Consider the following 68388-nt stretch of genomic DNA (forward strand, 5'->3'; position numbering starts at 1 on the left):
GGATATGCTTCGTTCGTTCCATTTCGTCCTCGGCTTGACGTTTTCTCGAATGTGTCTTGTTAATTAAATGTTCTCTGTACACAGCTATACAAAGGCAAAACTGCTAAAGAGCAAAAAAAAAAGGGCCGTAAAATGCCTAAGCACGGATAAACAACTGCTCATTGCACACGATGCACTTCCACGCGAGTGCACCTCCCGACTGCATCGTTAACCCGCGCGACGTGCATTCGAAGCGACATTCAAAACAATCCCCACGGAGCGGGATGTGCGGGCACGGCCGACGACCGGGTTGTGCGGCGAGGGAAGTTATGAGTTATGATCTGATCTGGAAATTTAACATTCTACTAGCTGCGAACAAGTAATTGGACGGGTTGGTGGATTGTTTACACTGAAACAATCGAACGACACACACTTGACCCATTAGTGCAGCATGTTCTGCTAAGGAGCTGTGCTTTAATTCAAATTCTTCCTGCGCACATGCGACATTGTACGGAGCTGTCGTGTCAGAAATCGGCCTCAGCAACTCAGCGCCACTCGTACGATCCACAAAACCAGCTCTCAAAATATCAATGTCCCGATCGATACCTCCCCAAATATAACAACTCCACCGGTACCAATTCGCTATCGCTGGCTGCAATCAACAGCTATTTCCGGAATGTTTTGTCCCGATTACAATCACACCATCGAGCGCGAGTGCGAATCTATCAATTGTTTCATCGAATTGTTGGCTGGGATTTTTTTCTTCGTTTGCTCCGAGCTGCCTTTGCCTCGCGGGTTGATTACATCCTCCCTCAGGGTATAGGAACTGTGGGAATGACAGCATGGTTCTGGTATTTCGGTGCGGTCGCTTATCATGCCGGTTAAAATTAATATTGTGAAGTGCATTTTGTTTTTTTTTTGCTATTTTGTTCGGTGTGTGCGCACCGTCTCAACCTTTGATATTGCTCAATCAACCAAAGCAAATTGATAAGACATTCCGCAACAATAAAGACGCAGCTGTTATGTCATTAGACAAAGTGTTATTAATTAGGTCACTTGGATGGAATTTTTCCCTGTTGCAAAAATAAAAATTCGATCATGAATTTTGTGTCTTTACTTAACCAGTTTTAAGGCATAACATTAAATTTGGCAACAATATCGACGCCTCACTGGATGAGTGAGCAACTTTCGGCCATAAAATCGCCTCCAATATCAAGCATGGATTAAGATAAGTCTATATAGGGATGCGAATTTTATTTCAGGCTTCAGCCTTCCAACCAAACGCTATCTGTTCCCGGTTGCTTCATCGGAAAAATGTCGAAATCAACACCTCCTGCATGGTGGATTTTTGCGCCAGCCAAGTTGACGACATCGGTATGGTATTTTGAAGGTCCAGCTCGTGTGCCACCCGCACGCACCTCCCGCAGTTGCGACAGTAGCGACAGTAATTTTAACACCACCGGTCAAGCGGGATCCATATCATCTGCCCAGCAGGCAGCTGCTTTGTACATGTCCGCCGACCATTTTGATAAGAATAACACCCTTTGCCCGGCAGCACAGAGAAAGGGCTACTTTAATTAGTGCTTGTATCTTTTATTTTTGCTCCCCCTTCCTGTATCTATTCGCCCACTACATGCCGTTGGAATTTGTTCCCGGAATGAGTTTGTTTATCCAGGGCCGGGGTAACTTACCTTTTCAAGGGGGTGGAACGTGACAGTAATAGCTTGTTTTTTTGCTACCAAACACCTGTCCGGCTGGCACGGTTGTTCCAGATACTAGCGACACAATTCAAGCTAAAAAAGGGCAATAATTTGCAATGATAAATCAGTTTTGATACGCTTTTTCCGGGTGAATGTACGTTGTTTACAATCCCGTATTACATGCTGGCTGATAAGACCACGCGCGTACCCTTGGGTATTTCTAATGCACGTAATGCAAAACGATAGGGAGGGGTTTTCCCTTTGCCGAAGCGATCCATCAATGTATTAGCAATTGGAAATTGGTTAATTGAATTAGAATTGGTATGTTTAGTTATAGCTAAATGTATATCACACACACCTTGATTGTTTACACATGAAATAGTGTCTAAATTGTTGAATAAATTACAAAGCTCTGTTATTTCTTGCTTTCGATTGAAGCTATTAGAAGTTCCTAAAGAAAAAGATCATAATCTTGATTAACTTTAAATTGAACTTTCCTTCTTTCATACTATAGTTGGAGGGAATCACAAAACAAAATATTCGAAAGAGCAGAAGTTTTATTCTTTGCAGCTTTTCCGACCGTGTGCAGAGTACAGTGTTACAATCGAACAAACATTTTGTTGCATTAATTAAATCAAAACTTTACAAACCCCCCCCACACTTTCTCGCAACCTTCGTCTTCCTTCGTCTATTAGGAATTGCTTGAAATCCTTGAGCAAAACCGATGGCAAACCTTATGCAATCGGGCCATAAGGTTGCACCGCAGGCAACAACGAAAACAACATCTCCATCGTAAGAATGTGCATCGTCGGGGGTGTAAAATGCCGCCAAGATAAAGCCACCCGACGCGAACGGGGAGTCGGGCGTGGTGTTTGTGTACTGTATATTTTCCATGACGTAAGTCTGTCGTTCAAGATTGTACCTGTAACGCTTATCAACAGATGCCTGTGCTCCCGTATTTTCCATTCCGAGCCAAACAGGACGAAACATGCACCGAAAATTGGGTCATTTCAATCGGTGTGGCTCTCCTTTGATTTTATGGCAAGGTTTTCAACTATAAACTTCCTCTCCCAGCCAATCATCTGTAGTTACAGTTTCAACCTTTCATACACCCACTAATTAAACCAAGCGCCGTCATGAATCGAAAATGGGACTGGAATCTCTGTGACGTGTTTACCCGCTCGCTTCACCCGTTCGATTAGATAGCGCAACCGTTCGAAACTCGTGACTCCAACGACGGGCCAGTGACGAAAGCAAACAGCCTTTGACTGGCCGCAGGTGAGGGTGCGCTACGATGATAAGCACGATGGTGGAATAGTTGTCCCGTTGGTCATCCCCGTGTGCGTTGTTGTTTTTTTTTTTTTGGTGTTTGGCCGGCCCTACGCTGATACCACCCCATCGTTAGCCTTTTTGTCGCGATCCGATAAGGGTTTGGTTTGTTTTACGCGTTTTATTTTTCTCTCCATTGCATAGCATCAACAGCTGATACAAACCCCTTTCGGGGGAGGTTTCGAACAGGTGGATGCAAGGGCGGGTGGGTTCAAGGAGATAATAAATTGGAAATGGAAAGGTAAAGGGCCCGCGTTTTTCGCAACGTTGCGTACTTACATGTGAGTCAAAGTTTGTTTCCCCGTTTGTGCGGTGACGAAACGTGTCGGTTCCTGTCCCTTTTCGTGCATTCTTTAACTTCTGCTGCGTGTCGATTAGAATGTGTTGATAATAGCTGTGCAATATACCAACATGAGAGTGGCGTTTTATTTACGGTTAAATTTGTCCTGCTCGTCATCAACATTGAGTCACTTTGTAAGGCTCGGACCTATTCGTTACGATAAACAGTTTTTAACAGTGTAAAGTAGGACCAGGAAGCCTGCAAAATCTGCACAACATATGCTAATTAATTATTAAACATTGGGCTGAATTTGCTTTGATCTATGCCGTTCCAAGTAGTGATGAAAAATAGGAACGGAACTGTTCCGGGTCGGTTCCATTCCGTTCCGTTTTTTCCTATCCTTTTTCGTCCCTTTGCTCGGTGCAACACATCAAATTCAACCAAGAGGGGTTCTTACTCCAAGAATTTTTAAAGAACCGTGAGGTTCGAAACGAACTTAGCCAGTTAATTCCGGATCGTCTAACCCTGTTTCAAAGTACTTACCCTGCTGAAAGTATTCATTTTAATGGGCCAAATTTTCCAAGCAGTCAGAAGGACGGGCTGTTGACTTCGGTGTATAATCTGTAGTACGGTGCGCTGGAATGGCTTTGACTCCTCGTACCACTGGCAACCGTAGGCTGCATTTATCAATGCTCCACTCTTTATGTTTATATATGTTAAGAAAGAAAAGTAAAACTGAATTGAAATTTCAAACAATGGGACTTTCTTATACTTACCGATTCTATAATATCCTCACCGTACACACACAACATCAGCAGTTCAATCAGAAAACACAGCATAAACAGCACAAACTTAACCAGCATATATCCACTCACGGTCTGCAAATGGTAACGTGCGAAAAGAAAAACAACACGTTACAACGTAATGCAACAAACGTTCTGACTCACTAATCATTTTTTCCGCTGATATTGCGTCCTTCCAAAATACGTCACCAGACCGAACGCAATCCGACCGCCATTGCATCATCGCGTATTTGTCCAAAAGCACGTGTTGATCAACATCCGTTACGCGCCAACATAACGCCAGCATGCATACGCACGGATGTCGACCGACCCCCGACTGTCCCTACCATTTTCACCTCACCCTTCGCCGGGCTCCCTTTTTTTTTGGGGGGGGGGGGGGGGGGGGGTAAATAACTTGTGATAAGATAAGACTTGAGCGCGCCTTCTTGTGCTTCAGATATTGCACGTGCTATGATTAGATCGATGCGTCTCCCAACCACCTTACTTCTCTGGGCCATCATTTCTCTCTCGAATGGTCAATTTTGAGGTAAGGTCCAGACGGTGGCTACTGGGAAACTGGTTGCAATCCTGTACATTCACGTACGATCGTGGCGTCTGGCGTATGTTGACATGTATTACACAGTGGATATTGATAAACCAAACGACTTCAAGACAGAAGCGTTCGAAAGGTGTGCAAACAGTCGTGAAATTTTTGAAAGAGTTTCATAACGAAACAAAAAAAAAACAACAAGTACATCACACACTCACCGTAATCATAAACATTTGGATGCAGATAATGATCGAACTGCCGAAGAAGTTAACAAACAGCGTGTTACCGAACACGTTCTGCATGAACACCCCACACCTGCAAAATAAGTTACCGAACGTTAGTGCTTTTTGCATTGTTTTCCGTTAGTGGCCGTTAGACGCCATACCCAATCAAATTTTGATGATTAATTACCGCATCCTGAAGGCGTGCTATGCTGGCCTCTTCATCGTTCGCCTCTCGATCGGTAAGCGCCGCGGCAAGGGCGAGATTGTGCTCCAGGATCCGAAAGTGCATACACAAATGGGCGGCCAATATGCAGAATAAACAATCGAATGCCTGCCCCACATTGTGTGCAAAGGTTAAGAGATATGATAAACATATTACACCCAAGGTAAGTACATATAATCTTCAAAGCATCTTAACAAGATAGTCTTCTACAGCCACTCTTGAGCTCTTTCCGCATACATCAGACGTACCATGTGGATAATAATGCCGATAAATCCAATCACCACGTACAGTGGATAGACAAACCAGAAGTACTTGGCACCGGCGAACACATCGAATGGCCACCAGATGTTGAAGGATAGCTGACGGTTCCAAGTTCCGGTGTGATAATGGTGGTAGATCATTTCCGCTATCGGTAATATGGTGAAGGATATGCCCATCACAACGTTTACCAGAGCCGTTACGGAAGTAACCCGGATCGCTGGTTTCATGGTATCCTCGCATAACTTCCAATGTTCGTCTGCTACAATCTGGAAATAGAATGTCGAATAGTTGATATCCATAGAAAGATGTTGCTAAATTATATTAAAATGCACTAGAAGTCACACCCTGCGCTTACCGCTTGCTTCCATTTCGTGCGAAACAATCCCACCAGCTCGGCGATCGTGTTGCGTCTTCCCGCTAGGATAATCATTTTCAGCACACCGATAACACAGTACCCAATGCACGGTGCTTGGAATGTCACCTCGAGAAAGTTCACTTCCCGTTCGAACATCTGCAGCAGATAGATCAGTTCGCCGACCGTCGTGTAGGACAGCAACAGGAAAGATCCGATAAACCCCAAGTTTCTCCAAACCGTAGCCAACACACCGACCGGGTAAAGTTCCTCGCAGGTCGGAATGCCCACCATCAGCAGCATAATGTTGGTGTTTTTTAACGTGTTTTCAAAGGTTAGATGCGTGCGGTAGTGTTCCATTTCTGATTTTCGCTTGTTATCACGCTCGCGAAGAGTGATCCTTCGTCGGCAGATGAGTAAAACACTCTGCTGTGTTTGAAACTCGATCCAAGCAGGTTGGTATTGATTGATCCATTTGATTGGTGGGCGGAGCATGTTCCTTTCTTCTTTAATTACCACATTTATCGCTTTCCGTAGTTGGTGTCCCTGGTTAATTATTAATTAATTGGCAGGACACAATTCTTCATTATGAACAAAGCGATCAGCGGTCAGTCCGCTTGTGTCATCTTTTAAAATAAACCCCTTTCATAGAGCAACAATCTTAAGTACAGAGCAATAGTCCTCAGACAACGAGCGATCAATAATCAAACAATAAATTGTAATCAACTATTCCAGAACTCGGAAACGATGAAAAATCATTTCATTTCAGAAATCTCACTAACTGTATTCTTGAACATAAACTATAAGACCAGAAGATTCTTAGAAGAAATCTATTTCCTTAGACCAAAATCTATTTTAACTGTTTTCATAAGATATGTTTAAGATACAAATATTGGTTTTCACACGACAGGACCGGTCCAAAATCCCATCCGGACCGTACGCAGGACTGAGTATCCGTCTACGGGTAAACATAGTCAAAGAAAGTCAGAAATGGCCAGGCCTAGACCTCTTGAGGTTGTTGCATCGATAAAGAAGATCGACGTCTATTTGATGAGGTCCCTGATGATCTCAGGATACTTGTACTCTGTGGTGCTCTATTGGGCCCAAAGTGAGGGCGATATCCTTTAGTGGAAGGGCACTTGGTTTTTTAAGCAAATATAAAAATAGAATAACATCACTCGTGAGTAGCAAGCCCCCAAGTCGGCTAATCGGCAAGAAAGTATAGAATATATCTGGACACATGAAGAATTTTTAGAATTCAAATCAATCTTTAAAATTGTGAGATATTCGCCAAATTTCTTGAGCATATTTCAAGCCTTATCGAACTACTTTAACGGCTGATCATCAACATGAATAGTTGAAAAGACGCAGCTTCAAATTCTTATTTAATCTCACTTTGACTGATGCATGATCGAAGATCGAAGAGTTGATTGTCTGGTTGAAATCTTTTCACATCTCCTGATGCCGTACAGCTAAGATTATTTAGGTACTAATGGATTAATACTGTGAAATATACACTGTAAATTATTATGTATCTCCTTAAACTCCCTTCATCACATTCACGCCAGATAAAGGAAGGAAGGAACATTTCTTCCATCTGCATAACTCCACCAACGCCAGCCCGAAGTGCTCGCGCAATTTATCGCATGATGCGAGACGACTGAACCAATGTCACACAATAGCTACGATGCACTTGGTTTGACACGCTGTAATGTAATGCATTTTCGGACGGTATGTAGTTCACATCCTCGGATGTAGCATTAGAAGCGCAACACGGTCGTGCACATTAATCATAACGCTGGTTGCAGTTTTCAAATTTTTCGCGTGGGCTAACACAAGTAACAGGTCCGTTGTACCTTGTTGGTATTGTGAAGGTTGCCGTTTTTGCGAATGCAGAAGAACCGTGTCCGCCGGTTTGGAGCTGGTGCTATAAAGGCGCACCGGCGAAGCAGTAGTTACATTCGGAATGAGCGGTTTATTTTTTGCTGCGTTCTACACTGCATGTTTGATCCTTGGGTCGTGCAGCTAGATGCACGTGTTCGTTCTATCGGCTGAGTTTGATTATTTATGGGAATAATTACACCGCTCGGTACGTACCACTGTGCCGCCCATCTTCCGCTGAATCGCTGTAACTCCCGGCCATGCAGGGAGCACCTTCCATCATGGGATGGGATCGTAAGTACACCGAAACAGCGCATCGTATCAGGGCAATCGTAATGCGGACCGACAAGCGGAGCAAAGAAGCTCTGTACGTGCGCATGCATGCACACTAAATCACCATTACATAGTTCCTGTCGGGGTTGATTTGATCCCGAAAAAAGAGTCATAATAAATAAAGTAGTCACGGAAAAACCCATTTACCGCCATATGACGTAGTTTGTTCCCTCTCTAAATAGTGGTTTGTGTCATTTTTCCAATTTTACAAACAACCAAATATTCATCGCTCGCTTGAACCGCGGTCGACCCCTGTGTTCCGCTAGCGTTTCCGCTGTCCCGATCTTGGTGTGATGCGTGTGATTTGTGAATCGCAAGTGTGTCACGAGCCGCATAAATCATCCCAGCAGAGCACGAAGATCCGGTTACGGACGATCTCCAACCGACAAACGGGAGTTAATTTTTCATTTCCCAATACTAATGCAAACGTATCTTCGCAACGGCACCTATCACGAGTACGTGGCCAAACGGTTTGCATTTTTCCAACCGCAAGTTTTCTAAGGGGACGAAGAAAAAGAAAAACCCTTGCGGTCATTCAGTCAGCTGGTTGTAATAAAATTTTCCAATCCATTCGATCCAAACACCATCGAAACCCAATGGAAAAACAAGCATGTCCAACCGTATTAGCACACCGGCATCGTACGTATCGTCCTCTCGTCATCGGAATCAGCCGGCAAGTGGAAGATTTATTGCGCTCAAGCATTTATTGGAATTCAATTTCCTTCTCCAACCTTGCAAGACTATCCGTTTTTTTTTTCGCCACCTCCATGAAACTGTCATCTCGGTCGGCTGGGGCGTTTTTCGTTTGTTTTGTTTTTGGCTAAAACTATTTCTGTTGCCATGCTTCTCCACCTGTGTCATATGTTTATGGCTCGCCGGAGCGAAATTGATACAGCCCGCCCGTTATCGGTGCTCTGACGCATTCGATGTGCATTTAAATATAGCTACACGCTATCAACCGCGCGCACAGAGTCAGGCGGCATATTAATATTTACGCATGCACCTTCACGGAATGAGATAAAAATCGAACGTCTTCTTGGCGGGCTAAACCGACGCGCTGCCGGTAGGATTTATGATGGTAATTATATTATTCTTCTACCTTCGGTGAGCGTTATGTTCTTATTCAGCTAGCAACGTAGGACACTGTTTGCCAGCAAGATGAGTTCTTGAAGGCCGGGATAAAGGTAAAGGTTGCGCTTTTCTCTTAAGCGTTACTAGTTGACTTTCTAAAGCTTATATGTGTTCATCAACAGTCTGTTTCTATTCTTCAACAATACATTCACTATTACTATTGTATTAGCTTAAATTTTCATTTTTAGATATGTTGGGGTACTTTTGATAGGTTTTTTCGCTAAAAGGCTTCAAAGGTTGGGTTGTTCGGTATCATTCTAAAAACATGATCAACGCATGTTGGTCTAGGGATCTTATCGTTTTGTACGTATCCATCATACGGTTTGCTTGATGATCGACTTGTGAAAATATTATTTTTGCAATGTTTTCTCTATTTTGGCAACTTTGTAAAGGAAATTGGAAGAATTTTTGCGGAACGAATAAAAAAGTCGAAATAGTTCACGTTTCCAGAATTCCGTCTGGAACTCCTTGAAATTTGAAATATTTCAAGCATGAAACATATGTTTCAAGCGGCAGCCCAACATCGTGCGTTCGTGCTCACCATGGCAACGAAGCGAACAAACACTTTGCGTCCCTGAAAACAACAAATCGGTAGTAACTACACCTGATTGCAACTGGTAGAGGCCAAATTGTCTCTCCTGTGCTAAATTTGTTCCATCATGTCGCTGTTTAAGGTGCGGAACTGGTGGAAAACGCAGTGTCCCACCATCGGGCCAGCGTACGATTCCTTTTCATTGCACTGTGCCCGGCTGTGCATAGAGGAGGGTGAGAAGGACAGCATAGTGGTTGGGTCGCATTCCGGTCAGCTATGCATCTACCGTCCATCGGGAGGAACCACCAACCTGCCGGATCTCGATGCGGAGGACGCAGAAGGACAGCTGAATCAAAATTCCGCACCGAACGAACCGTTCGAGAACGTGTTCCAACACGCGGATGTCATCCTGGAGGTGCAACTTGCGTTTCCTGTGCTGGCCATTGGCAGTGGAAAGTTTACCACGTAGGTATTGGTTTGGGCAAGGTGACGTCTTTGGGGTGGCATCCGATTAATCGACGTGTTTATCGTTTCAGGACGAATAAAACCGACCCCCGATTGCAGCTGGCCGTATTGCACCCTACGAAGCTGTGCATCTATCAAATCGTGACGATAGACGGACTAGCGGATCATGGTGACCATACGCTGCTCGTTACACTCTGCGACCATCCACTCTCGCAACCAGCCTTCTCCCTGTGCCATGGCCCGTTCGGTGGTGTGAAAGGACGCGATTTTCTTTGCGTGCAGCATTTGGACGGTTCGCTACGGTTCTTCGAGCAGGACGGTATCAGCTACGAACGTACGTTGGCCACCGATCGGCACATACCTTCGCCGGTACACTATTTGCAGCGCGTTGATTGTTTCGTGACGGTTGCACCGAGCTGGGTGCTGGAGTGTTACCGCTATCAGGACATTGCCGAAGCACTCGAATCATTGCGCCGTCACGATCCGATCTGGTCGCTGTGCGTTGGCGAGTATGCGCTCGATCTGCAGGTGCATCAAATATCCAAGTGCGTGTAATGTTGCCAGCCAAAAGGGGAACCACCAAACACTTTACCCGATTTTCCATCACTTTCAGCAACGAATCCGTCATCGTGATATTGGGTGAGAACAATGTGCTGTGCGTGTCCGATACGGGTAAGGTGCGGTTTATCAAAAAGCTTGACTACTCACCGATCTGTTTCCACACCTTCGTCACTGGTTGGTACTGGGGTAGGTATGGAAGGTTTTCTCGCCATGTGGCCACTGAACTTATCTGGATATTCGTTGTTTCTCAGAACCCGGTGCACGATTAATGCTGGCGGTTGTTTCCGAAAGTGGATCCTTGCTGCTGTACGATAGCGATCAAATCATCTGGTCAGCTCAGCTGGCTGACGTCCCGGTGGCAATCAGCCGCGCTAATGTAACAGGGCTCCCAGGCGCACTGGTCACACTCGGTGCCACCGGATCTCTCACGATCGGATATCTCGGCTCGGAACCGCAGCTGTTTCGCGTACCGGCCCTCAACCTAGCACCGTTCGAGATTGCTCGCTGCCAAATGGAACTGCTGGAACTGGAACGAGAAATACGTGCCGGAGTGGATCCAAGTGACGCGAGCATTGCCAACGCGGCTGCCGAAAGGGACGTCAAGGTGGTCGTTACCATCGGTGAGGAAACGATCCCCTGCACCCATCCGACAAACATTCCCCCGGGAGTGGCCACTGAAATGTGCCAACTGAGTGTGACGGTCCAGGTGGAACCGAAACTCGAGGTACTGCAGCTTACCATCACCACAGATCTGGCTGTTGGGTGCTCGAAGGTGGCGTACCTGTTCCGAGATGTGGTAGCACACAGCACGGAACGATTTGACGTGTGGGTATATCCTGCCGAGCAGACGCTACCAGCCACACGCACGGTAACCGTGTACTGCTCCTACACCAACAAGCAAGGCATCACGAGGGTGTTGCAGAAGGAAATTCTGCTACCATTGAAGCTATTCCTCAAACCATGCCAACCTTCAAAGGAAGCACAGTACAAACTAACCCTGTCAGTAGTTAGTAGCACACCGCAAAATAATGCCGTTGGTGGATTGGGACAATTATTTCCAGAGTTTACCTCCGATGGCAGCAGTACTACCAGTGCACTTGGACTGCAACCAATAGGAGCTGGAGATGGACGTAGAGTTACGATAGTAGCGGCCAAAAACACGAACCGTTTTCGCATTCAATCTGACGAGCTTGGCATTATTGCGCTAGTATTGGAATGCCTCATCGGTCGTCTACAAGGGGAACGAGACTCCGAATCGGATGGATCCTACCGAAAAGACGCGTGCAAAGTAGCTATCAGTGGAGTCCCATCAATCAGTGGACTACTGAGATCGTTGCAAACACATTGTGAAATAAGAAAAGCAGTAAAGCAACTAGAGGTGAGTACGAAAGCCTTACTGTTGTGGTTCAACCGAACACACCTTCACTCCAACATTTCAGCAAGAGCTGGAGATCACCACCGGACAGATGCGTTTGTTCGAGCGCCGGTTTGTCGTCAAGCTACAGGAACGCTCCTTGCGTGCCCTCGACGGTATATTAATGCTGCTCAAGCGAAATCACAGCTCGGTGGCCAAGGTTTGTCTACAGCTTAAGACCGCACGTCATAAGATGAAACTGTAAGTTGTGTGAAAGTTGCGTACTTGCTCATGGTCCAGTAATGTCACGTTTTGTTGCAGAGCTCAGATTGATTTGGCCGCCATTTTACACTTGTTTCACCTGTGCTACACTCATACGGCTAACGCACCTTCCGGCGCAAAACATCTCGATCATCTCACGGGACTTCTAAGACACTCCGTCATCGACAGTACTGAGCAATGCTACGAGGAAATGTTGCTTCCCGTGGTACGATTTTTAGACCAGACGGGTCCACTGAAAAACACTAGCGAGCAGCAGGACACTTTCGATGACGCATTCTTCTACACCGCCAAACAAAACGAACGTGGTGATGTGGATGTTACGATCCATAGTGAACTGCTGCAGAAGCAGCTTCAGCGTCTCCTAGGGCGGGTTAATGATCGTTTCGTTACCACGGCAAAGGTATCCGGAAGCGGCAGCGGCCGGAACAGTGTCGACTTTGAGGATCAACCACTGCCGGAAGCCCATAACGAAGAGACGGAAGAGGAGGATGAAGATAATCGGATCGACAATCGAGCGGATTCCGATTTCCCGAAACTTGGTTCCAACGCTAGCGAATGGGTGAACTACGAAAAAATGTCTGATTTACCACTGTAAGGGGGGAAAATGTTTTTCTTTACAGGAAGTATTTAAGCAGCAAAGCGATGAGCAAGTGTTGGGTTTTTTCTGGTTTTGTATTTATTTTCACTCCACTCCACTCCCACCTCTCCCATTCCCTTCATCTATTATCACCCTAACCACGTCGATACTGCATATTTCGTTATACTATTGGAGGTTATCCACTCTGTACCCCCATAACCACGCAGCTTCTACGCGCGTGTAAAGCGAATAGGGGTACTGAATCTTTTTTTGCGATAATTGTTTACCAATTTATTTGCTATTAATACTTTACGATAGATTACACCTATTATGAACATTATCCCTTGTTGTTTTCATGCAAGTACGTAGCGATTAGAGTTTTGTGTCGTACCTATGGCGATAAATAAAGAGCAGCATCGCTAAACGACGCACTCCCCGCTTACACAAGTAGTTGTAATGTACATTTTCAAACGCAACCCGATACTACATATCAAATTTATTACAACGCCAGATGGAGAGAAAAATAAAAAAAAAACACGATGTAAGAATTATAAATGAACACGAATTGATCATCCTTGATAGCATCATATTTTCTTGAAGAACACCGCACGCATGCTCACATAAGCGTGCGGGCCTTTGTAATGTGTATAGTAAGAAGAGCATCAAAAATATGCCTTTATTTCGTTGTAGTTATATAGAAGCATCTAATTCCTTTCGGCAACACTGCCTGCTGGTATTGAGTTTGTGCCTGTATGCCTGTTTCGTTCCTCTCTCTCTCTCATTTTGCTCATTTGAAGGAGACATGTTTCCTTATTAGTACGCCAAAGATTCATGTTTATGTTTGCTTGTTTACTTTAAACGTTATCTATTTACAACTCTTATTTTAATGGTAATTACAAAACTGTCTTAAATAAAGCTCCATCAGGCGCTATGATTAAAGCAAACAAACGGTCGAGCAATGTGATTACACCGAAAAAGAACCATTTATATTTCAATGTGGTGCTATAGGATAGGGATTGACGAATCATAGTTTCGTTTGCATCTCGATTTGGAACTCTCTTCATTAGGCGCTGAAGGTTGTCCCTAGAAAGGTTCAGTTCGCGAGATCAATAGCGTATGTAGCGCCAACTAAGGATATATTTGTAAATTCTAAACACTCGTCGCAAATTAGAAGTACATAGCCAGTAGTTGGAATTTAGTTTAAAACATTTCACAAAACTATCTATTCTCACTCGAGCTACAAGCCTTGCGAGAGTTATTTACTTTCTTATCATTCTGCTAATCCATTCCATGTTGTACAACTAATCTGATGTAAACAGGAAAAGATCATTTAAACACTGATCCAAGAAAAAATGTTCTTTTCGTCGCAATTGAGAATTAGTTTGAGAAAGAAAAAAAAACAAAGGTAAGCCAAACTGTCATTTGAAGCGAACAAAATTCATAATTCAATGTATGTTGAATAATAACAAATCAACGACAGGCAAACGGGATGGTTGGTTCGATGGGGAACGAATGGGAATGATTCATGATTTTTTAGTAAAATGCAACTCTGGCGCAAGTAGATGGCATCTCACAGGACACACAATAAACGTATGAAGTTTTATGTTTAGACTTTGAACAGTGTTCGAATATATGTATTTTCAAGATTAAAATCGAAACTACTTCCTCTTTTTTGCTTTCAAATACCTCACACGTCCATTTTCTTACTCATTTTACAAACTAAATTAGCAATAATCTCACATACTTTTCCTTTCCTCCTAACCGTACCGAACCGTTACATTAAGTCGGTAGCAAATTTTGCTTTTCCTTACCACTACACGTATGCTTATTTCGCAACGTTCGGTGATTGCTTCTTTTTTATCATACTCACCTGTGGCGACTGCTGTCCGGGCTGTGTGGCGTTTGTTGTACCACCACCACTGTTCGGTCCACTACCGCTTGCGGTCGAACTCGCCACTACTGCAGCGGACGACACCTGTGTGGTGCCGGCGGACGATGCAACCCCGGGTGCAGACGCACCGACCGAGGTAGACACGGTAGTAGTACCACCATCGACGGTAGCCGCTGCTTGCACTATACCTGTGCCGCTTGTGGTAATGTGTTGCTGCGCAGCAGTTTGCTGCTGCAGTGTCAGTACCTGCTGTGCGGCGGAACTAACTTGTGCGGTAGCCACGCCAGTGCTAGGCTGGGTTTGAACTGGACCGTTGCCGGTTCCGGCGGTGTTGGTACTGACACCACCACTGCCAGCCGCGGATGTGGTGGATTGATTTGCATCGGGTCCAGTACCTACCACCGTCTGCGATACGTTCGGCGAGGTTGTTACGGTCGTACCAACCACTTGTTGCTGCTGTTGTTGTTGCTGTTGCAACTGTTGCGGTTGTTGAACCGTGACGGCCACCAGTGAACCGCCGGGTGTTGTCTGCAACCGCACGGGACTGGCATTGGAGCGTGCCGATTGTTGGCTTTGAATAGTGTTGATAATCACCTGCTGCGGCTGTGCGGATGGGGTACTTCCCGTCACTTTAATCGTACCGATGTTTTGACCCGGTACATGCATCCTGATGTTGCCGGCTGCGAGTGCCTGTGCGGCAGAGGTTGCCGATACCACCTGAAATGTAAAGTGTTTTTATTAGCTGTACGCTCTATCACCTATTCACATAATCGTACACCCACCTGTATCGCCTGTCGATTGGGCTGTTGTGACACGGAAACTGGAATCATTCGGCTGACACCAGTCTTACCGAGCACTATTTGCCCACCGGTTTGGTGAGCATGGTGTATGACATGCTGCACCTTTTGCATCGTCATCGTTGTGCCGGATGCGATATTTTTCGAACCCTGCAGGAACAGCTGCGTCGGTTGTCCCGCTTTACCGGCCACGTGTGTAATTTGCGCCATCTTGCCCGCGCCTCCTTTGCGTTGCTGCGCTAGGAATTGTTGCTGGATGTGCAGCTGCCGGACCTGGCTTTGATTGCCGATCGTTTTTAGCTGGCCGGGCTTCACGTGGGACAGTGTCATGCCGGTTGCGGCCACGGTACCGCCGGACGTTTTCACCAGTGTCGCTATCTGCTGGCCGCCGGATGTTCCCGCCTGCTGTACCTGAAGGTTTGCCTGTGCGAAGATTTGCGCCTGCGGAATGATCTGTTTGTTGTGCTGCTGCTGTTGCTGTTGTTGCTGCTGCTGTTGCTGACTAATGATTTGACGCTTCACCATTAGCTGCATCTCGTTCTCCGTTACGGGGCGTGTGATCATGTGCTTCGTGCCACCTAATTGCTTGATGTACTGCATGCGGGGTTGTCCCTGTACGACCTGCACGGTTGCGATCGTACTTCCGGTACCGGTTGCTACGGCTGTCGGTGTCTGGGACACGATCGTGCCGCCGGCAGCCGATACAACCTGCGTCACGGCATTGCCACCCGTTACCGTGGTCACACCGGATACCTTCTGAACGACGGCTGTGCCACCAGCGGCCGTGCCAGCGGCAGCCGTTGCCTGCTGTACCTGAACCGTCTGACCGACCGTACCGGTCTGGATGATGTTACCCTGAATGATGGCCGGGCTAACGATCGTTGGCTGGCCGGCAGCCGTTTGAAGCACGGTTGCCGTTGCACCACCGGTCGTAGCAACCTGTGTCGCCGTCCCCGGATGTAACACCTTCAGCTGCTGCCGCATCGGCTGCTGACGGTAGAATTGAATCTGCGACGTGTTGACCGGCTTGCCCGCACTCGTTACCGTCCCGACGGAAATCGACTTTGCGACCACGCCCGACACTTGCTGCGCTCCCGCCATCGACAGACGCAACTGGGCGGTTTGCAGCTGGGCCGGAGTAAGTCCACCGCCTAGACTGCTCACACTGACTACGGTTGGGCTCTGCGAACCGGAACGCTGATGCAGTACCACTTCCTGCAGTGTCCCCGTTGGTGCCACAATCCGCTGAGCGCGCAGGGCGGACGTCGTAAGGGTGGCTACCTGTGTGGGCTGTATCGTGGCACTGCTGGCCGTACCCGTTGTCATGACGCTTCCGAGCTGTGCCACCGAAACGACCTGCGGAATCGATTGGCCAGCAACCTGGTTTACGATAGAGGATTGGGACGCTTGCGTAATGGTTGCGCTTCCACCCTGCAGTAGCTGCTGCGACGATTGCGCCGGCTGATGGATGGATACGATCTGTGGCTGCGATAGCTGGACCGAATTCACACCGGACATGGTGGTGACCGGTGTCGTTAAAACGACCGACATTTGCTGCGGCTGTCCCGGCTGGCCGGACTGTTGCGCGTTACTACTCTGCTGTGCCGCCACCTGTGCCAACTGCTGGGACAGTAAGTTCTGATTCGCCGGGCTGGCAACGATCGCTTTAACGATCTGTTGCGTTTGCTGTTGTTGTTGCTGACCCGGACTGGCGCAGATGTTAACCACCGGTTGAGCGGCACGACCAGCCTGCACGATGGTAGCCACGGTCGAGGTAGCGTTCGTTGAAACGCCACATACGACGATGGTGGCCTGCTGTATGCCCTGCCCAGTCGCCGTAGTCGTTATCTGCTGACCTTGCACGGTCGCTTGCTGTTGAGAAATGGCGTGCGCTTGGATTTGCAGCTGCTGCTGAAGTAGGTGCTGGGCGGGAGTTGCGACTGCCACCGCCTGTACCGTTGCTGCAGATGGTTGCTGTGATTGGACCACGGTTTGCACGTGCGATCCTGCCTGCTGCTGACTCGTTACGATCGGTTGCACACCTACCAATGATGCGGCTGCAACTTGTTGAGCTGTAGCTACGACGGCTGTATGCGATGCTCCGGATCCAGCCTGCTGCTGTGCATTTTGTTGCTGCTGTTGGGCTTGCGCTTGTTGCTGCTGCTGTTCTTGGACAGCTGTCATTTTGTGCTTTTCCTTCAGGAACCGCTCAGCACGCCGCGTTGCTATTTCGACCGGTGTCAGTGGCGTATCGAACGCTGTGATGCCATGTTTAACCAGCACAAGCGCATGTTTTGGATTCTTCATTGCCACCGGCAGCGTATTGGTGAGCGACGGTTTCCCCAGTGCGGGCTTTTTGCCCAACGCCGTCCGTAAATTATCGAACTTTTGTCGCATCAGTTTGATGAAAGAACTGTTTGCATCGTTCATGTACAGCTGCCCGGTGCGCATGGACCGTATCTGTTTCGGTGGTGAAGAGCCCGCAGTCAGTGGCGGCGAGGACGACGTCGTTGGAGACTGTTTCTGGGGGTTTTTGTTCTTTTTCTGTTTTTTCGGACTCTCCAGCAGCTTGCCCTCTTCGCGCGGCATTATGACGGACTCGTACCGATAGCGGCACTGCTTCGGCAGCCGATAGGTGCGTGAAGTTTGATTCACAATGTCCGCCACCAGATCCCAGTTCGGTACGTGACCCGGGGATATGAGCATCAGGTTCAGGGGCAAACCCTGCAGATTCTGTATCACATTCAGGATTGCCATGTCTTCGTACACCGTCCATTCCGGTATTCCACCCTCCGGTTCGACCGGTGGCTTCATCGGGATGGTGGTCGGTTTTATGGCCAGCATCGGTGGGAACGGTTTGATAATGCCCTTGTACCGTTGCAGCTTGTACTCCTTGCGCAGCTTCGCTATCTGCGGCGTGGGCCGATCGAACAGAGAGCGCGGTGCGTAGTAGGTATCCTCGCGACGAATCTTCGGTGGTCGGCGCCCGTCCGGATAGAAGCCGGCTTCCGAACGGCTACGCTTGTAGTCTTTCTTCACGTACACTTGGGGAAGCTCACCCTCCGGGATGATGTCCGACGTATCGTACAGAAACGTCAACGAGTGATCCACGTAAAGATCGTTATCATCTTGCGGGGGCGTTGGTGGACACCACATCTGTTTGGTTTGGTTTTGATCAAGAGATGTACGTTATTACCAAATGGACATACCCTATTGTTTCACTATTCCATACTAGATTTAGCGTTAATTAAACTGAATTAATGGAACGCGAAGTAAGCATAATTGAACCGAATAATTATCTCGATTAAAGATCAATTATAACTAAAGCTAGTACTATTGGAATACGTAAAACAAAATGGATAAGATATTCTGATACTCACCGGCATCTTCTCCATCGTGCTATCCGATATCCATATCTAGAGCATTTCCGCAGTACACACATGCGAAGAGTGCAAGTTTTAGAACAAACCGAGATGAAGATAAATAGAGAGAGAGAGAAAGAGAGAGAGAGGGAGGAGAAAAGAGAGATATTACAAATCCGTACAATTATTTTGTTAATTTTGGTTTGCGTAACACAATGCGCGCAATACCGAAGCGATGCGATGGATCTTGACATGCGCAATCACATTCGTCCACCGCATCTCGCGTTCGGCATCACGGGCAGTGTGCTGCTATTCAGTCGCTGACTAGCAAATCTTGTCTTCTTAATAATTTTCTGATGCTTTCGAAACTTACACCGTCCGCGGAATAATAGTTTAGTTTTCGATTCTTTGCTTTTCTTCCGCCAGTGATCGCTCAATTACTGTACAAAACAAATGGAACTATTAGCACTTCTTGGTGTTGTTTAATTTCTTGTGAACATCTTGGATTTCGTTGTATTGTTGCATTGTACTCGTGTGGGACTGGCGATAATTTTTCGGTTGCCCTACGATTAATTTGCTTCCGCAAAATATACAAATCTATCACATTTTAAATTCCAAGACCAAGTCCAGTCCAGTAGGAACTGAGGGTAACTTTGAGCTTCCACTAACAATACACACCTCCTATATTCTAATAGAATCGCGATCTTACGTTTGCTCTTTTGTGCTTCAGTATATCATTCGAATGCATCAGAAATTACAAGAAAAAATTAACAAAATAAATCATCCCCTTGCTGTTTGTTGAGTTGTCTGAATAATATGTGTTGCTTATATGTACGTTCGCAAGCAATCTTTATAGAACACTTTCCATTTCTTCGTATGTTCAACGCCATTCCAGTGACCCAAGTCTGTTTTTTTTCCAGAAAATGTAACTACTATTCATACGTGCAATAAAATATCAGGGCTCTTTTTTCGTTTCGTTAGTTTCTTGTTTTTGGTGCCATAAAGATTGCAGAATCCAGCGCATAATACAGTGCGGTTCTGCGTGTTCTTATGTTCGTTTTGCTTTATAAAGCGCGATTGCAATAATAATTTTGTTTGGGTCATTTTAATGCGGGTATCAGTGTAAGAATTATCAAGAACGTACAATAAACAGCAAGTTACGGTTTGGATTTTTATCTCGTCCTTATTACTATTCATTATCATCTCTCTCTCTCTCTATATATATTTCTATGTATCTCTCTTTTTCTCTCCATTGATCTATTTCATGTTTTGCTTCAAACTCGTTTATACTTTTGCGTTCTCGTCATATTTGCTGCTCTAGATACAAGGATATTGATACCACCACCAACCAACGAGTAGTTCTCGCTACCACAAGGAACATTGTTCATGTGTTTCTTTTCTTTCCAGCACACTGTTCATACAAATGGTATCATCTTTTAGGTTTCGAGAACCATTTACGCTTCCGACGAAGCCGCTGAACGATCTCTTGCTTTGTGACACCAAAAATTGATCACATTCGTGTGAAAAGAACTTTCACGTCGTACACGGAGAGCCGTTCTGTTAAATTATCAATGTGTTTCCTCTGTTTTTCAATCGCATTCTTCTTACATCATACTTGGAATGAATTCATCAACTCAGCATTTACTCAGCAAGGACAATTGTTTATTCTATTAATTTTTTCTCGCAAACTTTCGCTTCATAGTTGCGTATGCCTTTTCCCCGTTTTCCATATATTGCAATATTGTTTTCATCGAGCATTTTTCTGCATCTTTTTCCCTGGGATATTGTTATTTTCGTTAATAGTGTGTTACTGCCTTTTTGTTTATCGTTTGGTAGGCTACGTTTATACACAAGTGTGATTTTTTGCTTGTTTGACCACTATTGCTCTTTGAATGGCTGCCATTCGTACATTCGAATGAGTTTGAATCGTGTCATGCAAATTGTTCCTTTTTCGTCAGTAATCGTTCCTTTCGTTATGTTACAATATGATTTGTTCTGGGCATTTTTGTTTTGTTTCTACATTAATCACTTAGGCAGCAAAGGATGGAGATGTACATTTTATCTTTTAACCATTTGTACAAGGTTTTAGACTGAAAAGAAATAAGAAGTGTCTAATCCACACTGATCCAATTTGTTGTAATTTGCAACGTTCCAGCTTGAATAATGTTTCGTTATTAAAAAAAAGTCAGATAGTTCAACATAACCATCTCTCAAGCCGTAATGGAAAAAGTAACGGGCCCGGTGTCTGATTTGTTAATTTAACATGTAAGTGGAAAATTAAACTCCCAGTTACCAAACTGAAAATCCGCACGGATAGAACTACTCTACTTCGATATAGTTCGCCTGATTTTACTGCAGTTATACATGTCATAAATCGGCATTCGGCAGCAAGTAAAGTCGTTTGTATGCAGAGTAAAATATTCATAGAGGTATTGACCTGTATGTTGCGTTAGACAGGTATTACTATTATGATTCTAGGCTGTACAATGCAGAAATAATCTCGTGATTGTTTCTTATTATACATATATTTACATTATGGAGTATGCACTGTCAATACCTGCCACAAATATTTAGACGAAGATTTGCAATCTTCAAACATGCCATGCCATACGTTGTTGTTGGATAATTTATAATCTTTTTCTCCGAAAACAATCAGAACCGTAATGCAACATTTCTTCCAAACTTCACTTTTAACTTCCTCACCATACCTGCGTTGTGGCGTGTCTATAAAAGTAAAAGCTGCGTACAAAAAACGCATACACAAGCGATATGTTTGATCGACGATCCCGGCGTAACAGGACCGCGTATACGATGATCAAAACGCAATTTAAAGACTAATCCTGCATATGAAGCATAGTGTAACCAACCAGATGAAAAGGATAATTATGATGATAGAAATAAATAATGTCGACCGCTCAAATGTACATTAATAAAATGCTATCACAATTAAACGATACACAGCGTTCACATCATTGTTGCGTCATTTTCATAATGAGACAGAGGGTGCAGGCAGACCGAGAGAGCTAATGTTGCGGTGGAGAAGGAAGGTACTATGGGGGATAGAACTTGGCTTATTGATTAAATGGATCATTATTCCAACAGATCGGGACATTTCCTCCGGCACAATATGCAGTTAATTACGGGACAATCAGTCGGTTAATAAAACGCACATATGTAAGCGTTTACGGATTCTAAAAATATTGGATGACACCAAAAACTATAGCAAAAATTCACAGTATGTTAAATCCCGCGTATGTGTCCAATTTCGGCGATTTGTCTTGCCACCTGTGTTTGATGTGATCGGGATGGGAGTACAGGACGAGACTATAATAATAACCGAATGTACACAGATGTGAACCCTTCTTCGTTACATCTACATAGCAGTATTTGCCCTAGGAGCAAAGTTTGCAACAACCAATTCATAATAAATTAGGGTAAACGGACACAACTTGCCGCGAAACTGTTCGTCCAATGGGGTTGTGCTTTTAAAATGGTGCAAGAAACATAAGAATATACTAAAACTAACACATTTTCTATCGTGATCGTCTTTGTATAACATTGTCTACAAATACTTTTCGCTTACATGATAATAGTTATACTTTTCCCAATTTGGACCAACCAATGTCTGACAGTGGTAGTAGAGCGCGCAAGCAGTTGTCAAAGTTTGAAATGCTCGTAAATATATACAAACACTGTGATGTTTTATGCGTTAAAAACAAAATCAAAAATAAAATATGGATACACCAGTAATGTTCACGGTTTCCCACAGCAACCTTCTAAAGTTCCACCATCAAACTTCGCCATTTCCCAATGGATCGTTCTCTTCGTGAGGCACGCAAAGTAAAAGTTCTTCCTCAGAATCGAACGGTTTACTGGCAAGCGAGGTTGAAAGCGGTGTTGACGACCCAGACTCATCGTGCACTTTTTTCTCCGATTTCGGCCGTCTGTGCTCTTCAACATTAATAGCATTCATCTCCGAATCGCAACTGACATGATTGTGTACAGCAGAAGATTCGTGTAGATCACTTTCTTCCCTTCGAATCGTTCCTCTCGTAAGCCACCCATCTAACGTGCGATTACTAGTTCCTCCTGCTCGCTGTTCTTTCGCCGTATTGGGAGACGTTACCCTACCGCCAGCCTTTGATAATCGCTTCAACTTGCGCAGTTTGGGATTTGTAGGCGTTGGAGTTCGGAAACCATCGCTCACTTCCGGTACTTTCTTCGTAGAGTTGGTGGCGGTCTTCAAAAGGTCGTTCACAACAACCTTCAAGCTCCGCACCACCACGTCTTCCTTTGCTCCTACAGAGCTCACCACTTTCAACTGCTGACGTTCGGTAGTCGCAGAGTTCGGCAATTCAGAGCTGTGATTCGAATCGTGGTTACTAGTAAGTGCCGTTTTGATGTTACAATCCTCTGACAGTTTTGACACTTCGGACATTGAAGACGATTCTTTTTTGTTGAAACTGGATCCCTCAGTTTCATCAGCCAACGACTTGCTGCCACTATCGGTAGCATGATTTGAATTCTGTGAAAGTTGTGGTGTTTTGGATCTATTGGTACGCTTGTAAACCGGTAGCTTGGGACTATCGTCCAAAGTCCACAGATTAATCTCCACCGTTCCGTGCGAACGCGTTCGTGGTGTAGTTTTAGTCATACTCGACTCGTCAACATCATCGGACGTTTCATCGACTGTAAGATCACCACCTGAAGATACTATGGACGATGTTGGAGTAGCAATCGGTGTCTTACTCCTGCTATCAAACGATCGACCGCCCCTTGAAGTGGGTCTCGACTGTTCCTTCACATTGCTTCCGCTAACCGCTGCTGAAGCATCTTCATCTTGAGCCATTCCCGTACCAGCGGAATTACTGTAGTAGCTGTTCATTTGATTCGAGTCTGAATCGGGTGCATCATTGGAATCCACCATCACATCCAGACTGCACTCGCTATCAAACTCATCAAGCGATTTCAATAAAGTCATCGTTGTTACCACCTCATTGCCAACACGATCACGTTGTTGCTGTTCGTGCGAGACGTGCGATGTGCGAGTATCAGCGGAGCTAGCTGACGAACCTCCGGCTGTCGCGACAATCACGTTCGATGAATCTGCAGTAGTGTTACTCTTTACTGCAGAAACAGAACTTTGAACTTGGCGTGAGAGCTTTACTCGCGCATTGCTACTATTGGTAGCGTTTACTTTCGGTAATTGTCGAAGATTATTGCTACTATTTAGCATTGCAGCCCCTAACACGATTTTAGATGCTACTGACAATCGTCTTGACATTCGCCGAATAGTAACGGTGGTAACCTCTTTTCCCGATCCAACCTGATTTTCACCCTTGGCAGAAACGCCAGGCTTCCTAGTTTTCACATTTTTTGGAAGGATGTCCTCCAACGGATCCACTTCGTCTTTCTCCGATCCGTCCTCTGGACTGTCTATCGCTTCCGAATCGGAACCATTTTCCTCAAGAAGAGATTCTTCTTCACCTTCCTGCAATGTTTCAACCGAACTATCTTCATCAACCTCCACTACTGACGCTCTTGTATGGCCCCTTCTGGCATGTTTTGTGTTCGGGGAATTGTCAACTGTGTTGGCATTTCTTGCACTGCCTTTCACTTGACGCAAATTTGCTGCTCTACTAGTTTGCTGCCGACGTACAGTTTCAGCAGACTTCGAAACAGCTACTGGATACTTTCGTTTGCCCAGTATGGTTCCACCGGATTTGTTATTAGCTAAACCTTGCTTAATGGTGACACCACTCAATTGATGCTTCTGTTGCAATTTCTGCTTTGCAGACGGCACCCCCCTCCTGCTGTTGAATGTAAGATTCTGTCCTCGTACATGGAGCCCATCGTCGCTTCTACTATCACCACTATTACATCCATCGCCCTTGGATATCGACGTCACTGTATGGCCTCTGCCAGTAGTTCTTGTCTTTAACGTCCTTCTGTCATTATTAGTCAATGTTGTCAACCTCGATGGTCGGTCATTTCTGCGCATCTTGCGCTGTATCTTCCTACTACTACCACCACTTATAGCTCTATTACTAAGATGAGTTTTATTAACCTGATTTTTGGCATCCTCCCGGGAGAAGGTCAGCAGGTCGGCATGTTCCTCTGCTTCGCGCTTCCGAGCAGCTTCCTCATTACGCCTCTGTTCCGCCAAACGATTCGCCTCCCAGTCGCGTTTCTGCTGTTCAATCTCTTGCTCTACCGCTTTCAACTGCACCGCAGTCCAGGTACCTTCGGTGTCCTCTACAAAACGCATAGCGTAGCGCTCGACAGGACTCAACTTCAAAAGACAAAGAAACGCAATATTAGCTTCAAATACACATTTCACAAACGAACACTAACGATCTACCAATGGCAAAAGCAATAATGGATGCTGCTATGAACCCTTGCTATCTATGCGAACAATTTGTATGAGAACTTTGATGGCACTTGGCTACGCACAAGTATACGCCATGCGCCGTCTGAGACTGCATTGGAATATTTTATACCAACCAGCAAACAATGAAATGAGCCTTGCATTCAAAGAATCAGCTCAAATCTCCAATCCATACGAATCGGATCACTTTGCTAACGTTGGAAAGCATGCAACGGTATGTGGTATGCAGCAATGTGAGTTACCATAGTAAAACGTACCTGTTTAATTAGATTCTGAACTTCCTTTTCTGCTTTGCTCAACTCCGGCTCCTTGCCATCAGCTTCGCCCGCCGCCAATTTGTCTTCATCGATCGGAATGTTCTCATCGAACTCATCCAAATCGGCCGACGCTTCGGCTTTGGCAAACTTGGCCGCCTGCACGTCCTGGTCATCTTCCGCAGCTGCCAGCGCAGATTCGAACACATTTATCGCCGATTTGTTGCTATCAACTTCGCCTACAGCTGGTAACACTGCAGCAGGTGTCGAAAGGTTAGCATTTAAACGATCTTTTCGTTCACGATCACGATCCAACACCTCTGCCAGACGAGCTGACGCATCCTGCTCCACATTATCCACCGTGAACAGGTCCTGGATGGTAGTAGAACTCTTGAAGTAAGCTGTCGTAAAATTGCCACCCTCGATCGCCAAATCGCCGAGAATTCGTTTCTGGTTCGCTTTCTTCAGTATGTTTTCCTCGATCGTCTTTTCGCTCACCAGCCGGTAGATGTGCACATCGCGCGTCTGACCAATCCGATGGCAACGATCCTGTGCCTGTGCGTCCATTGTGGGATTCCAGTCAGAATCGTAAAATATCACAGTATCGGCGCCGGTCAAGTTAATGCCAACGCCCCCGGAACGGGTAGACAAAATGAAAGCGAACATGCGCCTATCGTTGTTGAAGCGCTCCATCAGCACTTGCCGCTGTTCCACTTTCGTTGTACCATCCAGTCGCAAATAAATGTGCCCATGGTAGTTTAAAAAGGCTTCCAGAACGTCGAGCATTCGTGTCATCTGCGTAAATATTAATACGCGATGCCCTTCCGATTTCAGCTTCTTCAGCAAACGATCCAAAGTTTGAAGCTTTCCACAATCGTACTGTATTAAACGGGGATCCGGAAACTGCGAATAGAATACAAGAAGTTAGTAAGACTAGTGTTCAGAATATGTAACTAATTCGTGTTGTGTATGGGTACGCAAAACAAATGTTGCATCACGACAAAAGCTGCACAGGATAAGCTCCACGCAAAACCATTTAAATGATGCTCGTAACTGTATGATAGTTCCATAAATTTCCTGCCATAAGGCTAGAAAAAAGACGATTATACGCCAACAGGAATGCAACGTCAAACATATTCTAGCTCCATTGCAAAAACCGTTTTCGAAGATAAACCCAAAACGATTGATTTAAAGAGCAAGCATAAACCAATCATATGGACAATAGTTTTGTTTCAAAAATAGTTTTACTACATTTGGTAAAGAATTTGGTATACCACAAAATGCTTACCTGTGTACTCATGGCAGATATAATCGGATGCAACAGCTGAATTGCTGGTTGGATTTGTTCCGCCATTGTTGCCTCCCAATGTTGCTCGACATTCAATTTAGAAGGATGCGGATGAGACACTTGCAGGTATGGCGTCGGGGCACACACAGCAGGCACAAACAGGACAAAATTTGAGATCGTAGCACGCAATTCATTCGCTCGCTGGTCAATAGTTTTTATCGCTTCGGAGAGACTCCAGCTTGTATTATTGCCTACGCTGCTATGCGCCAACGTTGCCCGCCGAGTGTAATATAAGCCGGCAATGCCGAATGGAATGAGCTCATTAGATCGCTGTTGAAATTCTTCATCAATCAAAGCGCATAGCGTTTCCCGCAGATCTTTGCCATAGATTGGTGCTGCATCGCAACGCTTCGCATTGATACGCCCGAGTAGCTCCAACACTTCTTTTCGACGCTCCTTTCGCGATTCTTCGATGCATGCCAAATAGAACTCGGTACGTTGACGTGCTTCTATTTCTGCTGACTCGGATGTCCTGCCCGAGACGCTTGCATTCTTGTTCGAGGAATAAGAATTTTGTTTTAATCCCTTCATAATCGTTGCGGCCAACGTGGATGAGATCTGCGTTTGTTGACCAACATTTTGCACCATTCGACTGACACTTGCTGTGGTGGGTAATGGCGTGGATGTATTCACATTTCCCCCCTTTGATTGCAACGTTGCTATTCGCTGGGCCGGAACCACACTGACTCCACCCGTCGAGGACGATGAAGCAGGCCGGTGAAATATCGTCTGATTATTGCCACTAACTGGTGGTTGCAGACGACCGGTAATGATGTAAGATTGTGAAGTAGTCGTACCTAATGTGCCGGACGCCACCTGAGGAATGATCTGCACTACCTGTCCAGCATTTAGCCGGCTTTGTTGTTGCTGAGGGGCGCTCACAGACATGATACTACCACCAGCAATATCACTTCGTTTGCGCAGGATTAAACCAGGCGACATGCTCCTGCTGCCGCTTATTCCACCTACAGCACTGCTGGAATCTATTGCTGTTATTCCCGCCGCTGACGATGTACCACCCATCATCATTAACACTGTCGACGCAGGGCGCTTCCGTACGTCCATTGCTCTCGAGTTGATTCCCGAACCGATGAGTGATGATTTCTTATCTAAGGATGCTTCATGATTTACAAGCGGAACGAATTTCGTCCCTTCAGTCTTCATTGCTGGGCTGGTACCTACGCGAACTCCCGTACGGGCACTGACGCCGACACGATTACCACTACCGACCGATTCCTGCACGCGAACATCCGGAATACGGACGTGCAATCGTAGTTTCCCAGTAGGACAACGTGGAGGTGCCATTGGCGTTGAATCAATTTCTTCGATCAATCGTTTCGGCATACAAAGGTGCTGTGTCCGGTGGGCCACATACGCAGGCAGCAGTAGTTCCAGTTGTATTAACACTAAATTTAAGGAAGACAGATCAATTTGCTGCAATGAAGGGGGAAAAACATGGAACGTTAACCCGGTGTGGAGTAATATCATGAAAAGCAGCTTTATAGATCGTTATAACTTACAGTGAACGGATCGTAGTTGAACATGTTGTAAACGAGAGAGGCCGTCTTTATGCTTATGCCCTCCATGCGAAACGGTGATATCGTCGGTCGTTCTTCGAACATGTTCGGATGGTTACACACTTTTCTCAACTGCATCAGAACGTTGATAACACTTAGCAGATTGCCGGAAGCTAACGTTTCTCTCGTCCTGCAAAGATTTTTTGAACAGAACCCGAATAATCAATTGAGAAACTATCATTTGTCACTGAAACCCGACTGATACTCACTTTGCTCGACTCATGAAGTCATCGTAGAGAAAACGTTGACGCTTCGATAGTCTACACATTACCACGTGTTCGTACTTTTTCGGCATTTGCTTTTCTACTTCCGACTTCAACCTCCGCAACAGAAACGGCCGTAGAACCTAGAGAGAGAAGTACATTAATACGGTTCGACGCGGTAAACAGTTCAAGTAGTATTATTTGAAACAATTATTAATTAATGTAACATTATGATTATTTACCACCAAACCCAAGATAAACGAAACAAAACCACGAACAAAACAGGAGACAGCACAACGCACACACAAAAAACATATTGCCATAGTATGTGGTTGGTACCACCCCGACAGACGAAAGAACAATAAAAAATATATGTTTTAGAGTTATTTTCTTAAAATTAAATGCCAAAAACCAATTTCCCGACAACATCAAGATGTAAACGTGTATTAACAGAACACACTTCACCGAAACCGACAAAACACACATGATGATTAACCAAATAAAACGGACTGCTTTAACGCGGCCACAGCAGAAGCATCCATAAGATAAGATGCGTAAATAATCATAATATTACATTACGTACAGGGTACAGACCTTGTGAAGGCGCTTGATAATCGTCTCATTGTATTCGGAGTTGCCTTCAATCATCCCAGTCATTGGGTTCGAGAACCATTCCTTGAATTCACGGTGCGATTGAAATATGTGGGGCATCAGAAAGTGCATTAACGACCACAGTTCCATCAAATTGTTCTGCAGCGGTGTACCGGTGAGTAACAATCGTCTGAAATGCAGGAAATACACATTAGGAAATGTAGAACAACACTCATTTAATACGCAATCTTCTCATGCAAGCACGCGTTAGAGATTGTATCAGACAAATGCCTCGTATAAAGTCATCTTAAAAAAGGAAAAGTTTCTCTAAAACAGAGGAACAGCTCCCATCAGATAATTTAACGTAAACTTTTTATCATCATGTTTATGAAAACGTCTCATGCAAATAAACGCAGTCCCAAAAATAGAAAAAAAAACGGTATACTCACTGTTCAGTTTGAAAGTTTAGGAGCAGTTGCCAGCGTTGAGATTTAAAATTTTTAATGTTCTGTGCTTCATCCAGGATCAGATACTTCCACTTTTTCCGCCGGAAGCTTTGATGGTCTTGTATGACCAGCTTGTAAGACGTAATGCATACGTGGAACGCGTTCACCTTAGTCCAGCCGGTGCGCTTAAGCTTGCGCTCCTTTGGTGTACCGTAGTAGGTCAATATTTTAAATCCCGGGCACCATTTTTTGAATTCCATTTCCCAGTTCAGCATCACCGAAGATGGCACTATGATCAAATGTGGACCCCAGTTGCCCTTGACACACGCCAGATGCGCCAGCAGCGAAATCGTTTGAATCGTCTTTCCCAAACCCATTTCGTCTGCCAGAATACCGTTCAACTTGCGATCATGCATCGTCACGAGCCAATCCAGACCAATATGCTGGTACTCACGGAGCGAATGTTTCAACAAGGTGGGTATCGGCGTCACGACACTGGTCGAAGACAATGTATTGCCTTTGGGCTGAATACTTTCCGCGATTGCTGCCGCATCGTTTAGCATATCGTCTTTATCTGTTTGACTCTTGCCGGACACTCCCGTGGCCGAGGTTGATCCAGCCAAACCAGACTCATCGTCTAGCAAATTCTTCAAACCGATTGCTTCCTCTTCGGCTTCCATCGCACATTCACTTTCCTCCGATTCCTCCTCACTGATATCCTCATCGTCTTCAGACCCGGTCAGACCTTCGCTATTATCGTCATCATCGGACGGTGATGAGTCGGACATGGGTTGGCTTCTGGTTCTCCGCCGTTTTCGATTCCTGGTCGAGTCTTCTTCTAACGTATCGTCATCAGAATCAACATCCATTGTTTCACCAGCGGGAGGAAGATTTTTGTACTTTGCCATTAGTTCCTCAATGCTCATCTCATTATCAGCCTGGAGGGAAATGTAGGGGAAATTTAATCTCATGTTATCAACACTAATGTTATAAGGCGCAACTGTACACAATCGTACTCCATTCATACTTACATTCAACTCATCAATTTCCTTTTTGTGATCTTGATTTCGTTCAGCCTTTTCTTGCTCCTTAATCGTGTCTTCGTAATCCGTGCTGTCTTCATCGGCACTGAAGTCCTTGTCAGCTTCCTCATCTTCTTTCGCAGCACTTTCATCGTCCTCATCGTTGTCGTCCGGGTCAGATAACACAATTTTGTCGCGATTTTCCAAATAATCTTTCGGCAGATTCTTCAGGAAATCGTCCAAATCCATTTCGGACTCTTTCTGCAGGGCGGCCACCTCATCTTTGGTGCCATCCTCTGCCTCTGCTGCTTCCGCTTCCGCCTTTGCAATCGTTTCCTCATCATCGTCCGAACTTTCCGCCTCGGGTCGAAACTCATCGTCCGAACCCGTAAGTCCACTGCGCAGCGGAGACGAAATGCGGGACGAATTTAAACTTTCGGCTTTGCTGCCAGCGGCTAGGGTGGTGCCCGCGGACGTCTTGTTCATGCCCTCAACCAACTGCTGCGAGTATTTTTCCGTCTGATCGACAATGAAGCTGAGTTGCTGGTCGAGAGCCTTCTTCCGTTTCTCGTCCAGTTTCGTCTGCTGCTTGTACTCGACCAACTTTTCGGCATTCGACCAAAAAGTTTTTATTTCCTTCGCCACGAACGCGGCTATCCGCTTCAGTTGCAGTTCCTGTGCTTTTTCCGCTCGCTGGGCTGCCTGTGCCTTGTCCTGGAAGTGTTTCTGAATCATGCGGGCGCACTTACGCGCACAAGCTTTCTTCCACTTCCGTTCCTGGGCAAAATCCGCTGCAAGCCAAACCATTTCCTCCAACAGGTAATCCCAGTGGGCCTTCGGCCGTCCGGGTTCCTGTACCTTCGGTAAGCGTTTTTCCGTCCATAACCCTTCCTTTTGCAGTTCCTGTACACGCTGCATAACGAATACCTCTTGCCGGGCTTTGTTGGTGTATTGGTCCGAGCCATTGCTATTTCCTGTCGGGTTTGCAGCGCCATGTTGTTGACCGGTCAATGTTCCAGAAGATGCATTATTGCTGCTTCCGTGCCCAAGTCCAGGTCCATTCTGTTGAATGTTATTGAGACTCCTAGATGAGGATCCCGCAATACCAGTGGTGCTGCGATTGCTGGATACGGTAACACCTCCACGAAGGCTTGCCAAGTTCGGCCCATTAGTTCCACAGGTAAGTGCCGGTGTTGTGTTTCCACCTTCCAGTAGCTCGCTCTTTACCATATGCGCACCAACAGCAACGGGTGCAGGAACTTGCTTTTTCCTGTCAATGGTAGAAGTTGCTGGTGTGATGCCAATTCCAACTCTGTCCGGAATAATCGGCGTACCACCTTAAACAAAAATAAAGAAACAGCCATATTTTAAAATCTGTATTCACATTTCTAAATAATCAGCAAAGACAAAAAACGTAATCAAACAAGCAACCAAAACAATGCATCACCTTTCGGTAATACACATTCCGAATGAATTTCACGGTTATTTTCATTACAAGACAGCCATCTTTTTTTTGCATATTACACACTAAATATGTTTGACAAAAAGCTTCAAGTTACACATCGACGATTCTAATATTGAAAGCTAGTGATAAATATTTTAGTGTTTAAAAGTTAACTAAAATAAACGTTCATCAAAAACGCCTGCAGGGAGAGCTGGAAATTGAACAATTGCATGCGTTCAGAAATGAAAACAATGTACTACCGAACATTCATGTTCCCCGGCAAAGCAAATGAAAATAACTAAACAAAATTATAACATACATTCTGCAACTCAATTGTGATAAAGCCAAAACAATGCAGTTTTTTTTGTTACTTGTATTTAAGAGACCTTATGTGAAATCAGCATGCTAGCAGCGAAATGTCTTGCCAAGATGCAACAATCTAGCAAGAATTACATCAATAACACTTGATTTACCATCCTTCTGTGTACATCAAAAGGTCATAAATCATAACAAATGCAAATGTAAGCACTAGAAACGATGAAACAATGTTAAGAAATAACAATCACAAAACAGCTATCGTAACAATTCGTAAAGAAAAGAATAATAGTAAAACAAGGTGCGCTCTACCTGGCACCAGAAGTTGCGAGGAGTTTCCAAGTGCAGTTGGTACACTAATTTGCCCAAATACCATCCCATGGCGACCACCCTGCGGTCTACCGGGTATATGTCCTACAATCCCACGAGGGTTTTGAACGGAAGACAACGCGTGTGGTTGTTGCAAGAACGGCCGGACGGTAGGGATAAGATAAGGTTCAAATTGAAATAGGTGAGAATATGAACGGTTTTCAATTTTAAATAACGAGTGGCAAAATATTTTTACTGAACAGACACGCAAGCATAGTACTTCCCCAAAACGTAGGAAAAAATCGCACTTAATTGCTACTTCCATTCTCATCTCGATAATTCGTATTCGAAGGGTCTTAAGATTCAATTGTTTCAACGATTTTTTTAATATGGTCGGTTTTTCGCAGTATTTAACGCCTAAGAAATGTGAGAATATGCATACGAACATTACCTTGCTGACTAAGTTGAGCAACAGCGGCAGGAAGCGTCGTCGAAACGGCGACCGGCGTTGCACCAACACCGGGTATTTTGATTTCCGCTCCCTGTGGTAAACCAGTCGCAGTATCATCGCCACTAGCATTACCACCCAACGGTGTCACACTACCGATAGTGTTGCAGCTGCTACCGGGCGTAGTAGAAATGCCGCTGAGCGAACGGGTTGACTGCTGCAAGAAACATCATTTTAGTTGTATTAGACGTGAAATTTTGTTTACTTTGGTTGAAAAGTAACTAGCTGTTGCTTACCTGCTTCAATGCTTCTCCCGCCTCTTCCAGATTGCTAGACAATGGTTCCAGCTTGTACGAGCGTATGAAATTTGTGAATGCGGGCGTCGGTGGCTTCTTTCTCCATACGGGATATTCCATCATATTGCCGCCGGTTTGAAGAAAAAACAATTCGGCTACATGTTCATTGTATCTGTAAATGTAAGATGCAAACATTAATACGCTGTATATTAAGGGACTTCAAAGGTCCGCCTATTTGAATTTAAAATTCATGCTAGTATATCTATCATCACACTAAATGCTAGTAACGTTATTTTACCACACGGATATCGTTATGTTTGATTCGAAATAACCAAAAAATTATTTTCTAATGATAATTATTGATGAATAGTGATGATTACCATCAAATTTAGGAATGTGCTAGGATCGATTTCATGCCTTAACATCTTAAGATCGAGACAAAAAACGGATACTTATACAGATCATTATGAAGCACTTCAATAAAGATAAAATTACCTCTCTCTGATACTGCGTAATCGCATATATTTGTGTTCAAGAATTAGTTTCTTTAGCACATTGATATCAGTTTCTGGATCCGATTCAAGTTTGATGCGCTTTTTCGATACTGTGGCAGAACCAGCAACTGTTGAAGCACTACCAACGGTCAGTATCGTTTGCCCTCCAACAGCAGCCGGCGTGAAGGACGATGCAGTGTTTGTTTTAGTGTACAGTTTCCCTACCCCACTCGTTCCACCGATTCCCTCACTAGCCCCACCACCCACTTCCGTCACACTACCCGTACTCTCGACTCTTCTCTTCTCAGCAACAACAAACGTACTTTCGTCGCCAGAAACTTCACTTCCACCACCACCACCAATTTCACTTGCGTGTTGCGTACTGGGCAACACCACTACACCACCATCATCGACACCGACGACGGTTCCTCCTCCTCGTCCTCTGCCTCCGACTTCACTTTCAGACAGACCACTTCCTGTTCGTTCACCACCCGGCGTACTGGTAATGTTAGCATTATTAGCCTCGACGCTGCCACTGGCACTACTGTTAGTTGACGTGCCGCTGGCACTAATGATGTTGTTATGTTGCTGCTGCTGTTGGAGGGTATGAGAAGAAGCCGATGACAATTGATGCACGCTAGATGGATCTGTTGCGATAGTTACGTTGCTGCTAGGAGACGGCTGGTATGTCGGTGACGATTGCTGCGGTAAACCTTTACGTGGCGACGACAATGACGATGACGTCGCTGTTCCGGCAGGCTGCATTTGCTGACCCTGCTGTTGTTGCTCCCGCTGCTGGTGGTGGTGCGGCTGCTGCTGCTGTTGTTGAGACTGTTCCAGTTGCTGTTGTTGGTCTTCATTTAACGAGCGAGACATTGGTGTGGTGGAATCGTGCGTGCCAGTAGTTAGCTGCGGGATAGAAAGAATTTTGTATGAACACCACAAACGTAACGATAGCATATGAAACAATGCAGCGATGGAAATTTCCATCCCTTACCTGGACAGTATTACTATTGGTTGATGCTTTTCGATGAATCCCAGCAGGAAGGGCCAGGTTTCGACCACGTTGCCCTCCCGCCGTATCGCCTTCATTCATTTTTTATACATCTGTGAAACGAGGTGATGCAAGCGAAATAATGTTAGAAACAGAAAGTATGTTGAAGCAGCAAGCACATTAAGAGATTTTTTTCCACAGCACGATATCAGACAAATGCCTCGATTGTAATCTTATTTGCATATCCGTCTTTCCAGAATGGAACTACGAATCGCTCATTACAAAAGTAAGTAGAATGTTTCATCATGTTAAAATTGCCCGATTTTCATTCCCAGTTTGTTGGCTGCCGTGTGATTGATTTTAATAAAACGCAATTAAACACACCAATAGTTAAACGGACACCAAATCGGAGCGAGCTGTCGTTTCCATCGATGTATACTTTTGTCCGTTAATTAATTTTTCTTATTCCTTTGTAAACAAATCATAATGCAGGAGCACCATTGAAATACAAGCCGAAAAAGCCGCTCATCGAAGGCAGCTGTCAAACATTTATACGCGCCACATTCCCCCTCCTGCTTAATCACGAGCACACTGAAGTAGCCCAAGCAAGCGCGACGATCCTATCGCGGAGGCAGTGAGGTGGTGATGCGGCAAAGGTAGGCAGACAGAATGAAAGAAGTCAAAATCATTCCACACTTGCGTTTTTTCTCTGCTACGGTAATCTGGCTCCCAGAATGGCGGATGCGACACGATGCTGCGCTCTCATGTAGCACTAAAGAAGCACCCCTTTCGTTCCACACACGGTCACTACACATTGACCACCATTCGCATTTACACGAAATCGGGAACAGATGCTATATTCACCGGTAACCCCGACCGCATCAGCGAGATAAAAACCACAAAAGCGTTACAGAAAAAGTGTGCAAAAATGTGATTTAATGCGCTTTCTCACTAGCAACCAAGCCGTCTAATTTACTTCGCTTGTTAATCCCGTCGCACCATCGTAGCACATCGCTGGGAGCGTAAGTGCTGGACCTGTAGAGAAAAAAACCCCAGCGGCAGCCATCTTGCTTTTCGAAGCGAACCTCTTTTTCGGGCGAGTCCGCCCGGGCTGTCTAGGTGCAGAATAGGAAAAACGCGTTGCCTTCATGCGTACCTCAACAGGAAGGCAATTTCGATCCCAAGCGGAAGATAAATGCACTCATTCTATATTCGCACCAGCACACTACGCACTAATACGTTACGCCGCATTCGGAAATGCTAAATTTCGCACTTTTCTTTGTTCTGGTGAGGCAGAAACTAATTTTCTTCTCACACTCTCCGTATGTGCGAAACTAACGCGACGGCAGAAAATGAATGCTTCGTTCTTTTTCTCTTGCTTGTGCTGCCGGAAGCGGTAGTGATGGACACGCTTCGCATCGGTACGGTTGTTCCTGTCATTGTGCTGCTATAGCGATGGGTTCAATACTCGATTGCGTTTAGGCGCTTCATCCGAAATGGTGAAAAGTTTGTCAATTTGCTGCTGTTTAGGACTAAATTGAAATGTTAGCATTATTTTAACAAAACAAAACAATAAATTTTAACGAAACCCCTTAAACTGGATCTAAGTTACACTAGGTTCGGATTCATTGCTATCCGCGAACACGATGTGTTCTTTCCATATCCGTTATTCAAAAGTTATCGTTTTTGGGTTGACCAATAGTTTAACAGACTGTTCTAATAAAAAAATCAGTCAACGCATAATCTAGTGTTTCTGTGATATTTTGCATCAAAATTCAAAAGATATTACAGCTATTGAACGTTAAAACACATCTTTGAAAAGTGTATTGCCTGCACTGAACAACGTTGATTTGCTTGATTCACGTGTAGGTGCGGGTTATCCTACACATATGTTCATGAACAACTTAATAACCGACCGAGACAGCATTTGCGGGAGGTTCTGTTAGGTCATTTTTTTTGCAAAGAAAACTGCTACGGAAAGTTATCGTTTGCTTGTAGAAGTTTATGGCGACGATGCTTTAGCGAAAACACAGTGTTTTGAATGGTTTCAACGCTTCAAAAATGGTAATTTTGACATCAAAGACAAAGAACGCCCAGGACAACCAAAAAAGTTTGAAGACGAAGAATTAGAGACGCTTCTCGATGAGGATTCGTGTCAAACACAAGACCAACTTGGTAAATCGTTGGGAGTTACTCAGCAAGCCATTTCGAAACGTTTGAAAGCCGCCGGATACATTTAGAAGCAAGCAGGGTCCCCTATGAGTTAAAACCGAGAGACGTTGAACGGCGCTTCTGTATGTCTGAAATGCTGCTTGAGCGCCATAAGAAGAAATCATTTTTGCATCGAATCGTGACTGGGGATGAAAAATGGACCCATTATGACAATCCCAAGCGCAAAAAGCCAAATATCCATGGCGCCTAGGTTATGCTATGTATTTGGTGGGATCAAAAGGGTCCGTTACATTATGAGTTGTTGAAATCGGGTCAGACGATCACAGGTGACCTGTACCGAACACAATTAATACGTTTGAAGCGTGCCATAATCAAAAAACGCCCGGAATATGCGACCAGACACGAGGCTTTAATTTTTCATCACGACAACGCTCGGCCGCATGTTGCAAGACCCGTGAAAAACTATTTGGAAAATAGTGGATGGGAAGTTTTGACCCACCCGCCTTATAGTCCGGACCTTGCTCCGTCTGACTTTCATTTATTTCGCTCGATGCAAAACGCCCTAACCGGAATACGCTTCACTTCAGAGCAAGGCATCCGAAATTGGATAGATTCGTTTTTGGCCGGCAAGCCGGCGCAATTTTTTGGAATGGAATTCATAAATTGCCTGAAAGATGGGAAAATGTTATAGCTTCTGACGGGCAATACTTTGAATAAAATATATTGTAAGATTTTTCCACAATAAAGCATAACATTTCGCTAAAAGATTCCTGTTTTTAACTTGTACACTCAATGTAACCCAACTTTGTAATTCCTCTCGTTCTGTTCCTTACTTTCCTTCTAGCTTGATTAGACCGTCTACTCGTTTTCGATTTGTTTTGATTCCTTGACGTCCGGTGCGGATCAGCGGACGATCACCAAAACAAGAAATCAAATGTAATTTTAGTTTGTCGCTCGATGGCCGCCACACAATTAACCGCCGATTTACATCCGCTTCTTACCGAGTACGTGATTAAAAAGTTACAAAAGAATCGTCTCACCACGGTGTACAGCTTTGTCAAGGTGGAAGTAGAGCAACTGATAAGGATCACCAATCTTCCCGCCGAAAGTATTGTTTTGGTGAAAAATCAACTAATCGAACGTTTCGCCGGCCAGTACCGGAATGCACAAGCCCAAGCAGCTCAACCTCCGGTCCGGTTGGGCACGGGAATACATTCAGTCGACACATTACTACAGGGAGGACTAGTACCGGGTCACATTTATGAATTTTGTGGCGAATCTGGTACTGGAAAAACGTTACTATGCATGACGATAGCCGCGAATGTGGTACTGCAACGTTGTACGGTGTATTACATCGACACAAAGTGTGATTTTTCCGGCCAAAAGATGCAACAAATACTGGACAAAGGGCAGCGAAAGCTTACAGAGCAGGAACTCGGCCACACTATGGCACGGATTAAAGTGGAACGAATATTTTCACCCGAACTGCTGGTACAGGTAGTGGAAGAGCTAACCGCCGGAAAGCATCTGGAGACAGGGACGGATCTCAAACTGCTCATAATCGATTCGCTTCCATCGCTGTGGTACCTGTACCAAGATTCCCAAAGTTCCGTTGAACCTTTGGGTCTGTTGACGAAATTAATCTGCTCACTGCGCAAACTGGCCACGCAGCACAGTGTAGCGATAGTATTGGTTAATTTGGCAGTTCGCATGGTCGAAGCAATGGGAGGTAACTCAGTGGAGGGCAAACGGAAACTATGCCCAAATGGAAACTATCCTGCACTGGGACGCTACTGGGAAAGTGCCCCCGGTACAAGGTTGCTGCTGGAACGGAACGATGATCAACCCGAATCGATTACCCACCTGGTGCAGGTGTGGAAAAGTAATTACCTACGCACGGGTGAAAGAACGATCGTTCGGATGACGGTTGCGGGCGTTCGATGAAAAACAATGAGCTTCAGCGAAAGAAAATAAAAGTGTCTATTTCTATTCGGACTCGCTCCGATAGGGCTGTAAATAAAATCGCACCTCTAGCTAATATCTTACACAAGCGCTAAACATAAATCAATACACGATCATTAGCTTGCAACGTGAGTCGCACTACGATGACCTCCGGCCTGTTTGGTGCCGTGCTATTTTAGCATCCCGTATTTTTCCTTGTGATACATCTTAAGTACCTTTTTCGGTGGTACCAAATCTCGGCTTAAACCGGGACGTTTCTTCCTATCCGGTGGAAACGGTTTCTTCACCATTACCGTGGCTGCCGACTCGTCAACGGTGCCTGTTCCTGCATCCTGTTCGTCGTTTTCACTGCCAGCTTCTGTTGGCAGCTCTTTGCGCAGTATCAAATCGGAATCGTGTGCAAAGTTGCATTTACTACCGAACCTGCACCGACCCTTCTTATAACTCCAGCACACTTTACGCTTCTGTTCCGCCGTGTTTGCTTCCGGATCGACCATCTTTACGTGCTTCTCCAGACTGGCCAACTTGGCTTCTTCCGCCTCACGGAAGGGATTGCTAAAAACGCTACCCTTTATGACGCGACTGGTACCGGACTGTAGCATAGAACGGGCGCTGGGCAGCGGCACCGATTGGTCATCCGTTCTGTAACAAAGTTCATTCGAAATTATACCTCCATGTTGGACAACGAAACGGGCTTTGGTGCTCACAGAGTACTGGTTTGTTGTTTGATAGTGGGTTCAGCCGGTGGCTGATTTTGTGATCGCTGTCCCCCGGTACTATCATCCGATGAATCGGATGAGGACGATTCTTCACTATCGCCATAATCTGCTACTAGTGAAAACATCTCGTCAAAATTGTCATTGGCGGCAAATGGTGCTAATACCGCGTGAAGCCGTCCACAGACGTACGGGGTTGGGAGTTTACTTTACGTAAGCTCAGCGTCCCGTGCTGGTGTTCTTTTTATTGCGATTTCTATGTTTTATTCCGCTTTTAATTACAAACAAACACGAATTGTTGATGTTTTCGCTTTGACAGCTGAGCGTTACGCAAGACGGTTCGGGAAACTTATCGTTTGATAACGCATGCGATTAATCGATTTTGTGGGTGACGGTTTTTCTTTGATAACTATTTTTAAAAGATCGCTTCATCAGTATTTTAGAAACAAAACTCTATTAGCTGTTGATTGTAGCAACTATTAACATATTTGGAGGAAATAATAATGTTTTTTGTGTGTGACCGTTATTGTGCCGAAGTCATCCCACTATGCCGGACTTGACAACTCGCACAGTATGAATGCAAACAACAGCAACCCAAACACATGGATGAAACGAATGCTAGTGAGGAATCTTTGCAGCATGATGAAATTTATCGGTAAGAATAAAGGTTTACACGCTATTTTCTTACCATAACTTCGTGTCCTAATCTTTGTTTTAGATATTGGAGCAAATCTGACCGATCCCATGTACCAAGGGATCTACAATGGATCGGGCAAACACGAACCCGATTTGTGCCATGTTCTTCACCGTAGCTGGACCGGCGGATTGGATAAAATAATAGTGACGGTGGGAACACTTTCCGACTGTGAGCCAACGTTTGATATCGTCCGAAATGATGGTGAGGGATTGGAACATCTACTTTGTGTCCGTAACTCGATCGTAATTGTTACCGGTACTTTCTCTGGTCCTAATCAAGAAAGGCTGTTTGCCACGGTAGGCTGTCATCCGACACGCTGCGGAGAATTTGTTCCAGATCCTGAAGGGTATTTCACGGCGCTTTGCAGTCAGATCGAGGAACATCCCGACAAGGTGGTTGCGGTTGGAGAATGTGGTCTCGATTACGATCGTTTACATTTCTGCGAGAAAGACATCCAGCTGAAGTACTTCGAGAAGCAGCTTGAACTGGCCTCAAAATACGATCTACCGTTATTTCTGCACTGTCGCAATGCACACGACGATTTCATCGATGTTCTGCAGCGGAATCTGGACAAACTACCGAAGCGTGGTGTAGTACACACCTTCGATGGTACACTGGAAGCCGCGGAAACATTAATAGCGCATGGGTTCGCTATCGGGATCAATGGTTGTTCGTTGAAAACGGAAGAAAATCTTAGTGTCGCTTCACAGATACCGGACGAATGGATTATGGTGGAAACGGATAGTCCCTGGTGCGAGATACGACCATCCCACGCAGGGTCGAAACACGTGAAGAGCAAGTATCCTACCGTGAAGAAAAAGGAAAAGTGGGAACCAAACTCGCTCATTGCCGGTCGATGCGAACCGGTCATGATAAGGTAAATGTTGCTTTCTTTCGTGTTTCTCCAAGGGAAGCCCTTTGCAATTGTTTCAATCCTTGAATTTCTATTTCTAGCCAAGTATTGGAAGTGTTAGCAGGTATTAAAGGGAAGCCAGCGGACGAGCTTGCCGATCAGTACTACAAAAACACACTGAAAATGTTCTTCCCAAAGCAGGTGGCGAACAGTTAGGGTGATAATTTCGGCTTTGCACACTCCTGGCGACATCAGAGGTTAAATTAATAATGAGCGTACACTTCGTTCAGGTGAGCGACAAACGAACAACAGTGCTTATCGGTTTCGAAGCGATGAAAGAAAGTTTGCTACCGAAGGTGTATTTTGCCTATTGCCACTTCTTAAACTCACACCCATCCGGTGGCCTAACCTGTACCTGGTTGGCACCCACTTCCGCCCAGTTAGTACTGAGCACGGTGCCGTTCGACTCGTAGTAAGATTTCATCATCGCCTTCTGGGTGTCCTCGTTAGCATCGGCAAAGATCTTCTTGAACAGTGCGCTGACGTCGTCCTTCGTCTAAAATTAGTATTGACAAAAGAGGTGAAACAATGCGGAATACGGCAAGCAAACAAAGCACTGATAAACAACTTACCTCATCTTCATTTTCAATTTCCTTCGATATCTTATCCCAATCGTGCAGTTTCTTCTTGGCGACGGAGGACGTAGATTGTGGCTCTTCGGTCAGTACCTTCCGTTCCAGCGCTTCCCAACGCTGGGCGATAAGTTTGGCGAGTTTGATTTCCACCTTGCTTGGGGTCGCTTTGTGTGCACTCAGCTCCACGTTGATCGGGTTCCACAGATTGAGTGCAATTGGTTCAATATCGTCGGCCTGCAGGGTGAGCGCGTTTTGCTCGAGCTGGACGGAGTAGTTCTTTTCGGCTGCATTTTTCAACAAAACCGTCACCGTGACGGCAGTATCTGTTTGGTACCAGTCGTATTTTACCTTTGCCATTTGTTGCGTTTGTGTGATTACTTCGTTTGCACTTAATAGGCAAGCAAATGCAGCTGCCCCTAACTATCCACTCTTGTTTTCTGTGAGTAACTTGATCGAACAGCTGCTGCTACTGAACAGGGAAACGTTTTGTATTTTCTAGAACCTGTTTTTTTTTGCGCAATGACAGCGACTGTTTGGGGTTTCCACTGACAGTACAAACGGTAAGTTTTTTTTTGCATGGATGGAAATCATACATTCGAGAATGTTTTGATTTTTTTTCACGAGAAATGAATATAATAAAAGAATTTTAAAGCCAGGATTATTCGACTACAAGCAGGATAAACTATTCAGTAAGGAATTATTTAAACCAAAACAAGTCAGATGTTAGCATGGTAGCTGATAACGATCGTGAATAAGGAAAAGAGCCATTCAATAAACTCATTTGATGGAGACAATGACTATATATTTAATCGAATTATTAGTTTTCCATTTCAATCGTCCACTTCGCGTTATGGTGGTGGTATTGGTTTGGTAGAATTGTAATGCTCACCCAACCGATACATATGCCGGTGGTACGTTAGCACTAACTTACGATCAGTACTCTCATCCTCTCCGTGTACGGTCGCCGGACCGACAGCCTGGATGACTTCGATGGGACACTTCAGACTGGTGGATAGGGCCTTAATTTCGATCTCACCACCCCATGCCTTTGTAGCTCGAACCTGGTGACAGTACTTATCAAACTCTTCCGGACTGAGCATATCTCCTGTGTCCGGATGGCTCATGTAGCATATCATGGTGTCCCGGTTAGCCTCTATGTAGTCCGCAGCCATACGTCGCAACTCTGGCACACTGTACGAACCGACACCCAGCTGGGTAAGCTGGTGGTTGATCGCATTGTACAGACAATCGCCATCGGCCGGTACGGAATGGGCTAGCATGCTACGCTTGATAAGAATTTCGTTGATACGATTGTTTTCCAAGATACGTGGGGAGCTTTTAAGCAGCTGCGTCTGCTCCTCCTTAATCTGTGCATCACGCTCCCGATTGTCTTGTGCCTTTTTGTCTCGTCTGCGTTGCGCTTTCGAGAGCCGAGGTTCTTCCTTTCCATTGTCGTCATTAGGTTCTTCATTCGCTTCCTCGTTACTGTCCCGCTGGTTGGTTGAGGGTTCGGGTGCGTCCGAAAGGTTCAAACGATTCAGTTCATCCGCATGCCGTTGCTCTATTTCCTGCTCGAGATTTGCGATCTCCTCTTGGATTTCTTTCTTTTTCTTTTTATCCACCTTCATCTTCTTCATCGATTGTATTTTGCACTGTAGTTCCTTCTTTTCCTTTCGGTGGCGGGCCATGACCTCTTCCCGGTCTGTTTCTGGCAGTGGGTCGCTCATTTCGCTAGGGAAGTTTCTTACTGATCGGGTCGGTAGTGTTATTTTGGTTCTGTTAGGTTTGGAGCTACTATTTGTCGTTCTTCCAGCCGGCAACCACGATCAAGCTAGAGAATCCGTTCCACGCGTATGGGAGTAGCTGCCCCGAATCGACATGATCAACTGATTCTATTTCTGGTCGGCATTATTTCACCTGCCAAGAAGGAAGTTATTTTAATCACTTTATTAAGTGTTTTAAAACAATAATACTATAGGACAAGGATGTGTTTGGAACACAGCCGGGAGAGCACACACACAATACGCATTGTGTTCGAGGTTTGACACAAAAACGATAAAAAGTCACAAAAGATTTGATAACACTATTTGATTTTGTTTTGATTGAAAAGTGAAAAAGTAAAAGAGTAGTTTCTTCTGTTTGTAGGTGGTAGTAAATTATGCGCCAGAAATCATACCCACAAAACCAGATGCTGTGAAAATCGTACGCTTTGAATCACAGCAACCATTTCCAAATGCCAAAGCGATCGTTTATCTGTCAAACGCCAGCCATCCTTTGTTTACAATAGCACACGGAGCGAACACTTTGGCCAGCAACGGATGTCAATAGAGCAAGATTTTCCACACAACACTGCCCCACAAGAAGGAAAGCGGAACGTGTCCCCCACCACAAAATCGGTGTTACGGAAAACGGGCATACGTTTTTGTGTGAAATTGAGCAAGAAATTGGACATATTTCAAATTTACCGTACCACCGTAGTGTACTTCCAGTGCAAAGGATCGTGTCACATTTCATCACGGTCGGATTTGTGCATTGTTCGTTTGTTGCGTCGTGCAGTTCTAGTTCTCGGAGTTTTGTTGTTCGTTCGGGGAGGAAGCAAAAGAAACAAGACAAAGTGCAAATAATTCCGTACGAATGCCGTGCCGCGTACGTTATGTGTGAAAGGTGCCGTCTTCTGGCAGGCAGTAAGCTACCCGCAGCAAACGGTGCACCGTACGGAAAGGAGCGACCGAACGGAGGTTACATCAGGCGGAAACGATTGAAGAACACGCTTTGTAACAACAACGGGGGTGTTCGTGTTGGCATGGTTGTATCGCGAAACTCGCTCTCTCCGCGTGTACTGTCGCCGTGCTCCTCGTCGTGACGTGTGTGCTTCGATGTAACGGATGCTGAGAAGAAAGCTCGACACCCAAAACCCCTCGAAACGATCGCCTCAGCCTCAGACAAAAACTCCGAAAAAGGGGGAACAAAAAGCGTACATTCGTTCCTTGGTTTCCTTCTATTGGTTCCCCGGTGGAAGGGGCCCCAGAAGAACACGTAATTCAATTAACCCGGCTGTAACTGTAATTGCATCGTGCGGTATTTTGGGGGTGATTGTATATGTACAGTGCAATACGCATACGTTCATCTGCACTGGAGACATTGGGTTGTGGAAAACCAAATACACACGGTGTGTGGAAAGCCACCCCTAGCCCCTTCACCTAGCTCCCCACCCGTACGCCAGCATGAAAGGGATCGAAGCGAAAATTGTCGTACTCGGGTCGCAAGGTGAGAGGATACTATGATGTTTTTCAAAGAACTGATGCGCAGACGGTTGATGGAGGGGTTGCTAACTTCTGCGGAATTCCCAGCCCCATTGGGGGTGACCTTCACCTTGAGCGTGTCTTTCGGTGGGCAATGTGGCAAGCTTTCATACGGCGATCGTGCACAGCAAACGGCGGGCTGTTGTTGTTCCACCACCCACAAGAAGACGCTAGCAAACGAAGATCATCGGTTCACTTGTATCGAACTTTCGCTTTCATGCAGAGTGTGCAAAATGGGGCCATCGCGTCTAAAGCCACCCAGTGAAAGATAAGCACCAAGCCCTGGAATAGGCATACCATACGTCTTTTACTTGCCGCAATTGTTCCGTTTCGATATTGATATCGAGTTTCCTACCCACTGCTCCCTTGCTTTTTCGTAAATTTTCCCTTCCAAGACCCCGTAAAACCAGTTCCCACCGGTCTTCCCACCTGTCCGGTGCTCATAAGACACCTGCAATTGTGCTGCAAATAATTTCGTTCGCCATGGGATTAGGTTTCGGATTTTGTTATTCATCAAACGGCCTGGTACCTATACCCGTGACCGTGCTTATCAGTGCAGAAAGTGCTGGATGTGCAGTTTGTTCCGTGTGGTGCGGCCGTTTCGCAGCCCGCAGTTTTCGCTTGATTTTGTTTCTTCTTCTGCTTGTCCTCCCGTTCCCCGATACTTGGATATCGGTTTCATTGCTGCTATCTTCGCTTCCCTGGAAGCTTGATTCCCTTTTAATAGTAATTTGATTCCTTATCTTAATGCTGTTGAGGTTTGTTGTTTTTGATTTTATTGAAGGGAATTAACACTTTCACAACATGACAATGATTACGGCATGATGATCATCTCGCGCAACCGGCACGGTACCTGTAGTGGTCGGTGTGTTTGTTTGTCCGCCTCATAAAATGTCCATCCTGGGGAATGCACGTTCTCATCTGGGAACCAAATCTAATCTTAACGTTCGGTCATAAAACGGGATGCTCTATTCGGAAGACAAATAATGCACCATCCGTTATCAACCTTATCAATCCTCGGTGGGAATGGCAAAGATTGCATCTTGCGTTGTGGAAATAGGGAAACCATTGAGTTCTAAATACTCGTTGAATGTTTGAATGTGCTTACTCTGTGTCTATCGTTGCATGTTTGCTATGGAAGAGGTTCCAACTAAAACGAAGCTACATTTTATTAACAACGTCTGTTTTATTTTACAGGTGTTGGAAAAACGAGTCTGGTCGTGCGGTATGTTTCGAACGTGTACACCAAGGAAGTATCGCCGACGATCGGTGCATCATTCTTCACCTGCAAGGTTAACCTGGAAGACAACAAAGTAAAGATGCAGGTATATCTAACAAGAACGTGCAAGAGAATCTGATAAGAATAGATAAGGAATCGCTGAAGAGTCGTGGATCCCTGAAAATTAACTTAAAATTAATTATAAATCTGTGGAGATTGACGAATCATAAATTTATTTTTAGAGATTCGGAAATCTTCAGAATATTAAAGGATACGCGATCTTCAATATCTTAAGAAATTCCGATATCCGATTTTAGATATCTTAAGATAAGAGATAAGAGTCGACTCATGATTCGAACTGATTCTTCTAGAACTGTTTTCACGGCATGTTTACTAATTTTTGCTTATGCTTTTCCAGGTTTGGGATACGGCGGGACAGGAACGGTTTAAAGCCATGGCACCGCTGTACTATCGCAACGCAAATGCCGCCTTGCTGGTGTTCGATCTGACGCAGTACAATTCCTTCAACGAAATCAAGGGCTGGGTACAGGAGCTGCAGCGCAATGTGCAGGAACCGATGGTACTGTCCCTCGTAGGCAACAAGCTCGACCTGGAAGCGAAACGTGCCGTCTCCCGGGAAGAAGCTATGCTGTACGCGAACTCGATCGGTGGCAACTATTTTGAAACATCCGCCTTACACGATCAGGTAAATGGTCATACCAATGTACCATTGTACGTTTGATCACTAACCTTCGCTGTGCGGGTTGTTTTCTTTCAGGGTATCGAGCAAGTGTTCATATCGATAGCAGTAGGATTAATTAAGCTCTCCGGCAAAGACGTATGCTCATCTCTTAAGCGATACGAATCGAACGATTCTCTCGTGTTGTCCGGCTATTCGACGCGTAAGTTCCATCGCGCACGGTTATTTTAATTGGTTTGATCGTTGTTCAACCCGCGTATTTTTTCCTCTCTACCACAGGTGTAAATGGTGTCGTACAGATGGGTATTCCGGTGGAAAATGACAGTATATTAAGTGACGGTATGGGCAGACTGGAGACACCATCCTGGAGCCGGGACCATATAGCGCACGGTGACGAGCAGCGTGTTGGTTGGTGTTGCTATTAGAACACCGGACGTCTCGTTCATTTTCGACAAGTATTTGTTCGGTTCTCATTTGCCGATCCCGGATTGTCCCTTTAAAAATAACTCCCCGGAAACGAACACAAATGACGCGCGCCCACGGATCCTAGAATGGGTCGATTTCGAGAGATTTGTGATAGCTTTTTATATTTATATATACATATACACACACACACGTACACACATACAAGAATGTCCCCAAAACCAAGGGTTTGTGGTGATGATGATTGAGAAGATTGGGTGATGATGACTCGATGCTTTGTAAACTGTATTTGCGAGATATAAGGAAACTATTTCGATTCACCACCCTCCCACGCAACGATTGGTGATAAGAAAATTGCTTTTGCTCAAAAAGAAACAATATGGTGACACGTGTTATAGTTGCAAGCGGAGTTGATTTCGCTTATCGGTAAGACTTTGTCACATTGCTTTTTTGCTTAGCGATGGAGCTAGGGGATTTTTGTGTTCCGAGCTGGGATACATTTTCAAGAACGAACATAACAGAACTCTACTCTAAGGCGTAATAGACAGGGCAGTTGGCTTTCGTGATCTTTGACTCGTTCCATGGGCATTTGTATAACGCGGAGTAGGAGGTATAGGATGCGTTTGGTATCTCTTTTGCTGCATGCTTAGCGACCACCGTGACACACCAGGTATAAGATAATCTCTTCCAGCAGCCGATGTGACAGATGTGATCGATCACAATTGCTGAGCAGAAGACACCAGGACTTCGAGTTAGATTGGAAGTATATATTTAGAGTAAATACATTCACACGTTCATGCGCTCGTATCTATTTATTTAGAACCAAAGTCAATTACTTTCGATCATCATCTTCTCCCACAGATTGTTGACGAGTGTATATCATGCTTACATTTTCGCGTTATCCAATTGTGTGGCTCGTCGAGAGATTTATCTTTTGTCTTCTTTTTTAAATAAACTATTTACGAAGAGCTGTATGATTAGGAGAATGTTGTTGTAGAATTATATGTTCATACGCTAGCGAAAGAAATGTCGTAAACTAATGAAAATCTCTCAATACGATATCAATCCATCCATCCACGTCGGTAGGTTGTTCGGAGTTTCAACGCATCGCAAGTGTGCGGCATTTGTTTGAAATGTTTACCGAAATGATACAATTTGTTTACAAAGCTGCTCAGTGGCAGTAGAAAACAAAGTGTTTAGTTTATTTGTAGATAAACAAGATAAACAGCTCGTAACCAACCGTCCGCGTGCGTTTTACCGTACCAGCGCGTGTAAACCACATTTGCGCTGTCAGCTGTTTCGCTCGACAGTGACAGTGTGTGAGTACAATCGCCGAATAGCGGTCGTCATTCGCTTGCAACCTGTTGCTATGACAACCGCGTTTGGTGGTGTTGATGGGACCGTCAACGCGTAGGAAGCAATGGTGCACGTACGGTGCGGGCTGTTGTAAACAACGTGTACGCGTAATGTACGTTCATATTTTGTGCGTGCCGAAGAAATTGATGTTTTAGCACTGCTGGTGGCTTGATTGCTAATAAAACCCGGTAAATCGTTGCACATTTGCGTGGGTACGTTAAGTGCGCCATTGCGCCTAGATGGGCTAGACGAGATGGAAGTTAATGCGGGCACTATTGGCAAGCGGAATAGTAAGGCAAGCTTTAAATTCAATTCCTCAAACGATGGGTAAGTTTCGGAGCAGTTAAAAACCCTTTATCCCTCATTCGTTTAATCGTTTTTGTGTGTTTTAAGTGTGCTGTTACATCTGCACCATACCGTGCGGAATCAGACCGATGGAACCGTGGTAAGAATACGATTTACAGCGGCGGGATTCAGCTGGAACAATGAACGATTGATCGCGGCAGATCATAGGTAGCTGTCAAGTGGGCTGATGTTTTTATAAAACAAACTCTTTCTCACACCTATTTCCATTCTTTAGGGATAATGTTTTTGTGTTCGATTTAGTTGATCAGCGGTTTTGGATGCTACAGGAACGGCTTGCCAGAATAACAGTGATTGAAGGACTCTCCGGCGGTAATCTGGTTGCCCTTGGAAACAAGGAAGGAATGGTGTTTATCATCGATTTGGGTAAAGCGCAATGCGTTGTGCGCGTATTCTATTTTGCGCTAAAGTTTAAAGCCTCCCCTTTCTATTTCAGATACAAACAGTTGTGTTCGTAAACTTAATGCCCACCCGGGACGGATTGTACATCTGACAAGTACACCCCAATCCGTACCAAAGCCACACTCCAAACCATCCAGTGCCGAACCATTCGAACGGTACGATCGTCGATATCTGCTGGCAGCATCGCAAGACGGTGCGAAACTGTACTCGCTCGATGATTTCTCCGAACTGTCACGCATTAGTTACGGTTTGGCATCTAATAATTCATTCCGCCCGAACGCCTGGCACTGGTTCGCCGGTTCCAACGGTACATCCCTGATTAGCCACAACACCAGCGGGATTATCAGAGCCTACCGGATCAGTTTCAAGCAAGCCAAAGAGTTAAACGTCACACGGCTTATCGAGCTTTATCTTAAGAACACACCACCTCAAACGATCGCCTTTGACCGGCTGGAGCCGGATAATGTCGAGCTTAGCGTGAAACGGTTCATTGAAGTATCGCCAGTCGCCGGAAGGCGCATAATAACCGCACAACCAACCACCGACGGTCAATACTATGCAGTACTGTACGGTCACGGTACCTTAGCCTTTCTGGCGCTCGACTCGTGGCTCATCTGTCGGGTGGTTGCATTTTCAAATTTGTTTATCACACACTTTGCATTCGTACCGGTGGCCAATGGTCGCAACGGGTGCGATACCGGCAGCGGTCGTGTACGGTGGCCAACGGTTGCGTGTGCCCTTACTATCCGTACCGCTGACAATGATTTAATGCTGCTAAAATTCGGTGGCACAACTACGAATAATATGCCCCTGCTACGACCACTAACGAAGCGGGCCGAACATAATTGCTATAAATTTGGGATCGCTCCCAACGGACGGATGCTGGCCAATGTTTTGAGCAGTGGTGAGGTGTTGCTACACAACCTGGAATCGTATCAGGTGGGGAGTGGTTCCGATGCGATTCCAAACGGCAACAGATCCCGTACAATGTACAATGGTAAAACCGTGCGACCGGATGGCACGTCGTCCAGTAGCAGCAGCAGCAGCAGCAGTACGGTGATGATGCAGTCCGGTACAGGGAATGCTGGTTTGCGGTCACCACGCAAACTGAAACTCGAACAACAAATAAATGCCCTCCAAGAGCAGGTGAGTTTGTTTGGGGACACAAGCACTTTCAATTCGCGCGAAATATTTGGACGGAATTTAGTTTGCATCTAATTACGTGACCATCCGTGTGCAAATCCCTCTATCGGTTGTATTTCATGCGGATTTTGTAATCGCTTTTTTTCTTTGTCTAATTTTAGCTATCGAAAACACTTCCGAAGCAGCGTTTGCTACCGATACTGAAGGAGTATGGTGAATATCCGACAAAGTATCGTGCCACGATTTGGCGCACGCTGCAGGAACTGCCGGGCAATGCGGAAAGCTTCGGTATGCTGCTGCAGCGCGGACCTCATCCGTGTGTGGCCAGCTACGAGCAGCGTTTCGCCGGTTACGATCAGCGTACCGTGCGTAACCTAAAGAAAACCGTTTCCTGTCTCGCACACTGGTGTCCCGTGTTTGGGCTTATCGATTACATGCCCAGCTTTGTGCTACCGTTCGCCCGGCAGCAACCGAACGATGCGCTCGGATTGTTTGAAACCGTCGCAACGGTGCTGGTGAATCAGTGTCAGCTATGGTTCGAGTTTGCCCCGCTGGAACCGTTCAACTACCTGGCGATGGTGGAGAATGTGCTGGCCGAGTGTGAACCACGGTTGATGGCATTCTATCGCCGGCACAATGTTGCGTCCCGCACGTACGTGACACCGCTGATGGAGACGGCCTTTGCACGGTGCTGCAGCGACGACCAATGGCTAGCCCTGTGGGACCACGTGCTGTCGAATGAGTCGTACTTTCTGGTGTTTCTCATCGCCGCGTACAGCAGCCTCCATCGGGGCACACTAATGGCTGGGAATGGTGCAGCAATAGACAAATTTTACTTCCATCCATCGAACTCGCTCGATGTGCGACGGTTGGTTTGCCGTGCACACGATCTAATGGAACGCTGCTCCGACGCTACCCATCCAAGGAATTACTTTAAATCCTTCGTACCGCTAAGCACAACTGGTCGAGCGGATACGCTGCGTGAGAAAACCTACCACCGGATGGAGAAGTACCGCCAAGACTCCGCTGCTCGACCATTGCGCGATCAGTGCCCTCCGATGACCACCGGAAAACCGGGAGTTTTTCATAGCGCGACTAATAATGCTATTGATTTCTCGTCACTCGGCAGTAATTCATCGAACCATCGGTCACCGTCCGCATCGTCGGCCGGCGGCGAATTGGTTGATGCGTGGGAAAAAGGATCCACCCGGACGTACGTTAGCTTTGCTAACTTTCCGAAAAAACTAACCGAAGTCCGGTGCACGGAAACGACCGCCCTGCAGGCGGAACAGCGTCGACTGGAGGCGAAAATTATCGAACTGGAAAAGCTGGAGCACAGCCTGCAGGACCGTATGGTGAACAACTTGATACGCCAGGAACATGCGGAACGCGTGCAGGGTAAGTAAATTGGGTGCTACCCGGTCGAACGAACCATAATGACAGGTACGCGCACAGCCGGCAGCAATCCTTTTACGGCCGTAACACAGCGCTGCACCAATTTGGCTCATGAGCAATCAAGCTTAGCTGTCCAGAAATGAATAGCGGATGGATGCCGCGGGGATGATAGTAGTGGCGTTCGTGTTTTGTGTGGAGGAGGAATTTGTTTTTAATCGTATTAAAGTCAACCGAAAACGAAGCGTTACCCGTTTCCCATTGTCCATTGGTTGGATGCGTTGGGAAGAAATAAGCGGCTTAACGTGATGTTTGCCACTGACCGTCGAGCATTGTTTTTCTTCTTATTGCTTTTTTTTTAGGTAATCATCTATTTTTCTATATCGTCGGATATCGTTAGTGATGAATAATAGAATGTGTTTGGTTTTTATTATGCTATCAGGTCGTCAACTTCGTTCGTGGAATGTTTACCGACGGAGTAGTGAGAACCGAACACAAATCTGTCCGAAACTGTTTTTAGATCTTTTGGCTAATGCACACTCAGAGCCTTCCACATGTAGACCCTTTTTTCATGCAAGGAACGCTCAGTCGTATGCGGTTGCTTCGTTGCCACAAGCTGTTCCAAGTGAACATTATGAATCACTTTTTGTGACAGATTTCTGTTCAAAGAACATATGAAGTACTATTTCCCTTCGGTGAATTAGTTTAGTCGGATAGTTATGGATCGACAGTATGAAAGGTCTAGTTTCAGATTTCGACTAGAGAGTGTTTAAAGTGAAAAAATAGTATTAAGTGGTCCCTAGGAGACACATTTGTTGGGGCCACCTGACCCCCCAGTAGTCAAACAATGCCAGTAATGGCAGGCTTATGAACCTATTGAGGTTGTTGTGCCGATAAAAGAGAGGAAGGAGGCACATTGAAATGCAGAGAGTTATAAATTCAGTATAAATTCAGTGATGGCACAAAACTCTATTAAAAAAGAGGTAGTAAATCCTTGGACAATCATCGAGAAACCCACATTAAAGATCGCAAAAAAAACTAACAGAAATAACAGGAAAAAGGAATGAAACGGTAAAAATTACCTCGAAAATCTCTATACAAATAGCTACATCGACGGTAAACCACTGTTGATGTACTCGTGAAATCAGGACAATTCTCCATTTAAGCATATCGAAAGATACATACCGGCATTGCTAATTGAAATGATACACTTTAAAATTAACCAGATCCGGTTGAAGTTCGGAGCTGTCAGAAATAGTCGGAACTCTCCGAGTTGTTCCGGTTAACTGGTTAAAAGTTCAGCATCTATGGCACACCGAAGTCGACTCCGGAATTTTCTGACTTGCGTTACTTACACATACACACTGAATGTTCTTCCTCTAAGCAATATGTTCGTTACATGAGTTTGCTACACAACTGAAACTAATATTTGCACAGGCCTGTCAAATTTAGATTTGCATTCTCCGCAACATGAACCGGATCTGTGTCGTTGATAGAACAAACAGTGTAGCTCAGTAATGGAGCGCATTCCAATCGAGTGGAAGCGCACCATGTTTCGAAACTCACCGAGCGTTCACGATTTTCCACTTCCCACATATCGGCAATGGTCATGCTCTTTTTCCCCCCTGGAAACGTCTGTTTGTCTTGAGAATACGTTCCCTAAGTCATCATCAAATATGTATTTTGCTTCTTGAGAACGCTTCAGCGCAACATGTCGAAAGTATGACAAGATGCTTGCATTTCACTGAATTAATAATAGGAACCACCCAATCCATCCATTCGGACATCCGACCAGGGGTGTGAACGGGCGCTTCTTTCTTCCTGCAATGGTTTGTTTTCGGGATGACTACTGCTTGCCGAGAACTGTCCCTTATTTGACCTCACCCTCCCCTCCCGTTCACGACCGTTTGCTCAAATATCGAGGCAATCTGTTCGGAGATGATGATACTTCCGTCCCAAGAAATGCGCTCTCGTTCGTTAACGTTTCGCTCTGATCGTATTATTGCAGAAGTGGAACGCAATCTGGAGGAAGCAATCGCGCGCGAGGAACAGCGTGTTGAAATGCAGCGGAAATTATTGCTGCTCCACCGGAAGCAGCTGCGCGAGCGAGAAAACGAACTTTCCCTAGACGTGCACAATGCCAAGCTCATCAGTGACGCCACAGTACGGGAGCGGGAACTTGATGCGCTGTTGAAAAAGTTTGAGCGCGAGGTATGTATGTCCGTGGGGATGCATTCTCGCCCTTCCAAAAAACACGGTAGTGAATTTGCTTTAAAATTGAATTTTCATTTATTTCCTTGCGCTTCTATTTGCTCATCCCACACCCATCCATCGATCCATCGTCCATCGGGGTTTGGGTTGGATTGTGCTGATTCGGTGTGCCCGCCGGTTGCGTTCACGCTCGTTTGTGGAACAAACTTTTCGATGCGCGCTGCTTCGTTAATGCACACAATTCCCCAGCGACAACGGGAAGAGACCGATCTACTGTTCGCCGAAGAGGACATCAAACTGAAGGAGCTGGAACTGTTGGCACGGTACAACAGTGGCCCGGTAAAGGTGGCCGTCTCCAAGGGAACGTCTGCCGATGAACGTCCGCTCGATCAGCGGTACCAGGTGGCGCTGGAACAGTTGGCAGTACAGAAGCTAAAACTTTACGACGAAATTGATCGGGTAAGTGTGTAATGGGTGAGTGTGCTACAAATGTGTACCGTAAGTGGTTTGACCCTTTAGAGATTAGGCAACCGATCGTACTGTCGTCCCGCAGAAGATGACAGAAATCGGTTAGTGGGAAAGTTTCGCTACCCACCATTCGGCAAAGCGGCGAAAGTTTTAATTGGTGTGGCACACTTTACCCGCAGACGTACTGTTCGCTGGGAATGCCTTCGGGAGTCAATGAGTATACGTACCGCACCGTATCGGAGCTGCGCAAGGTGGCGTCCGTGGCAAGCAGCGAGCGCTATCCGATGGCGAAGGTACCCGCCCAACAGCCAAGGGAACGCCAGCCGGTACTGATGGATGGTAATTCCACGAGCCAGGTAATGAGCGCACAATCAATGGAGCTTAACATTTGTCCACTTTTCTAACGCCTCTTTGTGGTTTCCTTTTTTTCACAGGATTACGTGGATACGATACGGCGAATAGAGGAACAGGTGAAGGTTTTACAACGGTTGAAAAACGACACGGGAAGGAAATCGAATAACAACCTAATTGAATAAGTTTTGTCTATTTATGTCTGCAGAGTGTGTTTGTGTTTCCGGTTTACAAGCTTATTTAAGCTAAGATAAATACAATAACAACAAGTGTGGTGATGTTAGTGCCGGCATTATGTTGATTTTCTAAAATTTGTCCACTTTTGGGTTTGAAATGTACAAACCTATGTCTAGAAGCTGATCTTTATGAAGCTTGTTTGACATTAGAAACAACCGTCGAGTGGCGCTCATTCGTCCATTAAACCAACTTAAACTTAAACCATTTCCTTGAGGTCTACCTGTTGGGACATGAAACTGTACGATAAGAACTCGTTAACGATAATAAAGTTAGGTAAGAATTAAACAAATTTATAAGGAGTTCCATGATGCCTCCATGATTTTTGAGCAGTAAATACTGAGAATCATGGTGATCTACCTGTAAAGCTTTGGACAGAGAAGATATAAGAGAGCGTGAAATTAAAGGCAGAATATATTTTTGGGATGATTAAGGAACAATTAGGGTATCTAAAATAGTGCAAGCAATTGATGAGAAGGATCTAGGACGAAGGTTTGATTAAGGTGATTTGAAGGCTTCATAAGAAGATGTACAAGAAGATCGTGTCAAGATCGGTAATAATAACTCAAATTGAAATAATAGTAGTAGTAACTCCAAAACCAAGAAGTAGTAACTCCAGATATAATGGAGAAATGCCGGACAGTTCACATTGTGATGTGATCATTTGCTGAAGCTTGTACGTACATTATGTGCACAATGAATGAAAAGCAGCTCCCCCTTTTTTCTCTGCCACACTAGCGAACCGTCATCTGCGCGTGGAAAAGCATTGTGCTGCCCATATTTTATCCCATTTGCTAGCTTTTGCTCGTGACATCCCCGGGGCACGATGATCTCGGACCGTTCCGAAAATGGGACAAAGAAAGAGCAAACGCGCAAAGAGGTGCTGTGCGGAGTAGATACAGAACGTGGAGATCATCCCACAATAGAGATTTATAGCGCGCCGTGCACGGAATTGGCACGGCAAGAGCGCAAAAGCATGCAATCGGCACCGGGGGTTTCTTTGCTATTGGTGCATATTCTATCGCTTCACCACTAACGCAAACCGATCGGTATGACCTTTTTGCTTTGCCGTAAAAGAAGCTTTGGGTTTTATGCTTTGCTCCTTAACACAAAGTTTCTGGTGGAATGGGACAATAAGGGTGGATGACAGATCCCATTTGCTGCAGAGCGTTACTATTCTTTTTAACTTTACTTCCAACCAGCACACCAGCTGGATGTTACTTTTGCATCATGTGTGTGTGTGTGTGAGTGGGTATTTTTTGTCGCCCGTTTCTTCAAGTTCCAAATTCTACTGGTCTTTTAGTCGCCTGCAAAGGTCGCCCGTGCAATAAATCCGTGCACTCGATCCATTCTCCACGGGGCGGTAAATGGTTTGAAATATTTGCATCACACATTTTGGTTCATGATTTATATTGCTGCTAAAGCTAACACAGGAGCAAGGAGGGGGGCAAAAAAAAGCTGTCCAACAACCTGGGTCCCGAAATGGAAAGACAAAGACAACAGAAAAAAAGTCCTTCCTTTCTGCGCCAGATACCTCCATATGGCAACACGCTGTATTAGATGTGCCGTGTGCGGCAAAGAATTACGGTCCGATAACAATTTAACAATGGGCACGTACTTTCAGCTACAGCTTTCCCAATTGCCTTTCGCTTCTGTGTGTTTTTTTTTGGTCTCCCTTGTATGACAGCTTAGCTTCAGGAGATACTTTTTCCATGCCCTGCTACGATTTACATCCTAACAACGAGTTGTCATTTACCGGCAAGCACAGCACCGGTTAGTTTTTTCGGCAAACCGGTAACAGCACCCCATATTCAAAACGTGTTGCTATGGTGAAAATTATTACCATCAATCTAGCATGCTTGATGACATGCGGATAAGCTGGTAACGGAACGGAACGGGAACCACACCGTTCGCCGGCACTGGCAGCTTCGGTGCTGATGTGTTGCGGGTGGCACTGGGTGGTTGATGATGTTTTATGCATTCGGGCACCGGCTTCTGTGTGCAGCAAGCAAAACAGCATCCATCGAGCCATGAGCGCGAGCGTGCCATTTGCAGCGGTAATATAACGGCAACTTGCGATTATTTGAACTTCAATCACGTAATTTAATAACATTACAGTGAGCGGCCGGATGAGCACCTTTTTTTTTGGGTTGGGTGCAGATGCATTTTAGCTGCTCCGTTTTGTTCGTGTGCTAGCTGGATGGATTTATGGAGCGATTTTCCTGTTTTGCTGCACGGCGGCACATTGGAACCAAATAGTGTTAGCCTTTTAGATTGGGTCAGATGAGAGATAAGCAAATTAGGACGGTTGTAAATCCCAGGTGTGTGCTAAAGTGATGTGTTTTTAAGGGTGAATATTTTACAGTTGGACATTTATCTGCTCGGCGCGCTTAGTAAGAATCGTTGTCAAAAGTGTAATTTTAAAGAAAAAATTTTTATTTTTTTATTAAAACATGATTTGAAAATTTTAAATTTCTAGTTCCATTCTCTTCTGTTAAATTTTGTATAAAGAATATGAATATGCAACTACATGAGTACGTACTTTGCTAAGACTACATAGAACTTATATGGTTCCGGCACTCGGTACATACGGCTTTCATTCAGGACTTAGTCCAATGATGATGAAACCCACTTAGCCGCGTTTTAGAGGAAGATACTGAGAAGGATGCTGGGAGGAACGATCACTATCACGAGCTCTACGAGTTGTACGATCATTATTTCACAGCAAATTGGACAGCTGCAGGGCTCTGTTGGGATAGTAATGTCATTAGAATGACACCGACCGATCCAGTCCGGAAAGTAATTCAAGGTCATCCAAATAGTCAGAGGACACGTGGACAATATTTCACAAAGATTGAAATAAGGTTTGACAATAGAGTTGCTGTACTATTTCTTCGTAAGTCCTTAGTTATAACTTTGTGGTTTCACACTTTTTTCACACAATCGGCATGATATGCAGCTAGACAAATGCTGTTAGAATGCTCCTCACTGTACTCACAACCCACTGTCAGTGTACCAGTGTGAAACAGAGATTGGGAAATACAATTATCATTAATATATCCATCATGGAAGGCGACAAAGGATCAGTTAATCGATGTATTCCATATACCAGCCGAATCTCTACCACTCTACTGACCATCACTCGGCCGATTGCGAACGTGTGCATCCCACATAAGATTTGATTCGCCTCTCCGTTGGGGGGAGTTTTATGCTCTACTGTGACACTTCTCACAGACACTGCAGTCCCTTTCCCAAGAGAGTGTCCTCTCAAGAGCTGCAGAGGAGAGTAGATACACTGCACACGTAATAAAAATTCATTGCCACTCACACACTAGCAGATTAATGCAATAAAAGCTATGCATAATGAATGAAGCGCACATCACCTGAAAGCACAGCGAAGATCCAGTGCCGTATCGTGTTTCCCTCATCGTCCACGAGGGTTTCATCATCATTTGCAATTCCGTTTCTGAATGGTCCGATCGTCACTATCGTGTGCGGGATGGGGTGTTTGGTGTTTGGATAGATGGAGGTGAAGGAAACGGTGAAAAGCAAACACACGGAAAAAATGATCCGGTCCACCCGATAAGCGGTTTGCCAATCGCTTTGCCAAAAGGGATATCGCTCGGACCACCGGTGGTAAAGCAAATGGGAATAAGCTTCTTACAGTCACGGTTGTGTCTGTCCTGTGTGTGTGTGTGTGTGAGGTTGAGGGGCTATGAAAGGATGTAGAAAGAACGAATGGATTGAAGTTTTAGGCACTACAAGTGCTGCAGCTGCTGCCACTCATGCCCGGAAGGAGATTTCATTACACCGGAACCGGATAATGGTTTTTACGGGATGGCTTTTGTACGGATGGGGAAGCATCGATGTGTTCTAAGCTGTACCGGGAGGAATGCACGGCGTTTTTTGGCGATGATCTACCGATAGTTTGGATTGGTTAGTGCTTTCCCTCAAAACACATAATCCGTATGCCGGTCGAATCATGCACTGAGCTCTAATTATGGATTTTAAAAAGCGCATGTCTATCAGGACGTGGGGCAGCTGGCAAACTGATGGGATATTTCAAGCATTAATGGATATTCTGTTTTATCTTTCAGGATGGTTAGGAGTGGAATGTATAATTAATATTGATCAAAGGTGGACGAGGTTCAGCAACGTTTCGTGTAAAGTTTATTTGAATATTTCTTCACTAGGATTCAACCCAAAACATATTAAAACTGGGACACTCTAAAGGGTTTGCTCAGAAGCAACGGAATCCACAGAAGTTATAGTTTGATTGTTAAAGTTTTGTACTGCATATTTAATGTGAAGGTGCCACACTTGTTTTAAATATCCTACCTTTGCTCCGCCTGGAAATAGGTCAGCTTGTTTTGTATACCTGCAGACAACGAACAGTTTGCTAAATGCGGTTAGTTCGCCAGTTACACTGTCCGACTAATGTCTTCTAATGTCACTGCGGGCAGTGGCACTGCATCGACACGAAAGTACATTAACATTAGCGAAGTGGGAACATGGTGAAGTCGTATGCAAATGCAGCAAACCTTCTCAACTGTTACGATACCAGTTCCATCGTAGGACACCGCTAATCCGCTCCCCCAAACCAGCGCCTTGTTGGCACAATGTGTTTCTCCTCGTCCTGTTGCACTTCCACATCGCGGGAAACGTCACGATGCAGATCACTGTACGCGCGCTAATCACTGCCACATTATCGTTAGATTTATGACAACATTTTGCAATGGCAATCGTCAATTTATATGCAAAACATGACCTCCTTGTCCATAGTTGGCGCGAGTTGCTGCAACTGGTTGCGGTTCGAACTGCTGCGAACAGTAAATGACGATACCTTCCACAACCCTGGGACGTACAAAGGGTAGGGGAAAACTGCGGAAAGTGGACACATTTTTAATGCGAAGGAAGAAAAAAAGATCAGAAATGGGCAACATTCCATTGTGGTTCGTAGACGATGGAATCTTGTCTGTTTGCCGCTTGTTCAGCACGATTTGCAGCCCGGGGAATGCTGTGGAATGTTATAACGTTCACCCTGCCACGGCTGCATGCATCGCCCTGGTGGCCATCCACACGGTTAATTGAAAGGCAAAGGAGCAACGATCACCACCGTACGATGTGTTGGCTTCGGGGTTTACGTTGCGTTTGGGAGTTTACTTTGCAAAAGTTGATTGTACGGCTGGTGCGGTTTGGTTGGGTATTGATATGAAGAAAATCACGTTATTTACAATGAGCTCAACTTTATGCTATCGGCGGCGTTTTCGGGGTGAATGCCATGCAGTTTGTAACGTAATGATGAAAAGTGAGTGTAAATTAATGATATAAAATTAGGGTCAATTGGCCTGAAGGCTTTATCGCATAATTGAGTTTTGGGAAGAATTTTGAGCCAGTCGTCATAGTTATTATGTGGTCACTATTGCCTTATCATTAAGTCTAAATGTAAACATTTCAAGACTTAACGTTTTCAAAATTTCTATGTTTTTTTTTCTTCTATGAACACCACGCTGCTATCTTATTCCTCTCTGATGTTTATCATCGTTTCCATCTAAGCTATCCGTGAAGCTGTCTTGAAAGACTGGTTTTAGAACAATAAGTCAATTCGCAAAAAAAGGTTCAAACTCATCACACAACATCACGAGAAAGCTTTAATGTTTTATGGAACATGCAGAATATTCAGATAAGCATCTCTTAAGTCTTCTTTACAACAAGCTAAACAGTAATTTGACAGTATAGTTTTGTAATTAGTTTAAATATTTAGTCTTTTAATTATTAGTTTAATATTTTTAAGATATTTTTTTAACATTTTTAAGTACTTCTGTTCAAAATCACAAAAAAATGGCAAATTTGTTGTGGTACCCCCTTGATAAAACCTTAATAAATATATTTACTAAGAGTCACAGACATAATTGAATAAGATTTGGTTAAAAATAGGCTTTTATGTTTTTATTAATTGCTTATAGTCTAATTAAACATATATTCTCGCCCAGTAGGTTTCCTTTCTCGAATCGAATGTTGAAATAAATAATTAACGGTATCACGTATTAACTTTGCAATGTCCAAGCAGAGGGTGAATATTTACAGTACGATGTAACAATTCGGACTAACTTTTTCTGCACTCAACCTGCTTCGCTACGTGAATACTTGCTACCAAGCACGTTTCACAACTTTGATCACAGTTCTGCCTTTCTCCCCACTGTAAAAAGGACTGTACTGAAAGGCGGAAGCAAAAGCTCGCCTCCACGTCAGAAAGCACTAATTGAGTCCTATGCAAAATTGCATCCCTCGCCTGACCTTACCTGGGTTTTGTGCATTCCGTTAGGAGTTTTATGTGTGCAGGATTTTTTTTGTTTGTTTTCGAACCTCCTCTTGCATCATTCATTCCGTTCCCTAATTTGCATTTGCATCGATCGCATCAATTGACCGTCTCGCTTTCCGGGGTAAGTGAAACGATAAAGTTCGCCGTTACCGGACATTGCAACCCGGCTACACGTGCCCCCTGTGTAGCGTATGGTACCGGCGTTGCCTAACTAAAGTTTGCCTAATTATGTGCGATTTACTCTAAAACTCGTTGGCCAATTAATCAACCCATCGTGCCGGTTCGGTTTTCGCAATGGTGAAGCTCGTGTGGCACCGAAGGATGGAAGGATCAACAAATTAAGGCTCTACTATGCCGGTCCCGGGGAGGGCCCCGTTGAATGGTTTCATTTTTTGCAGTTTTCCAACTAGTGTACGGCTTTCCGTTCCATTTGCTCCCATCACGCACGAATCCTGTGGCTTTTGTGAAAGCTCACGAAGAAACGGCAGGCAAGAAATGGTGCGAAACATGTAGAAAAAAAAATACTGTAAAAGACAAATTTACCATAAATCACAAGTTGACCTACGGTGGCTTGTGGGCAACCGGCTAGTTAGCGAATCGTTACCACTTGTATCCCCGTCTTAAAATTTACCCCACAGAATGGAAAGTGGCGCACAAAAATAAATCCAAAGTTGTGTTTTTTTTTTTGTCTCAAGTTTTTTCCTTCCGTTATTCCCTGTGGCTGGTCACAGTCTCCAGCAGCGGGTTGAGAAACGTTCGTTAGTATTTTCGGGTGCATTCAGCTAGCATTTAATTATGAGTGATAAAATCCCACCGGTCCGGTTCCGTGCTGAAGTATGTGTATGTGGGTGTGTGGATGCATTTTTTGCTAGTTTCTTCACTGATGCACTTTTGCTTAAATCAGACTTCCTCTCGAGCGATTGCTGCCGCTCGAGGGATGCAGTAGTAGTTAAACTTTCTGCACAAACGTTGCTTCCGAAAGCTAACTAGTGCTGTGCATTTTGCAGTGAAAAAACGGTTCACCCAGAAAAAAAGAGAGAGAAAGAGAGGTAGTGAAAAAAAATCTCTTCCCGTTGCATAGGGAAAGAAAATGCGCACAGGATGCTCATGGGTGAAGACCTACACGGGTGAGCCTTTTTGCGTTGGTTTGTAGTTTTTTGTTTGCCTTGTTTCTTGAAGCGAACCCATAGCACCGCATCGTGTAAAGTAAAATAAAAAGCGAGAACGTGCTTGAATGTTGGCGATAGAGCAAAATGGTCGAATAGCGTACGGAAGCTGCCAGTTTTGCGAGCAAGCAAATATGGTTCTTTTCTACTCGTACGCAAACACGAAGGTTAATGTGTTGATTGAGCATGTTTAATGTAACATAAGGAGATTTTTTTTCCGCGATACATTTGTTTACATTTCTTAACCGATTAATACTGTTTTTTTCTCGCGTTTGGAAAATGTTTTTTGAACAATGGAGACGCCCCATGGTTGGTACAATGGTCTCGTACCTTGACATTTGGTCCACTTCAAAGAAGGGCGTGCATTTAATAATTATCGAGCCACCATAGATGAAACAGCTGGAACAACCGATTCTTAAAAAAAAAAAAACAATTGCAGCAAGCCTTTATATAGATGACATGACTGAAGTAATTAAAGCGACAAGGAAAAGAATGGAGACGCCTAGTAGTTTATAAAACAGCAAAGCTTAGCTGTGTAAAAATCAATTAATATAGACTAGTTTTAGGAGTTACTTAACCAAGCACGATCAACCTACTTTGTCTTTTAAAATATTATCCCTTTGGTTTTATTATTTTCTGCTAATTTATGGTGAAATATTAGCAAATTCTACCAGTACAACGGAAGCCCTAGTGTTATACTACACACCAGGGCTTCAGTTGCACTGGTAGAACTTACTCATTCCGTCCACTTAACGAGTGAACAATCGTGTTCTCTACTTACATTGTAGCTTAGTTAAAGTTAAAGATCTACTGCTGACGTTGGAATCAGCTGTAGAACCGAAAAATGGTATGTTCGCACCAGTTTAGCGCTCAATCATCATCATCGCCCCACCATGTGTTCGGTAGCAGCTGCATTATGGTATGGAGGTTAGCAAACTTTCGCAAACGTAATCCACGCACAAATCTCCCAAACAGGATCCAACCAGCCAGTATCCTCTTCCGAGCAAGTTGGATATGCTGTACGTTTGAGGTGAATCAGATTTTTTTCTCGGTCTAATTTTAGGAGAGAGGGAGAAAAGGCAAAATAAAGGGAAAGACAGAGGTAGTGATTGAGAAAGAGAGAGAGAGAGAGGGAATTGTATACGTTACTAGTGGTAAGAAACATGTTGAAATCATGGAAGCAATAATGATGATGATCATCATACACACCGAATATAACTCTGTGCCGTCGGGTATCCAGAAGCAATTAAATGTGTGCCAAGTAGGTTTTTTTTTGTGGCGGCAAATTCATACGTTCGCTTTTCAAAAGCTCCGGTTCATGGTTGATGTTTAAACCGTGTGTTACACACATTTACAAGCAGACTAACGAGTACCTGTGTCCCTTTGACCTGTGTACCTGTGGTACCTGTGTCCCTTTGAAGGCACAAACAGACAGGGTATAATTGTAAAAGTTAAACGATACGTAGAAGGAAGGATAACTATGTTACGTATGGTGGTAGTAGCATACGTTAACTTGTTGGTTTGTGAGTTTAAAAGGTTTACCAGGCTGAACCAATGGGTCCAAGGGAATAGATGGTGCATCACACAATTGTGAGAGAACTGTTTAATGAATTGATTTGGAATATAATTCATTAAAAATGTGTTCGTTAATGGCTTTAGTCGGGAAAAGATATTTGAATGGCGAGGTAAAAAGATATCGTATTCATTAATATTTGAATGATCGCATACGGGTACGGATGAGTTTGATGAAACGAGTGTTATTACGATTTCACATCAATTATTTACCGTTCACGAATCGTCTGACGTGCAGCTGATGCTTCAAAAACATCAGAACATGTATATTCACGCAGAATTGGACGAAATTTCTTCAATTGATAACGTGGAATTATTTTAAATCATGATTAATTTTCATTGTACTGAACTATTATTAAAGCACTTCAGACACACCTTTCCTCGTAACACTTTATGTCATTTAATGCGCATGTGAAATTGTTGAGACAAATGGAGCAGAGCAGTCAATTTGCAGCGAAATATTTAAAATAGCGCATGATATTATGAAACGGTCGGCCTACCCGCAAGGCACGGTTTAATTGAAGATGTAACCGAAGAACAAATAAATGAAACGTGTCCCCGAAATGGAATCATTCACCCGTAGCGATGAATCCGTGTTGTGTGCAGAAGATCAAACGCACGGTTTCAACGGTTCGACGGTGTAATTGAATTCCGATACGTGCGTTTTTTATTTGTGGCCCATGCACCGTGCACTGATTCACCTCCTACCATTCCAAACTGCTCCAACACCGTTGGGTTTGCTTCTTCCGTATTGCGTTCTTGCGTGGTCGCTGTTTTTTTTGCGTTATTTCCTCAGAAACCGTAGGTGACAAGACATACCGTCGAGCCGTATTTCAATGAGGAATTTTTCATTACATCGAGTGCCGCCGACGAGGGACTGATTGCCCATGCGACCAGGATGAGGCACCGATTGTGCAGATCGCATACCAGCAGCAGAGAGCGAATCACTGATAAGCTTTGATAAAATAAGACTGTCATTGGGTGGGATGGTGAATATTTTCGCAGGAGAAACACAATGATCGGCAGCGATACATTACAGCGAGGGGACGATCTTTTGACTGGCAATATTGCTCATTATGCAAATTTCGGATTCATTATGCGAGGGTGCAATTGGGAAGGTTCTAATAAGTAGCGGTATTTGGACGATTAATTAGTTTTTAAAAGGCAATCTTTATTAAAATCGTTTGACGTTCATTTTGCCGGTTTGATGAACATTGTATAGTGATCATCAAAGAAAGATTGAGTTAAAATTGGTATTTGGTAAAACAACCTTTTTATAATCGGAATTCCAAGTAATAAAGCGTTAATTTACAGACACAGCTGCAGTAGAAGTCTCCTGTTTATCAAGTTCTGCTAGGAGATTTATCTCTTTTTATGATTCTTTATCAAACCATTTAGTATGGTGAATTATTACCATATAGCTTATATCGTAGGTCCAGGTCTGTGCTTTGTGTTTATTGAACGATTGAGCGGTACCCTGCAAGTACTTAAGCACCACCGTGCCATGAAAAAAGATAATTTAATCATTAAAGTCTTTTAAAATTTTAGAAAAATAAAAAGATCTTTAGATTACCCATTTGACGTGACTGAATTAATAAGTACATAGTTCTCATCACATATGTAAGCTTTTGAGGTATTATTATTTACCTACAGTGATTCGGTTACGTCATGCTAATCAGCTCACTCAGTTATGTGAGAACTTTTGGATCATCTGTAAGAGTAGTAAGGGTGGAGAGGAGTTGGATGAGATAGAGAGGTGAATTGACTCCTCTAATACTATTTAATGAACAAACGTCTTAAAACCCACATTATGACGGGGACCAATAGTGTCGTTGAGCACTGCACACCGTATGCAAAATAAACGCCGAAATGCATGCAATCTGCATAACAGTATTCACCCATAAGGCCTTCCTAGCAATAACATTTATAAAATTATGTTTTATGTTAAAAAAATTGCCATAAAAATTAGTTAATATATTGCAAACATATTGTTGACGAAAACAATCCTAACGTATAAACGCAACACAGTGACACAGTTCCCTTTTGCACGTATCATCATCATCTGTTTACTTCCTCCCTGTTTACACGCATGTAATTGAAAATTTGCTTAACTTTTTGTTCGCAATTACCTGCGTAATCTATCAGCGCGTACCTTCCGCCCCGGTTAACACGCCTTGCCGAAACGTACACGTGTTTACTTATTGCCGGGACGATCCGGGAGTGAGGATGGTGGACAATTTTCTCTAACCTTTCGCAGCGCAACACAGTTTCCATTCTTTCGGAAGCATTTTATGCAAATGATGCTTCCCGCTTTGGCTTCGGTTGTTCTTCGCTCGCTTCGCTGAAAGCGATGGCTTTGCGGTTGTTGGTGTCGCCTGCAACGCGCTGCTAGATGTGTTGGGCGATCGGGTAAGCTTTTGCCGGGCGCCCGTGAAGGCGTACCGGTCGAGGCCGGCGGGCGATACGACGCGCAAGGAGCTAAATTTGTTTGTGTTTGGCAAGTTTTACGACGATACGTTTGCACTTTATTTATGCAATCGTGCTTTACACTCCCCGGGCATTGTGCTGGAGTGTGCCGGACGAACCGAGTGCACGAACCGTTTATGAACATAAATACCTACACGAACGAAACATTACTCCGGTTTTGTGTGGGGGTGGGGTGGGTGCTGCCTTTCTGTTGATTGTTGTTGTGTACTACTTCTAGCGAGAGGATTTGTTATTTTTTTTTCTATTGTGCTTTTTGCCTTTGCGCAGTGGGAGAGCAAAGAATCCTGATCGTTGCGTTCGGGATAGTTGATTTAGTGGTAGGAACACAAGCAAAAATAACGAGAGGGCAATAGAACTAGCACAAGCGCTTAGAATTCCCCGTAAAAAGGATGTTGCCTTATGGGTTTAGCGTGTGGAAGCTGCTCATGCTTTAATGCACATTTAATTAATTTTTTTTGGGGGTTGATGCTGTTGTACAAACTAAATATTTATCAAAAAGTGTTGTTTATCGTGTTGCTTATCGTGCTATGCGATAGGTGAAAGCGGTGGCAGGGTGCTGTTGTTCGGTGTAGATTTAATTATCTCATTCGCAACAGATCCACGTCCATGGTGAACGTACCACATACGCGGCAAAGTACATACAAAATACACACACACACACACACGGGCACGTTGGTACAATAATCGAGTCCTTCCGGTGATGTGTGCTTCCGGACGCGTGGTTAGCACCAAGCGCTCACTCGTAGCCACTTTGTCTGGTGTAATTTCCGTTGTGCAGAAATCTAAATTTTGCCAATGTACCGAACGTTCCGAAGCGTTGCGTGCCGGGAGCACGCCCTTGGATCACGATTTGAAGGTTATTGTGGAATAGTTTGACTATCAGGACGGTCCCCTCTCTCCCCCGTTGGCTGGATTAAGGACAGTCTTAGGCATACGCAGTGTCTTACATGTTGATCCTACCAGGCAGCACAAGTTCTTGGACAGAACGTGACAAGCAAGGGTTTAGGCGAATCTGTACAATCGCTCGAATGTGCGATGATTGTGAAGATTTACGCCTGGAAAATAAATGCGAATCCATTGCAATCTTGTATCACCGTGCTGTTGACACGGTATTAGCAAAGAAACGATAGCAAATAAATGTTCCATTCCTTCAGCAAACAAAGCTTTGCCGAAGGGGTGTGCTTTTGCTAACAATGTTGCAGCCGGTTATGCATTTGCAATTATGTGCAGCAGGATTAGATTGGTAATTGAACAGTGGCAATAGTAG

The 68388-nt window shown here is 44.8% G+C and overlaps 10 protein-coding genes and 1 non-coding gene across 11 annotated transcripts; 5 read left to right on the plus strand and 6 right to left on the minus strand.

The window, feature by feature from the left end:
- Positions 1 to 3495: 3495 nt before the first annotated feature.
- On the minus strand, positions 3496 to 6040 carry LOC128713164 (odorant receptor 4-like). The gene is made up of 7 exons (XM_053808024.1): positions 5684 to 6040; positions 5316 to 5594; positions 5006 to 5175; positions 4839 to 4935; positions 4065 to 4166; positions 3832 to 3987; positions 3496 to 3555 (listed from the first exon to the last, which is right to left on the minus strand). The coding sequence occupies exons 1-7, from the start codon at positions 6038 to 6040 to the stop codon at positions 3496 to 3498; spliced, it is 1221 nt and encodes a 406-aa protein (XP_053663999.1).
- A 3644-nt stretch (positions 6041 to 9684) lies between these two features.
- Positions 9685 to 12814, plus strand: LOC128714373 (protein PTHB1). The gene is made up of 6 exons (XM_053809247.1): positions 9685 to 10022; positions 10094 to 10567; positions 10636 to 10769; positions 10835 to 11961; positions 12023 to 12198; positions 12259 to 12814. The coding sequence occupies exons 1-6, from the start codon at positions 9685 to 9687 to the stop codon at positions 12812 to 12814; spliced, it is 2805 nt and encodes a 934-aa protein (XP_053665222.1).
- A 1807-nt stretch (positions 12815 to 14621) lies between these two features.
- On the minus strand, positions 14622 to 35077 carry LOC128714861 (helicase domino). The gene is made up of 15 exons (XM_053809742.1): positions 34979 to 35077; positions 33983 to 34890; positions 33488 to 33659; positions 33195 to 33408; positions 30685 to 32012; positions 29657 to 30591; positions 29211 to 29397; positions 28623 to 28759; positions 28357 to 28543; positions 26777 to 28270; positions 25492 to 26391; positions 24914 to 25138; positions 18865 to 18900; positions 15470 to 18640; positions 14622 to 15404 (listed from the first exon to the last, which is right to left on the minus strand). The coding sequence occupies exons 1-15, from the start codon at positions 35075 to 35077 to the stop codon at positions 14622 to 14624; spliced, it is 10776 nt and encodes a 3591-aa protein (XP_053665717.1).
- Positions 29480 to 29582, minus strand: LOC128716569 (small nucleolar RNA Me28S-Am2589). The gene has a single exon (XR_008410052.1). It is a non-coding gene; the product is annotated as a small nucleolar RNA Me28S-Am2589 (small nucleolar RNA).
- Positions 35078 to 38104: 3027 nt separating the features above from the next.
- Positions 38105 to 39091, plus strand: LOC128714695 (DNA repair protein RAD51 homolog 4). The gene has a single exon (XM_053809570.1). The coding sequence runs from the start codon at positions 38105 to 38107 to the stop codon at positions 39089 to 39091; it is 987 nt and encodes a 328-aa protein (XP_053665545.1).
- A 188-nt stretch (positions 39092 to 39279) lies between these two features.
- On the minus strand, positions 39280 to 39953 carry LOC128714040 (zinc finger CCCH domain-containing protein 15). Its single transcript, XM_053808917.1, has 2 exons — positions 39817 to 39953; positions 39280 to 39751 (listed from the first exon to the last, which is right to left on the minus strand). The coding sequence occupies exons 1-2, from the start codon at positions 39951 to 39953 to the stop codon at positions 39280 to 39282; spliced, it is 609 nt and encodes a 202-aa protein (XP_053664892.1).
- Positions 39954 to 40431: 478 nt separating this feature from the next.
- LOC128711667 (deoxyribonuclease TATDN1) lies at positions 40432 to 41591 on the plus strand. Its single transcript, XM_053806550.1, has 4 exons — positions 40432 to 40480; positions 40544 to 40723; positions 40802 to 41399; positions 41477 to 41591. Exons 1-4 carry the CDS (start codon positions 40432 to 40434, stop codon positions 41589 to 41591), a joined length of 942 nt encoding a protein of 313 aa, XP_053662525.1.
- A 151-nt stretch (positions 41592 to 41742) lies between these two features.
- On the minus strand, positions 41743 to 42367 carry LOC128713452 (protein SGT1 homolog). The gene is made up of 2 exons (XM_053808313.1): positions 42008 to 42367; positions 41743 to 41931 (listed from the first exon to the last, which is right to left on the minus strand). Exons 1-2 carry the CDS (start codon positions 42365 to 42367, stop codon positions 41743 to 41745), a joined length of 549 nt encoding a protein of 182 aa, XP_053664288.1.
- A 491-nt stretch (positions 42368 to 42858) lies between these two features.
- LOC128713165 (deubiquitinase OTUD6B) lies at positions 42859 to 43737 on the minus strand. The gene has a single exon (XM_053808025.1). It carries the CDS (start codon positions 43735 to 43737, stop codon positions 42859 to 42861), a length of 879 nt encoding a protein of 292 aa, XP_053664000.1.
- A 1497-nt stretch (positions 43738 to 45234) lies between these two features.
- LOC128714424 (ras-related protein RabJ) lies at positions 45235 to 47656 on the plus strand. The gene is made up of 5 exons (XM_053809298.1): positions 45235 to 45277; positions 46510 to 46637; positions 46950 to 47237; positions 47310 to 47433; positions 47511 to 47656. Exons 1-5 carry the CDS (start codon positions 45235 to 45237, stop codon positions 47654 to 47656), a joined length of 729 nt encoding a protein of 242 aa, XP_053665273.1.
- Positions 47657 to 49263: 1607 nt separating this feature from the next.
- LOC128713166 (TBC1 domain family member 31) lies at positions 49264 to 55525 on the plus strand. Its single transcript, XM_053808027.1, has 9 exons — positions 49264 to 49337; positions 49404 to 49523; positions 49591 to 49739; positions 49810 to 50921; positions 51080 to 52316; positions 54319 to 54521; positions 54771 to 54980; positions 55169 to 55345; positions 55424 to 55525. The coding sequence occupies exons 1-9, from the start codon at positions 49264 to 49266 to the stop codon at positions 55523 to 55525; spliced, it is 3384 nt and encodes a 1127-aa protein (XP_053664002.1).
- The last annotated feature ends 12863 nt before the right edge of the window (positions 55526 to 68388 follow it).

The sequence above is a fragment of the Anopheles marshallii genome, chromosome 3, assembly GCF_943734725.1.
Source record: "Anopheles marshallii chromosome 3, idAnoMarsDA_429_01, whole genome shotgun sequence".
Classification (NCBI taxonomy): domain Eukaryota; kingdom Metazoa; phylum Arthropoda; class Insecta; order Diptera; family Culicidae; genus Anopheles; species Anopheles marshallii.

What these genes read in the sequence shown, in the direction of transcription:
- LOC128713164 (XM_053808024.1), bottom strand. Translation starts at nt 6,040, where the DNA reads ATGGAACACTACCGCACGCATCTAACCTTTGAAAACACGTTAAAAAAC. An exon ending in AATCATCAAAATTTGATTGG is followed by an intron (nt 4,936 to 5,005) that starts GTATGGCGTCTA and finishes CTTATTTTGCAG; the next exon opens with GTGTGGGGTGTTCATGCAGA. An exon ending in TCCAAATGTTTATGATTACG is followed by an intron (nt 4,167 to 4,838) that starts GTGAGTGTGTGA and finishes TACCATTTGCAG; the next exon opens with ACCGTGAGTGGATATATGCT.
- LOC128714373 (XM_053809247.1), top strand. Translation starts at nt 9,685, where the DNA reads ATGTCGCTGTTTAAGGTGCGGAACTGGTGGAAAACGCAGTGTCCCACC. An exon ending in GGCAGTGGAAAGTTTACCAC is followed by an intron (nt 10,023 to 10,093) that starts GTAGGTATTGGT and finishes TTATCGTTTCAG; the next exon opens with GACGAATAAAACCGACCCCC. An exon ending in AAGCAGTAAAGCAACTAGAG is followed by an intron (nt 11,962 to 12,022) that starts GTGAGTACGAAA and finishes CCAACATTTCAG; the next exon opens with CAAGAGCTGGAGATCACCAC.
- LOC128714861 (XM_053809742.1), bottom strand. Translation starts at nt 35,077, where the DNA reads ATGAATGAAGGCGATACGGCGGGAGGGCAACGTGGTCGAAACCTGGCC. An exon ending in AGGAAATTGATGAGTTGAAT is followed by an intron (nt 30,592 to 30,684) that starts GTAAGTATGAAT and finishes ATTTCCCTCCAG; the next exon opens with GCTGATAATGAGATGAGCAT. An exon ending in CTAAACTTTCAAACTGAACA is followed by an intron (nt 29,398 to 29,656) that starts GTGAGTATACCG and finishes CCTGCATTTCAG; the next exon opens with ACGATTGTTACTCACCGGTA.
- LOC128714695 (XM_053809570.1), top strand. Translation starts at nt 38,105, where the DNA reads ATGGCCGCCACACAATTAACCGCCGATTTACATCCGCTTCTTACCGAG.
- LOC128714040 (XM_053808917.1), bottom strand. Translation starts at nt 39,953, where the DNA reads ATGTTTTCACTAGTAGCAGATTATGGCGATAGTGAAGAATCGTCCTCA. An exon ending in AAACAACAAACCAGTACTCT is followed by an intron (nt 39,752 to 39,816) that starts GTGAGCACCAAA and finishes ACTTTGTTACAG; the next exon opens with AACGGATGACCAATCGGTGC.
- LOC128711667 (XM_053806550.1), top strand. Translation starts at nt 40,432, where the DNA reads ATGAAACGAATGCTAGTGAGGAATCTTTGCAGCATGATGAAATTTATC. An exon ending in CAGCATGATGAAATTTATCG is followed by an intron (nt 40,481 to 40,543) that starts GTAAGAATAAAG and finishes TCTTTGTTTTAG; the next exon opens with ATATTGGAGCAAATCTGACC. An exon ending in TGCGAACCGGTCATGATAAG is followed by an intron (nt 41,400 to 41,476) that starts GTAAATGTTGCT and finishes TTCTATTTCTAG; the next exon opens with CCAAGTATTGGAAGTGTTAG.
- LOC128713452 (XM_053808313.1), bottom strand. Translation starts at nt 42,367, where the DNA reads ATGGCAAAGGTAAAATACGACTGGTACCAAACAGATACTGCCGTCACG. An exon ending in AAATTGAAAATGAAGATGAG is followed by an intron (nt 41,932 to 42,007) that starts GTAAGTTGTTTA and finishes TACTAATTTTAG; the next exon opens with ACGAAGGACGACGTCAGCGC.
- LOC128713165 (XM_053808025.1), bottom strand. Translation starts at nt 43,737, where the DNA reads ATGAGCGACCCACTGCCAGAAACAGACCGGGAAGAGGTCATGGCCCGC.
- LOC128714424 (XM_053809298.1), top strand. Translation starts at nt 45,235, where the DNA reads ATGAAAGGGATCGAAGCGAAAATTGTCGTACTCGGGTCGCAAG. An exon ending in TGTCGTACTCGGGTCGCAAG is followed by an intron (nt 45,278 to 46,509) that starts GTGAGAGGATAC and finishes TTTATTTTACAG; the next exon opens with GTGTTGGAAAAACGAGTCTG. An exon ending in CATCCGCCTTACACGATCAG is followed by an intron (nt 47,238 to 47,309) that starts GTAAATGGTCAT and finishes GTTTTCTTTCAG; the next exon opens with GGTATCGAGCAAGTGTTCAT.
- LOC128713166 (XM_053808027.1), top strand. Translation starts at nt 49,264, where the DNA reads ATGGAAGTTAATGCGGGCACTATTGGCAAGCGGAATAGTAAGGCAAGC. An exon ending in TAAATGCCCTCCAAGAGCAG is followed by an intron (nt 50,922 to 51,079) that starts GTGAGTTTGTTT and finishes GTCTAATTTTAG; the next exon opens with CTATCGAAAACACTTCCGAA. An exon ending in ATGGTAATTCCACGAGCCAG is followed by an intron (nt 55,346 to 55,423) that starts GTAATGAGCGCA and finishes TTTTTTTCACAG; the next exon opens with GATTACGTGGATACGATACG.